Here is a 72,089-nt window from a genome sequence, read left to right as displayed (position 1 = left end):
TGACAAGATGTCAATACAGCCTCCCCCCACCATGCCTTGGATAAACCCGATGTATCTAACATGGCGTTAACCAAATCAGTTAGAGTACGGTTTTTCCGTTCGGCAACCCCGTTTGACTGGGGTGAGTAGGGAGGCGTCCTCTCATGAATAATACCATGTTCCGCACAGAATAAGTCAAACTCATTAGAAAAGTACTCTCCACCACGATCAGACCGGACTCATTTTATTTTCTTCTCAAGTTGGTTCTCAACTTCAGCCTTGTAGACTTTAAAGTAGTGTAGAGCCTCATCCTTAGTATTTAACAAATACACATAGCAGAATCTAGTGGAATCATCAATCAGAGTCATGAAGTATTTCTTTCCACCTTTAGTCAACACACCATTCATCTCACAGAGATCTGAATGTATGAGCTCTAAAGGTGACAGGTGTCTCTCCTTCGCAAGCTTGTGAGGCTTACGAGGTTGCTTAGCTTGCACACACGCATGGCACTTAGAGCCTTTGGCTAAAGTGAAACTCGGGATTAAGTCCATCTTAGCTAGCCGCGTCATACAACCGAAATTTATGTGACAAAGACGTGAATGCCAAATCTCAGATTCATTCACATTAGAATGAATTTGGTTCACGACTTTATTACAGAAATCCTCCAGGGAAAGGCGGAACAAACCACCACAATCATATCCTTTTCCAACAAATAGTCCATACCGAGATACGACTACTTTGTTAGACTCAAATACTAACTTAAACCCTTCTTTACATAAAAGGGAGCCACTAACGAGATTCTTCCTTATGGCAGGGACATGCTGCACGTTCTTCAGTTGCGCGATCTTTTCCGAAGTAAACTTCAGATCTACTATGCCAACACCATGAATAGAAGCATGCGAGCCATTCCCCATCAGGACGGAACAATCTCGTATGACCTGGTAGGAAGAAAACAAAGACACATCAGCACACACATGAATATTGGCCCCAGTGTCAATCCACCAATCGATGGACTGACAAACTAAAAGTATGGTAAACATATTACCATACCCAGATGCCGCATCATTGTTGTTCAGAGTGACATTCATAGACTTAGAGTCATGTGCTGGCTTCTTGTACTTGTTTGGGCACTTGTTTGCCAATGTTCATCTGAACCACAAGTAAAGTAGCCATCTCTCTTTTTGTCTTTCTTCTTACCCTTCTTCTTAAAGGTAGTATTCTGCTGGACAGAGTTCTTTCCCTTGAACTTGTGGAAGTTCTTCTGCACCACATTGGCGCTAGAAGAACCCTATGCCCCTTTCACGTGTGAGTCCTTTGCTCTCGAGTTCTGCTCAACACTGAGATGACCAATGACATTCTCAACAGAGAATTCACGTCTCAAGTGCTTGAGAGAAGTAGCAAAGTTCCTCCAACTAGGAGGGAGTTTTGCAATAATGCAACCCGCGACAAACTTGTTCGGTAACTCACACTTCAGGAGCTCCAGCTCCTTAGCAATGCACTGCATCTCATGAGCCTGGTCCAATACAGAACAGTTATCAACCATCCTGTAATCATGGAACTGCTCCATGGCATACAGCTCACTGCCAGCATCAGTTGCGCCGAATTTGACTTCGAGCGCATCCCACAAGTTTTTGGCAACGCCCATATGAATATAGGCGTCAACCAACTTGTCTCCAATCACACTCAGAACTGCTCCCAGAAAGATTGTGGTTGCCTCCCTAAACGCCTTCTCCTGTTCAGGAGCAATCGTTTCTGTGAGGGACACACCACCAACCCAGAACACGTTCATCGCTGTGAGCCACAAGGTGGTCCTAGTCTGCCAACGCTTAAAATGCGTCCCGGTAAACTTTTCCGGTTTCAGAGTAGCAGCAAAGCCTTGAATCGAAAAGTGCCTAAAATAAGATTTTTGGATTGTTGGAAATATTAGCACTTTTCCGATTAGACTTATCCACGAGTAAACAGTAAGCGTGGCATAAAAGGTATGCATCTCATAGCGATACCTAAACATACTAGCACGTACAGAACATAGAATCGAACCTTCTATGAGCAGCACATATACGGCTAGCATAAGTAGTTGTAAACGAGGGATGAACAGATCATACCCTCCGGTTGGCCAGGCCAACGCGGCGGCGGCGGCAGCAGTCTCGGCGTTGTCCGTGGCCTTCTTCTTCACGGTGGCGTCGTCGGCCATGGTGTCGAAGCAGAGGAAGTAGGAGGCGAACGGAGTTGGGGACGGATCGGGAGCAGTCGCGTCGAGACGCTCCCCAAAAACCTTATTGTCGTTCTCCCGGGCAGGATCTCAAACGACAGGGTTCCGGAGGCACCTGTTCTCCCGACCAGCCGTGCACGCGGTCGTCGGGATGGGATCGCCGGAGGCAGCACAGAGTGAGGAACAGTAGATGACGGCTAGGTCACACGAGAGGGAGTGAGTGAACGAACTAGGTTACTTCACTGGCCAGAGCCTTCTTATATAGTCCGTAAGGAAGAAAGTTGTGGGCCTTGGCGAGGCCCACGACCGAGTCGGCCCACTCCCGGCAAGGGAGTCGTTGTTCCCGGCAACGCAAGTCAGCCCACGGTCCAACGTCTTGGACAGTGGCCCACATGTTAGCGACTTGTTAATTAATCCCTGATTAATTAATTCATTCTTGAGCGGCAAATATAAGCTTCGGCTCGTTCCCACGGCGGGCGACGGAGGAGGAGGAGCGCGCGTGTACCACTCCTCTTCCCAAGCTCCCAATGACAAGTGGTAGAGCAGCTCTTATAAAGGGGTCTCAACTCTCCTCAACTAGTAAGGTGGGACTAAACTTACCACCACCTGCCATCTCATACATGGGCCTCAAGATTAACCAGGGATTAGTGTCTTATATGGGCCTAAGCCCATCCATAATCCAACAGGAAGTAGTACCTATTTTTTTCAGTGGGAAGCAACGAATCCCTGAATCATAGCGTGCACAGGTTGGGCCGTATTAACGGGCCAGGCACCAGTGCTTACAAAGGCATACGTATTTTTTTGTGGGGGGCTTACAAAGACATTCGACTCTTGGGCTGACAGACACGCTAGGCATCAGGCCATGTACATGGCCCCGATGAGTTGCTAAAAAAAACCTAGCCCTGATGTTTGTTAAATGGAAGAAACATTTTGTCACCCTTCAAAAAAAAAGGAAGAAAAATTTTGTCTTTTCTTTCTTCTGTTTTTCTTCCATTTAATATTGTTCATTTTTTCACTTTTCAGATATTTTTTATTACAGTATTGTTTTTGCAGGGAAGATACTTATTTTATTTTATTTCATGACTGTTTTTAACAAATTTACATTACTCATATGTGGTTGTGTGCATTGCTCAATGCAAATACCGGTGGTTATCTACCTCTTTGAAAAAAAAATCATGTCAAAGCCAATCACCTCAAACGAGCAATCCAATATGGCACCAGCCGGGCTCAGGTGCGGTTAACGGTCGCCCAAACTCTTACCCATCTTAATATTTTTCACCCAAACCCGTCCCTGTGCCCGTGGCTTTATATCGCAAAAGACGGTGAAATTGGAATTTATCTGAGTTTCTTTCTTTAGGTGGTACTGTGAAATGTTTTGGTCAGTTCATACTAAGTTAGTGTTGTGCTGAAACTCTCGATATCGGTGGGAACTCTCGCGAACGCGTCGCCCCCCCCCCCCCCCCCCCCCCCCCCCCCCCCCCCCCCCCCCCCCCCCCCCCCTCCCCCCCTCCCCCCCCGCGGGCGACCGGCCGCGCACCAGGCCTCCTTCCTCCTCCCTTCCCGCCACCGTCGCCGGCGCTCGCGGCCGGCTTGGCCCGGGGCTGCTGGTGGCAGCGGCCTCCTGGCCCTTCCCCTCCCGGTCGCTCTCCGGCGCGGGCGGAGCTGCTCCGGGGGGTGCGTTTAGGCGGCGGCGGTCTGGCGTGGCGGCAGGGTTCCGTGGCGCATGCAGGCGAGCAGCTGGGCGGCGGGGCGGCGCGGCGGGGGGATCTGGCATCGCCCGCTCGGCCCAGATCTAGGCCTTTCGGGCCCTATCTAGGCCTGGGCGGGCCGGCGGCGGGGATGGTCTCCGGCGTGGCTTCTGGGAGGCGGAGGAGATGCGACGAGCGGCTGGGTGCCGGCGACGACGACGCCGGCCTGCTGCATCGCGACGGCGGGGCTTAACGGGCCCGCTTCGGGCCTGGCTGGGCCAGGGGTGGCCCGGCATGCCCCTCTGCCGCGTCCGGACGGCTACCGCGACGGTGCCGGAGGCACGGGCCTCCCGCACGACGGCGGTGGAGGTGGTTCCCTCCCGCTCGACGTCGGTGTTGCTGCTCCCGTCGTGGTGAGCTTCTCTCCGGTCCTCTTGGCCTCGTGGTGGTGCTCGTAGTGAGGCGACGTGGGTGGCGGCGGTACTGCGTTGGCGCATGGTGGTGGGCGTCGGTTTGGCAGGTCGGTTCCGTCCGGTTGGGAGGTTGGGGTTGGAATGCGGGAGAAATCCCTGCCGGCTTCGGCCCCGACGCGGTGACACCTGCGGGTGCCACCATTCCTCCCTGGAGGGTGTGGTGGTATCCACCCCCCACCTCCCTCCGCGTGCCCGGGGAAACCTGAGGACTCGTCCAGGCAGCAGCGTCGTCGGCGTCGCATCCCTTTTTGGAGGTGCTGCTTGGTACGCGGCGGATCGGAGCCTTGGTCTGTGGTGTTTTGTGTCCGGTGGGCGCCGCGGTGGCGGGTCATCCGCGCTTTGCCAAGCTGCCGTGGTTGGCATTTGTTTTTTTTTCTTTTTCTTGGTGTGTTGTGCTGCTCGTCACAGCGTCATCTGTACTCGATGTTGATTGCTTTGGAATACAAAGCGGGGGAAACCTTTTTCAGTAAACTCTCGATATCCTAATTTGTTTCCCGTGCAAGAAAAACTTGCTTGGGCTTGTGAGCGCTGGGAGCCTTACTGAACATGCAACTTTTGGCATGTTCTGGTTTCAAAATGTAAAGAAGCAAGGGAGTTTCACCATCCCAAGGACCATGTCAATACTTATATGATTGTGTACAACCATTTCGACATCGATGATTGATGTTGATATACCGCTAACAAGTAGCAGTCGTGGCAAGAGGCAACGCTCCAAGGCATGCATGTGACCATTTTCGTAATCATAAGAGATGGTAATGGAAACCTTGTGGAGGTAGAATGTAAATATTGTCACATGGTCATTCTGTGTAAGACTGCAAATGGGCAGGAATTTTGAGCAGGCATATCAAGAGTGCTGGTTGCAGGGTAAGTCACCAACCACAAGACCATTCCTCGAGGCACTATTGCAATTCATGCATTTTTTCATCTTTGCACTGGTGCACTTTTGTGGCTGTAATTTTATTAAATGTGAAGTGGGATTGCTGCAATTGATAACCAAATGTCGACATAGTCCCCATTTTGTACTTGTCTATGACTCGACAGATCATCGCTCAGCGCATCTGGCACAGGCTTGGACTTACACCCTCTGAGAGCATCGCTGATCTTTGGGGCTGTCGTTTGCTACCACAGGTCGACATGATCATATGGCACTCCATCCTCCTCATTGTTCTCTGGAAAATATGGGACTCCAGGAACGCTATGGCCTTCAGGCAACAAAATCATCATAGCATTTTCACCCTCAAGCGAATCATTGATGACCTCATGCTCTGGACGCACAGGATCAAGAAAACAGAGCAGAAACAGGCCGCCTCCTCATGGCGCTCCTATCTCCTATCACGACTACACGTGCTTATGTAATTCACCTTGTAATCGAACATTTGTTGGGTTACAATCATGAGAAATATATTCAGGTGGGGAACTCCCCCCCCCCCCCCCCCCCCCCCCCCCCCCCCCCCCCCCCCCCCCCCCCCCCCGTGATTTTTCAAAAAAAAATAGCATCTCTTTTTTGGTCAAATTGTCCTCCTTTTACAACCAACCTACACGCTTTCGTGTATGCTTGTAATAAAGATGTTGGTAATGAATTGCTTCCTTAGATACCCAGTTCTGAAATGTTGTACTAAAAATGTATATTTTATTCATCGCAAAAAATAAATCACATATTATATTGATTAGCACCAAACAATTATAAAACGGAGTGATAACCATTATAATATGATTATGAATATTGTAGGACATCTATAGTTGATTTGCACGGAAGCTGCAATAAATGTTGCTATGACTTTTGCCTTTGGTGCTGAGAGCTTCGTCGTGGACTTAGTCCTGGCATTGTTGTTGCAAGTAGCATCGTCCTTGCGCAACCTGGGATATAAGGACAGAAGATTTGCAACAGAGAAGTTGTCGTGGCAACATTTCAAGTCAAAAAAGTCTTCCGACATCATTGCATCTTGATAGGGCGTTCATAACATGTTTGCTCCCGTTACAACGCACGGGAAAAATATCTGGTGCTCCCGTGCGAGCTTGGCCGTTGGATCTCAGATCCAAGAGCTCTCGTGAAATGATGAACATTTTTGCAAAAAAAGCCCTCGTAGAATCTGAAAAATGTGTGCAAGTACAGTAGCTACACAGGTCCTCGTATGCCGTCGGATCTGAGATCCGAGGGCCCAGAAGTCCGTATCATGGGAGCACCTATGCTCTCGTATCACACGATACTCTCCCGCAATGCACGGGCATGTTTTCTAGTTATATCTCATGATTAAATATTGCCGTCAAGTATAATGTCATGATTATACCACGTGATTAAAATTCTAGATTTACGTATAATTGCATCAATCACTAATATTAGTGTCAAAATCGAGGGGCGCAGCAATGCGTGCCTTTGACAATCTAGTACGTACAAGTTTCCCACCAGCTAGGGAAAAAGATGTTACAACTAGCAAGCAGAAAGAGAACTACACTGGATCAAATAAAACAAAATAATACTCCAAACATTAATTCACACATTAGAAACAACCAAAGATGGCTAGCACACATCGGCGGGCGGCAGGTCGGCGACTCGAGCGGTGGCATGCTTGTTGCGGAAGGGCCCGTCCTCCTGTAGAAGCAGGCAGATGAAGCCAAGGCCGATGGGTAGAAAAGGCGCTCCCAGGATCCCAAAGAAGATCTTGTCGAACCTGGTGGCGCCGGCAAACACGTGTGTGTAGGAGATCACAGCAGAGAAGGCGAAGATGCCGAGGGAGTAGACCGCGATATAGACGAAGATCCAGCCCACGCACCGGTCAGCCGCCTCCTCTTCCTCCGCCGTCATCACACGGTAATTGCCTCTCGACGATGTCATCTATTCCTACTTTGTAGGATTGATCAAACGGGGCCTCCTGTGGTCGTAAATAAAGAAGCTTCGTGCCGCCAGGTGATTAAATCGAGCTGCGTACGGGAGACGAAGCCCTAGCGGCAGCCGGACGGAGGACGTAATACGTACAGTAATACGTATTCTGTTTTCTGGGGGACAGGCGGGGGCGTATTAACGGGCCAGGCACCAGTACTTACAAGGATTTTGACTCTTGGGCTAAAGACGCCAGGTACCAGGCCATACGTACCTGGGCCAAAAATGTTTGTTAACAATATCATCATTTTATAGCAAATGATTCGGGATTCTCAAAAAAAAAAGCAAATGATTCGGATTCTCAAAAAAAAGCAAATGATTCCTAAATCCCTAAAAAAACAAATGATTCTAAAAAATCAAACAATTAATATTATCGAGCAAATCTTATAGGTGCCCACTATAAGCTTATTCCAAATGTTTTTTCTGCTTTCCTAGATAAATATGCACTTGGTAAAACTTGGTTTGCGTTTTGTGCGATGCTAAAATAATACTCCCCTTGCCTGGAGGCCCGACACGTGGAATTTCTCACGAGGGGGTGTGTGATTCAGACTATGTGTTAGATCTTGTGTTTTGCTAGGGTGTAGGCAGCATGTAGCTTTCCCCCTGGTCTGCGATCCTGATGGGGTGTGGAGATGCCCAGTATTGCATCATCAAGGGAGCACGTCGTTTGATCTATCAATGGTTGTGTGTTGGCAGTGTATATGTAGTAGTTGATGGTAGTTTGTAAGACATTGTGATTTCTATTAATGGAAATCGGAGAGAGAGCTCTCTTTTTCAACAACAAAAGTATTCCAAATCGTCATGTAATGCATGGTAGCTAACAAACTTTTTTTTGGACATCAGTATAGACACAAGCGCTCATATACACGCGCATACACTCATCCCCTATGAACGCACACACGCACAGCCTACCCCTGTGAGCACCTCCGAAAGACTGAGCCGGCATATCATCTTGAATTTTACGAAGTCACCGTGGGCACCTCGTCGTCGACGGGAACGTCTCCTCCGACTGAATGTGCATCGCCGGAAATCCTGAAATAAATTCAGGAATAAATGCGAGCACCAAGATTTGAACCCTGGTGGGCTGGGATACCACAGTCCCTCTAACCATCCAACCATAGATTGGTTTGCGGTAGCTAACAAACTTGCACTAAACTCATGCAGTTGGGTCGACCCACTGCGGGGTGAAGCGCATTTTTTTCTTATTTTCCTTTATTTATTTTATTTTTTTCTTCCATTTAATATTGTTTCAATTTTTCATTTTTCAGATATTTATTTTATTTAATTTTGTACTGTTTTTAACATATTTACTTTAGTTTTGTATATCTAACTAAAAAGTGAAAGTAAAATATATTTAAAAAGTGCTCATATTTTGATAAAAAAATGTTCATTAAATTTTAAAAAGTATCCATGTATTTTTAAAACGGCATGTACCCGATGAAAACCAGCTTCTTTGAAATCGGAAATCTTTGCTTCTGAGATGTTGGATCGAGAATGGACGCATACTAGTAGCGGATGGGATGGCATAGGAGATAACTTTAACCAACTCCTATTTCTTTAGAATTCTTACAATTCTATATATATGTGGTTGTTTGCATCGCTCAATGCAGAGACCGGGGTTATCCTCTTCTTCGAAAAAAAAACATGTCAAAGTCTATCACCTCAAATGATCACCGGGAGTTCCTTTCTCTCCGAAGATCACCGGGAGGGTGATCCTTCTCAGAGAATTGTGGTTCTCCTTGTCTGTGGGAGAAGCCCGTAAAACAACTCCGTCGAGGTGGATCCTTCATAGTATTTGCATTTGCTCCAAAGTCTGCATTAGGATTAAACTAAAGAGCTCCCTCTGTCTACCAAAACTCGATGTACCATGTCCTTTGATATCATGGGTGCCACTACTAGTGGATATTGTCCTAGATGAGGAGGGTTCTCCGGGTAGCCCGTCCCATGGAATTGGATGGTCATCCTGCCGGAGTAGGGTCTCGGGCATGGTGAGCCTAGTACCACTGCGACCATATTCCTAGCAACCATTTTTTCTTCCCTCCTGAAATTGTAGGATTGAGCCTCCCCAAAAGGTGGTTTGCACCGGATGGAGCTACACAAGCCAGACTCTTTTCTTAGCATTAGAGGTAGACCCGCGTCCTTGTGGATGTTCTTGCATGCCGAGAATTTTGTCATATAGGTTTTGAGCTGCGACGCCTGCTTCTCAGGGGCCTCGTCAATCTCATCTGAGGAAAGGGTATTGGAGATTTCCTCACCAGGTAAACCCCCGAGATTTTTGGTCGATATTCATGGCTAGTCATCGTGTCTTTGAACGATGGAGGGGTGCCCAGCTCTTCCAAGTGGCATTGGCCGAAGCGCATAACGGCCATCCCTCAATAGAATAGAAGCTTTGTAGAAGAGCAGTGTCCAGAGGAGCTGTGCGACCATCTCCAATTGTCAGCTTGATCCAGGAGAGTTGTACTGGGCAAACTAACTCTCACGGGTTGAGCAACTGGATGAACATATTTACAGTGACAGAGGTTTGAAGCCCTTTAACCAGCGACCATTGCAAGGATTCCAGCATCGCGTAAGCAACAAGTGATAGCAATTGAGATTTAGCCAAATCGTTTTCTAACATAAAAAACAAAGATAGCAACTGCAGGCAATGCAAGGATACCACCGGTAACTGCGAATCTTGAAAACAGCATACCGAGCAAAGAAGAGCAGTCACCTACTGTATTATTACTGATGGCTAGCTCACACAAATCAATTCGTGCACTAGAAACAACCAACCAAAGACGGCTAGCACACATCGGCGAGCGGCAGGTCGGCGACTCGGGCGGTGGCACGCTTGTTGCGGAAGGGGAAGTCCCCCCGTAGAAGCAGGCAGATGATGCCGACGGCGACGGACAGGGAAACCGCTCCCATGGCCCCAAAGAAGATCTTGTCAAACTTCTTGGCGCGGGGAAACACGTGCGTGTAGGAGATCATGGCGGTGATGGCGAAGAGGCCAAGGTGGAGCACCGCCACATAGAGGAAGATCCAGCGCGCGCACACGACGTCCGCCTCCTCTTCCTCCGCCGTCTTCACGCCGTAATTGCTTCTTGACGACGATGCCATCTTGGATCGAACGGTACCTCTCTTGTGGCCGTGGAATAATATAGTCTTCGTGCCAGGTGATTGAATCGGACTTGGAGAGCTGCATACACACATACATACAGTCAGCTGCAGCGTACAGGACGTACGTAGTACGTGATGATACGTTTACTGCCTGATTGTTGGCTGTGATTGGCTCTTGCGATTTTCATATTTGTATCCGAGGAAGCAACGGATCACCGAATCGTAGCGCCCACGGACGGGACCGTATGTAACTATGTATGAATCAGGCTGTACGTGGATGTGGGCCCACATAAAAGCCCACAAAAATCGTGTTCATGCCTTGGTGGACACCCACCGGATTAGCTCAAACTTACCGTTCCCTCAAAACAAAAGCTAGAATCTTGTTCTCTTTCAGTAGTAGCTAGCATAGTTCCTAAACAATCTTGTTTATATCGAATCTGACTCACTGGTAAGAACTGAACTACAGTACGTTTTTATGTAATGTAAAATAATAAGGTAACAAGTTGAGTGACCATCTTTTTTCTGATGTGTTGCTCAGTGAATGATAGTTATATCTGATAAATATATCTGTGCAGCTTGTGCTTTGGTAGGGAGCAATTGAATATAGTTTGCAATTTTGATGATTGGTGGCGGTTCAGATGATGGGTGTGTGCTGCATTCTCCATATCATAGTGATTGCTACTGTCCCCAGTTGCTGACCTGCATCTTAATTTGTTGCTTTTAGCTCATGTCAGGGCTCGATGATTTAATTTATCAAATAAATGAATTCTATACTATGGTGACTGCAGATACTGTTTTTATGTGCCTTCTTCATGTTGGGGCATTCTAAAAGTGCCATGCTTCTTCTTGTAGTTCATTCATAGATCTGTGCATCAATGGTGCCACTAACCTGAAGATTGCAGCTCACAATGGCGACAATGGACTGTTGATTCCTTCACCTCTATATGGAAATGTGATCATTCGTAAATATGAAAGAAATAGGAGTCCAGCAGGGACAGTACTCCGGGTGTATATGAAATTTTTTTTGTACTTCATGTCATTGCGAAGGAATTATTTTTAGATGGGGCAACCTTAGATTGATTTTTTAAGTTAGTCGTGATATCCTCAATAAGAACTATGATACAGAAACAGTATTTTGTAATGAGCAATGAATGGTCCTCGGCCAGAAGCAATACGTTATAATGTACAGTGAGCAGTCAACAAACTGTGGCCAACAGCAGTTTAGTGGGTATCCACATATCCCAGTTAACAATATGCGGGCTTTGGCATGTATCCCACTTAACATATGTGGCAGTTGTGGGGCGGACACGGGCATCCTGCTTAGCGTCCCACTTACAGCCTGAAACTGTACGAATGTTAGACCAAAATTTGTGTGGCTCACCTTATCCAGTACGGCATCATCCCCACTTGGCATGTACATGGCACTAGCAGTAAACAAAATTGTAGTTAGGAGCTGACAAAGTGACAATAGTTAACAGCGAACAAACAGGTCTGCATAATAGCTGATTCTTGCCTCAGATATTCAACTAGCAACTATACATTTCCAGACATACGTCGCAGACATTGTGATCCTGTGCACTGGGAGATTCAGCGGCGTCCCCAACATTCGCACATTCCCGCCGAACAAAGGGCTGGAGAACTTTTGACGGCAGGGCGATTCACTCCATAGACTACTCCGACATGGGCGCTGCAAAGTCCACCGAGCTTATCAAGGGCGAGCTCGTTACTGTTGTCAGTTACCAGAAGTCCGCTATTGACATTGCTGCAGAGTGCGCAAACACAAATGGTGAGATCTCTAGCTTTCCTGCAACTCTCCACTGCAGAGTGATCAAAAGAAAGAAGAGTTCAGAGAAAATGTCCTAATTTAATTGTTCACTGTTGTTGCAATCAGGAGCCAAGTATCCATGCACAATAATTTGTCGGACGAAGAGATGGATAATACCTGACTGCTACGCCTGGGGCATTCCCATTGTGTTCTTCTACCTCAACCGCTTCTCGGAGCTCCTAGTACACAAGCCAGGAGAGGGGCTCATTCTTGCTACCTTCTTATCACCTTGGTAATGGCCACCAGCCAGAGTTTCTACTTATACCACACCACTCTTTTAAGTAACTACAGATCATCTATTTGTGCTCATGCATGTATTTAACATGAATATATACAATGATCAGAGATGGTTCCTTTCGAAGTTTGTTGAGAGCTACTACAGATGGGTGGTGCCTATGGATAGGCACGGCATGGTGCCAGACCACAGTTTCTTCCAGGTCATCAGCTCATGCTTGGTTGCCATATTGCCAGACAAATTCTGACATGGTTGATCAAGGAAGCATTGTTCTCAAGAAAGCAAAGAGCTTCAGGTTCTGTAAACAAGGTGTGATTGTCGAAGGAGAATCCACGCCGATATATAAAGAGCGATGTGGTCATATTCGTCACCGGATACAAGGGAGACCAAAAGCTCAAGGGGATGTTCACATCATACATGTTCAGAGACATTGTGACTGGCCCGCCATCCAGTAGTATTCCTCTCTACAGGTTTAATCTGTCTTTCTCTTAAACATGTTTGTTTGGCCGTCTGTACATATACAGAAGCTCACAGTGAATTTTGTGAACTGGGCAGGCAATGCGTGCATCCTAGGATCCCGCAATTGGCGATCATCGGCTCCTCTGAGAGCATAGCAACATGCACTCCAAATGGTTGGCACATTTCCTTGATGGAGCATTTCAGTTGCCTAGCATAAAGTCTATGGAGCTGGATATAATGGAATGGGATGAATACATGAAGAGGTACTCTCGTGAATACTTCCGTCGATCTTGCGTTGGAGCTCTCCACATCTGGTACAATGACCAGTTGTGCCAGGACATGGGGTGTGAACCCAGGAGGAAGAAAGGGTTCTTTGCAGATTGGCTGATGCCATATCTTCCATCAGATTACAAGGATATCGATCTGAAGAAGTGATATCAACCTGAAGAAGTGACATGCTGTCACGACATCGCTGTCCTTAAATGAAACAGAAATATATCATTCTAGAGATGCTATGATCACTATTCTACAAACTGAATGTTGTAGAATAAGCTCTCCAGTTGACTACATTTGTTGCCCTGTTCCTGAATATAGGTGCAGAAAGTCAGCAGTGAACTTGAACTACTACCGCCCTTCGAGGAACCATTCTCCCTATCAGTTTCAGGAACATGACAATATGATTTGTGTTAATTTTCTCATGAGCAATGAGCATATCAACCAGACTTGTCAATTAATTTCCAAGACTATTCAAAATAAAAACTATAAGAACATGTGTCCCCAGTATGAACCCAGATCTTTAGCTATTCTAACTGCGACCAAAAAATTGTCCCTTTGGGCCAACGGGTGACCACCAGTCCACCACCACCTCATATGATAATCATCTATAGAAAATAGTATTGGATCCAAAACAAAATTGCTACCCTGCAAAACAACAAATATTAGCGGTCCAGCTAGATGATGCCCATTTCTAAAATAGATGGAACCCACTTGTCATAGGAGTGTTATCAAAATGCCTTGTTTTGCAATGGATACATACTGAACCATTTCAAGTGGACAACAAAAGTAATTTTGGCAACTAATAGCTTCTTTACTCAATATATTTTTGCAAAGGATACATATTTGAAAGTAATTTTGTTATATTGCAGCATGCCATTGCGTCCAAATATTAGCTGCTCGTACTTATGCCTGTAAGTGACTTGCTTTAGGTTCACAGGCACAATCCTGATGCCACCTATTTGGTAGGCTGTAAGGTATGCATCATCACCTCAACGTGCAACACGGTATAGTTTTCCAAAGCTAACTCTGCATGGCACGTTGGTGTCGATTTAAATTTGAAAGAGACCTATAGCTTAGCAAGCATTTTACAACTCATCCCAGTGGGCCACTGAAGACAAGAATAATAATTGACAGAAAACAAAACAGGACATGTGGTCAGATGGTGACAGGAATAAACCAAGAAAACAACAAAAGATACCCGGAAGAAAGAAAGGGTTCTTTGCATTGGCTGATGCCATATCTTCCATCAGATTACAAGTATATTGATCTGAAGAAGTGGCCTCGGCAAAAAGGCGATGCGGGTGTTGTAATCTCGACACAGAAGGTTGTGTAATATCAGAAATTTAATCAGTTCATGACATCTGAGATCTGTCACGCCGATTGTTGCTCTTGAATAAAAGAGGAAAATACCATTCAAGAAATGTACAACTTCCAAAAATAATAAGCTCTTCAACTGAAACAAGATCTGGTGCTCTGTTCCTAAATATAAGTGCTACAAGATAGCTGTGAACTCATACTTGTTACCGTCCTCTGAGGACTCCTTCCAACGGGTAAACCGTTGTCAGCACCAGTTTCAGAAGATGACAATATGCTTCATGTTAATTTCCTCACGAACTCCCCATATGCTTCAAAATAATAATTGAGCGGACTTATCAACTGATTCCCAACAGGCCAACACTAAACAGAATCAACAATTGGGAAACAACAACGGTTTGCACTATGAACCTAGATCTCTAAGAACTCTACTATGACATATAAATTGTCTCTTTCAAGGGATTCCATCGAATACCACCGGATATGATAATCATATATAAAAAATGGGTCCAAATGATTACTAAGAATATTAGCTGTCCAGCTAGATGATAATCGCCTCTGAAACCAAACCCACCTGCCATGGAAGTGTCATCAAAATCACAAACAATACGTATTGAACCATCAAAAATGGGCAGCTAGAAGCTGTGTTGGCAGTTTTATGTGGCAGCATGCCACTGAGTCAATAAATCAGGTGCTCATATGGCTGTAACCTGTAAGTGACTCTCTTCAGGCTTACTGGAGCAATCCTGATGCCATCTGACTATAAGGTATGCAATATCATCTGAACGTGCAACATGAAGTTGTTTTCCAAAGTTAACTCTACATGCCAGTTGATGTCGATTTAAATTTGAAAGGGGTCTATAAATTAGCAAACATCTAAAAAACTCATACATCAGCTACTTGCACACGTATCCCATACTCCCAGCATGTCGCTGAAGACAAAAAGATAACTGAAGAAAATAAAACAGGACATGTGGTCAGAGGGTGACAGGAATAAACCAAGAAGACAACGAAAGATACCAAGCAAGTGGTGGTTCGTTCGGCCTCATCCAGCCACCCAAAAGATCCTGAGATTTTAAAAAGATCTAACCCATCCAGAGAATCAAACCCAAGATTTATATAATAGACACCCTTTCCTCTCCATCCTCAACTCCTTCCTAGCCAGAACTCTGAAGAAAAGCAGTAAAAATGGACAGGAAGAGGGTGGGCATTGTTGGTGCTGGTGTGAGCGGCCTAGCAGCCTGCAAGCACGCGCTAGACAAGGGGTTAAGCCCGGTGGTATTCGAGGCCGATGACACCATTGGTGGAGTATGGGCGCATACCTTGGAGTCGACGAGGCTTCAGGCGCCTACGACTTCGTTCCGTTTCTCAGACCTGGCATGGCCTGCAAGCGTGACAGCGACGTACCCAGGCCACCAGGAAGTCATGGAGTACATCAGGTCGTACGTGTGCGAGTTTGACCTCCTCAAGTGTATCAAGTTCAGTAGTCAGGTGTTGGGAGTTGAATACCTTGGTGCAACTGAGGAAGAGATCATGGAGTGGGAGCATTGGTCTGGCAATGGGACGGCATTCGGAGCTGGCAAGGATGGAAGGTGGAGCATCACAGTGAAGGACCTGAAAATTGGTCATGTTGAGGTACGTGCAATCCCTTGGGACCCTCATTATACCTGTCTTGCTCTGCCTCTGAGTTCAGATATCTACATGCTTGCTAATGCGCACATAGAGCTCAGGTTGCAGGTTGCGTCTAAATGGGGTATTCTGATTCTATTTTGATTTCAATATGATGTATAGAAATGTAGAATTGCAGTAGATAGCTAGGCAGTTGGCACAGATAAGTCCTATGCATCGACTTCATGTAAGTGCATAATAAGAGAGAAGAATCACACAACCAAACGAGAAATACTCTCTTTAGAGCTTGTTCATTCATAAAATCATAAATACATCACCTGACCAGAAAAATCTCAAATAAGATAAATCTGCTTGAATAATGTAATGCATTTTTACCTTATATACACGGAATCACTCTGTAGGCTATAGCACAACTATGTATAAGCAATCTCCTGTCACAGGTTTTTCAAGTGGATTTTCTCATACTGTGCATCGGAAGGCATAGTGGGACCCCAAATATCCCGGAATTTCCAGCTAATAAAGGGCCCGAGTTGTTCAAGGGGAAAATATTGCACTCTATAGACTACTCTTACATGGATAATGTGGCTGAATTTGTTAAGGGGAAGAGTGTGACAATAATTGGGTCCGGAAAATCAGCATTTGACATCGCTGCGGAGGTTGCTAAGGTGAATGGTGAGTCCCAAGAGAACTAAGACCTCACTAACTAGCAATAGTTGTTCAAAGGAATATATGCCTGACACAATTATTCCAATGCAGGTGCTGATCAGCCATGCACCATGATATATAGAACGAGGCACTGGCTGGTTGATAAATCCAGCATATGGGGAATTAACCTTAGTTACTTCTATCTTAACCGCATCTCGCAAGTACTTGTTCATAAACCTGGTGAAGGATTTCTGCACTATTTATTGGCTAGTGCACTCTCTCCCTTGGTAAATAACTACTTCCAACTTAAATAGAGTTTTGAAAGTAGTCAATGGTCAATTTATTTCATATAAGCAATTCGTGCATAGAAAGCTCATGAATCCACAAAACTCCTGTTATTTCAGAGATGGGCAATTACAAAAGTAATTGAAACCTACTTCAAGCAAAGGATTCCTCTAGAAAAGCATGGGATGGTACCTGACTACAGCTACTCCTTCGCCATGTCTTCTTGCTTGATTGCATTACTCCCAGAAGGGTTTTATGACAGGGTTGATGAGGGCAGCATTATTCTTAAGAAATCCAAGAAGTTCAGCTTCTGCAGTAATGGGATTATCATGGACGATGGAAATGAATGCATAAACAGTGATATTGTAATTCTAGCAACAGGATTCAGAGGAGACCAGAAGCTTAGGGACATCTTCACAGCAAACTGGTGTAGAAATATAGTGGTTGGATCATCAGATACATCAGTTCCTTTATATAGGTACAGGTTGGACAACTTTTTTTTGGTTGGCATATTTGGAGGACAATATATACTGTGCTACAGAATACATTTTTTTCCCCTTCGGAACTGCACCACTACTTAACAAAAATAAGGGAAAGTGAACTAATAGTGCAGTGAGGACATAAGAAATCGCACAGAGAGTTCCCTAAATGGAGCCTACACTAGTGGAAATTATTCAATACAAGAACATATACATTCTGCAGTACTGCAATATCTTAGCAAACTAATACTCCCTCCATCCCAAAATAAGTGTCTTTGATTTAGGATAGAGGGAGTATATAACAACAGCATGCACTCACTTTAGAAGCTGTTAAGTACTTCTCTATCAATTATATAACACCATTATCAGCATAGTAGGCACCATATGTTTTCGTTTGAAAAGAATGATAATCTTGATAAAATCAAAATATTAATGTAGGTCGAAGTAAATTTAAAATGTTTACTTATGTTGAGTATAGTGACCTCATTTATTAAAATGTTTGAAATTAACAGAGAATGCATCCATCCTCGGATTCCTCAGTTGGCAATAGTCGGATACTCCGAGAGCCTTACAAACATATATGCCTCGGAGAGGATGGCCAATTGGGTAATCCATTTCCTAGCTGGCGGCTTCCAGTTGCCAAGCGTAAGATGCATGGAAGAGAATGTAACAGAGTGGGCAAAGTACAAGGATCTTTACAATGGAAAGTATTTCCGCAGATCTTGCATAAGCACCGTGAATATTTGGTTTAATGATCTGTTGTGCCAAGACATCGGATGCAACCCTAGAAGGAAGAAAGGATTCCTGGCTGAATGGTTCCAGCCATATGGACCTGCTGATTATGCAGGTATTTGCTGAAGACAATAGCACCTTTCTCACTAGTGTATTCAATAGGAAAAGAAGATGAGACAAGAGTGCTACCTTCAGGGTTCTGTAGATGATTTTAGGAAGTGTTTGTCTTGAAATTTCAGTGTTACCATAACTACAGAAAATTACTTCTACAATTTTCTGGATGCATTATTGCTCTTAAAATAGTTCGTTTGTTTTGGATTTTGAATCCTTTGGACTTTTGTGAAGTGTAATTTTGTTCCTATTATTGTATAATATATACTCACTAGTAGAGTTTTTTTTCATACTGTTCCCATAAAAAAACTAATAAACCCGTGCAAAAAGCAAAGTATGAAAAGTCCGAGACACCGAAACAGAGTCCGAAGCAAGGGCATTGCTTGGCTGGCTGGCACCGACAAACTTCAAGAAGAACACACAAATAGGTAAAGATATTACTGTTGACCATGCTATAACAAATGTAACAGAAGATGTTCTAAAGCTACAAGAACAAATACACATGTCTTGGAAACAAAGTTCATGCGAAATTGGCTTGAAACGTGCAGATATTACTTTCTACCGATGTAGAGTAGCCTCAAGATAATTAGTGAAATTTACTACCTTTAGTACATTGTGTGCGTCGTAGTCAGGTTTAGCATCGGTAAGCATCGGTAACTTGTAATCAGCGCTCTGAATCAAGTAAGTCCATACAATAAACTGAATGGACTAGCATGACTTAAGTCTTGCATTGATTGGTTCAAAACTACAAACAGCACAAGATCATGTTATAGTTCTCATCCAGAAAGATAAAACATAGTGAAGTCCGAAGCAACCATGATTGTTTTGCATTTGAAAGTGTTCACGAATTATATTTGAAAAACGTAAGTGAATAAGTTGCAGCACCTGGTCACTTGGGGCAGAAACTGCCAATGCATCCGGAAGTGATAATGCAACCACCAGCAATACTTGCAGGCTGATTTCATGAACAGCCATAGCCAGTGACCTAGTGTGTCGTTCCATGCGACCATTTCAACCGCAAGGGTCATTGTTATCACATGACTATTGACTGAATGTCATAGAATGAGATCCTCAGTTGAAACTACATTTGCTGCCATGTTCCTGAATATAGGTGAAGCAAGTCAGCATTGAAGTTGAACTACTACCATTCTTCCAGAAATCTTTTCAATCGGTAAACCATTCTCCTGCATCAGTTTCAGGAAGATGACAATATGCTTTATGTTTAATTTCCTCATGAAAAATGAACGCATCTACTAGACACAGCGTCAAATTAAAAACTGAAGGGACTTGTCAATTGATTTCCAACACTATTCAGAATTAACGACTGAAAAACAATAAGTGTGCGCACTATGAACCCAGAAACCCAGAACTTCAGCTACTCTACTTGTGACATATAGATTGTCTCTTTCAAGGGATTCCCTCCTCCAACCAAGTGTAACCACCACCACCGAATATAATGATCTTTTTTGTCAGGAATATAATAATCGTCTATAAAAAAATGGCAATGGGTCCAAATGACTACCCAAGAAATATTAGCTGCCCAGCAAGATGATGCTCACCTCTGAAACCAAACCCACATGTCACAGAAGTGTTGTCAAATTCACAAACAGTGCATATTGAACCGTCGCAGCTGGGCAACTAAAAGGTTCCACTCTGGGTGTGCAGTTTTTTTGTGACTCATACTTACAGCTGTAAGTAACTTCCTTTAGGTTTATTACTGAGGTCATCCTGATGCCACCTGACCATAAGGTATGCAGCATCACCTCAACGTGCAATACGAGATAGTTTGTCGATATAAATTAGCAATCATTTTAAAACTCACCCATCAGCTAGCCATCTGTACACGTATAGCTGAAAACAAAAAAATAGCTGACAGAAGATAAAATAGCACATGGGGACAGAGGATGACAGAAATAGACGAAGAAAACAATGGAAGATATCAGGCAAGTAGTGGTTCAGCAGTTCGGCCTCATTCAGCACCCCTGGTTTACATAATAGACACCCTCTCACCTTCATCCTCAGGTTCTCCTTCCTTCCAAGAACTCTGAATAAGAGCAGCATAAATGGACAGGAAGAGGGTGGGCGTTGTTGGTGCTGGTGTGAGCGGCCTAGCAGCCTGCAAGCACGCACTGGACAAGGGGTTCAGCCCGGTGGTATTCGAGGCTGATGACACCATCGGTGGAGTGTGGGCGCATACCTTGCAGTCAACAAGGCTTCAAGCGCCGACGACATCGTTCCGGTTCTCGGACTTGGCGTGGCCAGCCAGCGTGACGGCGACGTACCCAGGCCACGGTGAAGTCATGGAATACCTCAGGTTGTACGCATGCGAGTTTGACCTCCTCAAGTGTATCAAGTTCAGTAGCCAGGTGCTTGGAGTTGAATACTTTGGTGCAACCGAGGAAGAGATTATGGAGTGGAAGCATTGGTCTGGTGACGACGGGAAGGCGTTCAGAGCTGGGAAAGATGGAGGGTGGAGCCTTAAAGTGAAGGACCTGAAAATTGGTACCGTTGAGGTATTTGCAATCCCTTGGGATATCTGTCTTGGTTCAAGATTCGAAATATACATGTTTGTACATGCACAAACATAGAGCCCAGGTGCAGGTTGCATCTAATGGGGTATTGTGATTCAATTTTGTTTTCACTATGGTGTGCACTGGTAGTAAATAACTATTTGGTATAGATGAGTCCAATGCATTGACTTCACACATGTGCATAGTAACTGCTAAGAAAGGACAATCACAGAACCATATGACAATTAAAATGTTTTTTGTCGAATGGTACAGATATTTTTCATTCATCAGACATAAAGGAACATCATCCTGAGCTAGAAAACTTTGAACTAAGACAGTCTGCTTGAACAATGTAATGCAGGAATCACTCTGTAGGCCCAGGTAATATCATTGAGGGTCATAGAACTTGCGCCGATGTTCAGTTTGGTGCTAAAACTTTAAAAATACGAATTTGTGATCACATAACTTGTCTCGGCGTGCAAATACGGTACCTCCTCTCGTATATCGCAGTATGGGCTTGCCACGTGGCGCACTAGCCCGATGAAGGTCCACATGTCAATGGTTGAGAGTGTGCAACACGTTGGGTGACCATAGCATGCCAGTTTTTTATGCAGAAAACACCCTCACAATTTATTTAATTTTGCAAAAGCCATCACATATAATGAGAAAATGCTGGCGCAGATGGGTTGGAACTGGACGACCTGTTAGTAAAATTGTCCTACGTACGTCCATCGCACTAGTGCGGATTGACGATGAACATGTAAAACTAAACTGCTTTAGTTAGAAAATAAAAGCCCCAGCGCATAGTGAGTGACAAATTGATTCAACCTGCCGTCAGTGCTATCAAGTTTGTCTCGATCAATAAGATAAATTGACCCACTGGGTGTTCTTAGGCAACTCCATCGCACAACCCCAAATGAACGTTCGTTTTATCCGGATTTCGTCTGAAATGACAATGGGTGGTTGCGTCCGGCTTTTGTTGGAGGCGCCCAACACGGCCGACCATCCCCAAAACGTTCGTCTGCACTTTGATTGCGCGCCCATGCCTGCGCCTATCCCGCTCGCGCTCTAGCCGCGCCGCATCAATGCTCACCGGGGTGCAGCAGCAGTAGCCGAGCTTGCCCGCGCACCCGCGCCTGCCAGCCCGCCCACTCGCTCGTGCTGCGCTCGCCGGCACAGAGGCCGCAACTGCGTCTCCCCGCGCGCTCGACATTCACCGCGCTCGCGAGCTCTGGCCGGGATCCACCTCGTAGTTCTCGTCCTCGTCTTCGCTCTGCTCGGAGTCGAACCCGCCACCACGCCCCCGTGTTCCTCCGCGCGCCCCCGTCAGTCGTGGCCTCGCCAGTAGCTATTAGTCCCCATAAAGAGAAACGCTGAGTTTTATATATTGCCCACGACAACTACTCGTATCCGGGTTCTTTTTCTCTCTGACATTCTTTTTGTTAAACCAAATATATTTATATGTTAGTTCATTTTGAAATTTCGGGCTAAAAATGGAATTGGCAAGATATTTTGGAACCCAGATTTTCCGGCGCCTTCCGGAAAAAAAGGAATAAAAAAGAAAAACTCGCTCATGAAAAAGTTTTCTATGTTATGGGTTAAACATTATACATTTTGATGTGGTTTTCAATTTAATTTTTTATGAAAAAGGCCGAGATTGTCCTGTATCCGGCTTTTGACCGAACCCTGGAAAAAAGGTATCTAAAAAAAACAATTGTGTCTTTTTTGTGTGGGGAAAAGAAACTGTGTCTACTAATGTAAAAACAAGTGCACCTCTTTATAGGCACGACTATGTAGGTACTGCAGTGGTTTGCTAGCGTGATTTCAAATGCCCGCATGCACTTTTTATTCTCATTTTTCAAGTGGGACCCACCATGTTATTGAGGGGCTTCTGCTTATTTAAATACAGACCAAGGGGTGTTTCTGCGAAAAAGATACGCGTCAAGCTGTTCCAGTCACTATCTCGCAAAAAAAAGCCGTTCCCGTCACTGACAGGTGGGCCATAGCCACATTGGCGTGCCACATAAGCACGAATATGTCTGAATACGAGTGATGTGACCGTATTTGCACGAGAACGCAAGTTGGATGACTCCAAATCCGTATTTTTAAAGTTTTAGCACTAAACTGAACATCGAGCGCAAGTTTTATGACTCCCGGTGATATTACCTCTATATATAAGTAACATCATGTTGCAGGTTTTTCAAGTGGATTTTCTCATACTGTGCATCGGAAGGCATAGTGGAACCCCAAATATCCCAGAATTTCCAGTGAATAAAGGGCCTGAGTTCTTCAAGGGCAAAATATTGCACTCTATGGACTACTCTTACATGGATAATGCGGCTGAATTTGTTAAAGGGAAGAGTGTGACAATAATTGGGTCCGGAAAATCAGCATTTGACATTGCTGCAGAGGTTGCCAAAGTCAATGGTGAGTCCAAGAGAACTAAGACCGCACTAACTAGCAATAATTGTTCAAAGAAATATGTGTCTGACACTTCTGCCCCAATGCAGGTGCAGCTCAGCCGTGCACCATGATATATAGAACAAAACACTGGCGGGTTGATAAATTTAGTATGTGGGGAGTTAACCTTAATTACTTCTATCTTAACCGCATCTCGCAACTATTCGTTCATAAACCCGGTGAAGGATTCCTGCACTATATGTTGGCTAGTGCACTCTCTCCCTTGGTAAACAGTTATTTTCTACTTGACTAGAGTTTTGAAAGCAATCAACAGTCAATTTATTTTCATATGAAGAACTTGTGCATAGAAAGCTCATGAACCCACAATACTCCTGTTGTTTTCAGAGATGGGCAATTACAAAAGTAATTGAAACCTACCTCAAGCAAAGGATTCCTTTACAAAAACATGGGATGGTACCTGACTACAGCTTCTCCTTTGCTATGTCTTCTTGCTTGATTGCAATGCTGCCAAAAGGGTTTTATGACAGGGTTGATGATGGCAGCATTATTCTAAAGAAATCAAAGAGGTTCAGCTTCTGCAGTGATGGGATCAACCTGGAGGATGGAAATGAAAGCATAAAGAGTGATATTATAATTCTAGCAACAGGATTCAGAGGAGACCAGAAGCTTAGGGACATCTTCACAGCAAACTGGTGCAGAAATATAGTGGCAGGATCATCAGATACATCGGTTCCACTATACAGGTATAGGTTGGGCAATTTTTTGGGGTTGGCATGTTTGGGGACAATAAACAGTATGGTAGGGAGAACACCTTTTTTCCTAAAGAACTGCATTGCGCTAAACAATTGTAACACGAAAAGATAAGGGAAAACGTAAGCTGATAATGAGGTTAGGAAGTAAGACATCGCATTGCGAGTTCCCAAAATGGAGTCTACATGCAAAGCGAAAATCATTCAGTACAAAATTACATACATTATGCACTATTGCAAGATCTTAGCATATATATCAAAGCATGTGCCCACTTTTCAAGTTGTTATCTGCTTTTCTATCTCTTGCTTTTGCTCAATAAAAATAGCAAGCTTAATAAAATCAAACTATTAATTTAGGTGGAAGTAACATTTGCATGTTTACTTTGTCTGTTATGTATACTAATCTCATTTATTAAATGGATTGAATTAATTAACAGAGAATGCATCCATCCTCGAATCCCTCAGTTGGCAATAGTCGGATATTCTGAGAGCCTTACCGACATATATGTCTCAGAGAGGGTGGCTAATTGGGTAATCCATTTCCTGGCTGGTGGCTTCCAAATGCCAAGCGTAAGACGCATGGAAGAGAGTGTAGCAGAGTGGACAAAGTACAAGAATCTTTACAATGGAAAGTATTTTCGACGATCTTGCATAAGCACAGTGAATATTTGGTTTAATGATTTGTTGTGCCAAGACATCGGATGCAACCCTAGAAGAAAGGAAGGATTCCTTGCGGAATGGTTCCAGCCATATGGACCTGCTGATTATGCAGGCCTTTTCTGAAGAAAATAGCATATCTGTCACTAGTGTACTCACAGCAAAAGAATAAGAGACGAGAGCTGCTGCCTTAAGGGTTCTATAATTATTTCAGCAAGTCTTTGTTTTAGCAAGTTTGTTGTTAGCTTTACTACAGGAAATAACTCTACAGTTTTCTGCAGTACATTTTAATTAGAGCATCTCCTAAGAAGCTTTACGCTTCACCTTTTTCAAGAAAACGCAAGGACCTTTGCGATTCGTTCCATTATGAGCCAAAGATTACACTGTTTACTTTGTTAAGAAATACTCCCTCGAACTAAAACCACGACACTTATTTTGGAACTTAGGGAGTAACAGTTTTCAACCACAAGTGGAGTAACTGCTTAGTTTATCACACAGAACAAGAAATTGGGGGGCAGAAGGAAGAACACACAAATGTAGACTAGGAGCACCAAGAGATTTTCAAGGTAAACAACTGAGATTTACTCCACTGAACAAATGTACACAAATGTAGACTAGGAGCTACCCAATCGGTTTTCAGCGAACAAGCAGTAGCCAGTTCCTCGTACACCCTAACATGAAGCACAGACCAGAGCAAACAGCAGCAAGAGACTGCCTGCCTGCCGAACCATGAATCCTAGCTACTAATCTGATCTGTCGGTGGGGGCGCGCTGAGGCCTGGCATTTGGCCAGCCACTGTTTATTGCCATTCAAAAAGTAGGATCAGGTAAGTCAAAATCTAATTTCAGCCAAATGAATCAACTGTGACCCATGAGCCATCACGATTCAAATGATCAGGGTCAGCTACTCTGGCCGCAGGAGTCCTAACTGCAAGGGAAGAGCAGTATCTGATTCACTTGGAACTCGATTCAATTGGAAGAGCACATTCTAATGCGGTTAAGCCACGGAAGCAGTAGGTCATGAGTAATTTCAGTCAGAACAAATACAACAGTCAGCAAAGCAGATCGATACCATACCGTGAGATCGCAGGAGCAGGAAAGCAGGTTGGAAGCAGAGGTGCGATTCCGACTCCAGGGCCGCCCACCAGTCAAGTTTCGTACAGGGACAAAGCCAACAAACAGATTTGGGGGTAGAATGGGGAATCAGGTAACGCAATCGACCGATTTTATCATGAATCAACAGACCCAGACTGCTCCAATTTCAATTCCATTCGATCCTACAGAAGATAGCGAACAACAGCGAGATGCTGCGATTACAGCAACGACCACGAACCCTAGGCACTCTAATCTGGTGGTGGTGGCGGCCTAGCCCCCGAAACCGTAGAGGGTGCGTCCCTGGCGCTTGAGGGCGTAGACGACGTCCATGGCGGTGACGGTCTTGCGGCGGGCGTGCTCGGTGTAGGTGACGGCGTCGCGGATGACGTTCTCGAGGAAGATCTTGAGCACGCCGCGGGTCTCCTCGTAGATGAGCCCCGAGATGCGCTTCACGCCGCCCCGACGCGCCAGCCTCCGGATCGCCGGCTTGGTGATGCCCTGGATGTTGTCGCGGAGGACCTTCCGGTGGCGCTTGGCGCCGCCCTTGCCGAGCCCCTTGCCTCCCTTGCCGCGCCCCGACATCTTCTCGCTTCTCTCTCTTCTTCTCCTGGGTGAGGTTGACCTGTCTTTCTTTGTGAGGTAGGTGGTGGCTGCGGTGGCTGATGGTTGTGGCGTGTGGACTTGGTGCGATTTATAGCCGCGCGGTTTGGGGGCAGGGAGCGGCCGCGATCCGCGTGATGCGGGGTGCGAGCCGTCGGATGGGGGATCGATGGAGGGGAGCGGGGGAGGAGGGGCGCCGCGGATCGGTGACGTGGCGGGAGGTTGTGTTTCTTTTCTGAGGAGGAGGCGGGATGCGGGAATGCGAGGATGGGGCGTGCGCCTCGGCAGGTTTCTGGCAGGTGGGACATCACAGTTTTTGGATGGGTTTTTTTTTTTTGCGCGGGGCGCGTCGCTCGCTGCCGCGAAATTTCGGACGGATTTCTGGTTCGAAGGCGTAAACTCAGGCTCTTGCTAGGACAATTTGGAAAGCGTATTTCTATGTTTTCCGCTAGCGATTGATATATGGGTGTCTCTTTCGTGCATTGTATACAGTCATCTTCGACGCTATCCCTAAAAAGGACAACAATAACAGGAATCGATCATTCAACGCTAGTCATAAAGGTCCGGCCGCAACACAAACACATTCGGATGAAGTTTTTGCAAACACGGCGAAATTCATTTGAATACAAACATAATTAACATAAAACAAGCAATAACGCCTATTCAACTAAAACCTAAAAAAATACAAAAGTAGCGCCATCTCGTTTCCGAAAACCAAAAAGCTATCATTCTCGGACAGTATTTTAGATAACTCTATAATCACATTCAAATACATTGATTACATCTAGTCTTTGAAAGGTAACTCACATACATCTTACCCTTAGAGCATCTTTAACAGATACCGCAAATTGAGTCATCCATTAAATAACCGTCGGTTTGTGGGATCTATCATGTATCCTCGGCCCGAGCAGATCCGCAAATCGGGTTGTCTGTGCATTTTTTTTTGTGGCATCCCGCATCCGCGAGCCCATTTCCTCCATGTGTGCGGTAATCCACTCGATTTTGCAGGCTCCCCTTTCCATTGGTGTGAACCATTTCGGTCCGCTTCTGTTTCCTGCTTCCATTCTCCGTCGCCGCTGCCGCAAATCCCCGCCCCGTGCCGCATCCACTTCACCAACTTTCGGCCCGGGTGACCATTTGCACCCGTGGCTCGCCGCCGCCACCGGCGCCATGAATTCGCACGGGAGCTCGGCGCGCGGGCTTGTTCCTTGCGGATCTGATTGGGTCCAACAACTCTGAGCGGCGCGCGGGGGGGAAAGAGGGCGGCGCGGCGCTGCTTCGGCCGGGGGGAGAAAGGGGCAAGGCGGTGTCGAGCGGCGGGAAGAAGAAAGAGGCGGCTCTGCGTCGGCTGGCGAGAGAAGAAAGGGCAGCGCGACGCAACTTTTCTTTGCGCGAGGTATGTTCGGGTGAAACTCATGCCGACTTGTGCTCAATTTTGGCCCAAATTGGTTTTGGGTGAAACTCATTCCAGCATGTGTGCATATTGTAGATGGAATGGAGTTCGTCCTCGTCTAATGATTCGGACATAGAAGATTTTATCCTCGACGAGGATGATGAAAACCTAGTGTTGTTGCATCTCAACGACGAATTTGAGGCGGGGCCAAGGAAAAAGCGGCGCGGATCGACAGTCGGTCGGCTATGCATTCCCCTCAACCGGGCTCTCGGCTACAAATGCTCATTAAGGACTACTTCGCTGAGGTACCGACATATCCGGCTCACCTTGTAGGCGATATCGAATGCGTAGGTCACTTTTTGTCCGCATCGTCGAGGCTTGCGAGAAAAATTGCCGTTTCTTCACATGGTGTAGAAAAGCCACATGTTTGATTGGTTTTAGTGCATATCAAAAAAATCGGCTACGATGAGAATGATTGCATATGGCGTTCCGACCGACTATGCGGATGAATATCTTCACACTGGCGAAGATACCACCACCAAAAGTGTCGGTGTCTTTGCGAAGACAATAATTCGGGTTTTTGATCTGGAGTATCTTCGTGCTCCAAACAAAGATGACGTAAAGAAACTCATGGAAATGAACGAAGCAAAGGGGTGCCTTGACATGCTAGGTAGTATTGATTGCATGCGTTGGAGGTGGAAGAACTGCCCGGTGGCTTGAGCAGGGCAATACACCGGACACAAACGCAAACCTACCATCGTGCTTGAAGCCGTGGCCTCACATGATCTATGGATTTGGCATTGCTTCTTTGGTTTGTCGGGGTCTCTCAATGATATCAACGTTTTGCAACGATCTCATTTGTTTGCTCAGCTAGCTAGTGGCAAAGCTCCGGCTTGCAACTATACCATCAATGGCCATGACTATACCATGGGGTACTATCTTGCCGACGGAATTTATACATCATAGTGAACAGTTGTGAAGACCATTGTGAAGGAAATATGCCCTAGAGGCAATAATCAAGTTGTTATTTATATTTCCTTATATCATGATAAATGCTTATTATTCTTATTATTCATGCTAGAATTGTATTAACCGGAAACTTAGTACATGTGTGAATACATAGACAAACAGAGTGTCCCTAGTATGCATCTACTAGACTAGCTCGTTAATCAAAGATGGTTAAGTTTCCTAACCATAGACATGTGTTGTCATTTGATGAACGGGATCACATCATTAGAGAATGGTGTGATGGACAAGACCCATCCGTTAGCTTAGCACTATGATCGTTTAGTTTATTGCTATTTCTTTCTTCATGACTTATGCATGTTCCTATGACTATGAGATTATGCAACTCCCAAATACCGGAGGAACACCTTGTGTGCTATCAAACATCACAACGTAACTGGGTGATTATAAAGATGCATAAAGATGATGTATAGGTGTCTCCGATGGTGTTTGTTGAGTTGGCATAGATCGAGATTAGGATTTGTCACTCCGTGTTTCAGAGAGGTATCTCTGGGCCCTCTCGGTAATGCTCATCATTATAAGCCTTGCAAGCAAAGTGACTAATGAGTTAGTTGCGGGATGATACATTACAGAACGAGTGAAGAGACTTGCCGGTAACGATATTGAACTAGGTATGATGATACCGATGATCGAATCTCGGGCAAGTAACATACCGATGACAAAGGGAACAACGTATGTTGTTGTGCGGTTTGACCGATAAAGATCTTCGTAGAATATGTAGGAACCAATATGAGCATCCAGGTTCCGCTATTGGTTATTAACCGGAGAAGTGTCTCGGTCATGTCTGCATAGTTCTCGAACCCGTAGGGTCCGCACGCTTAACGTTTGATGATGACTGTATTATGAGTTTATGTGTTTTGAAGTACCGAATGTTGTTCGGAGTCCCGGCGTGATCATGGACATGATGAGGAGTCTCGAAATGGTCGAGACATAAAGATTGATATATTGGACCATGTTGTTCAGACACCAGAAGTGTTCCGAAGAGTTTCGGATAAAACCGGAGTGCCGGAGGGTTACTGGAACCCGCCCCCCCGGGGGGGAGTTAATGGGCCATCATGGGCCTTAGAGGAGAGTGGGACGGCCAGGAGGAGGTGCCCCCCCCAGTCTGAATTGGATGAGGGGTGGGGGTGGCGCCCCCCTCCTTCCTTCCCTTCCCTTCCTCTTTCCTTCCCCTCCTAGTTGGACTAGGAAAGGGGGGAACCTACTCATGGTAGGAGTAGGATTCCCACCCCCCTCGGGGCGTGCCCCTTGAGGCCGGCCGCCCCCCCCCCTCCCCTCCTTTATATACGGGGAGGGGCACCCCATAGACACGCAAGTTGATTTCTTAGCCGTGTGTGGTGCCCCCTCCATAGATTTCCACCTCGGTCATATTGTCGTAGTGCTTAGGCGAAGCCCTGCGTCGGTAACTTCGTCATCACCGTCACCACGCCGTCATGCTGATGAAACTCTCCCTCGGCCTCAGCTGGATCTAGAGTTAGAGGGACGTCACCGAGCTGAACGTGTGCAGATCGTGGAGGTGCCGTGTGTTCGGTACTTGATCGGTTAGATCGCGAAGACGTTCGACTACATCAACCGCGTTACTAAATGCTTCCACTTTCGGTCTACGAGGGTACGTAGACATACTCTTCCCTCTCGTTGATATGCATCTCCTAGATAGATCTTGCGTGATCGTAGGAATTTTTTTGAAATACTGCGTTCCCCAACAGTGGCATCCAAGCCAGGTCTATGCGTAGATGTTATATGCACGAGTAGAACACAAAGAGTTGTGGGCGATAATAGTCATACTGCTCACCAGCATGTCATACTTTGATTCGGCGGTATTGTTGGATGAAGCGGCCTAGACTGACATTACATGGCCGCGTTCATGAGACTGGTTCTACCGACGTGCTTCGCACACAGGTGGCTAGTGGGTGTCTGTTTCTCCAACTTTAGTTGAATCGAGTGTGACTACGCCCGATCCTTGTTGAAGGTTAAAACAGCACACTTGACGAAAAATCGTTGTGATTTTGATGCGTAGGTAAGAACGGTTCTTGCTAAGCCCGTAGCACCCACGTAAAACTTGCAACAACAAAGTAGAGGACGTCTAACTTGTTTTTGCAGGGCATGTTGTGATGTGATATGGTCAAGACGTGATTATATAAATTGTTGTATGAGATGATAATGTTTTGTAACACAGTTATTGACAACTGGCAGGAGCCATATGGTTGTCGCTTTATTGTCTGAAATGCAATCGCCATGTAATTGCTTTACTTTATCACTAAGCGGTAGCGATAGTCGTAGAAGCAATAGTTGGCGAGACGACAACGATGCTATGATGGAGATCAAGGTGTCAAGCCGGCGACGATGGTGATCATGACGGTGCTTTGGAGATGGAGATCAAAGGCACAAGATGATGTGAAGGAAATATGCCCTAGAGGAAATAATAAAGTCATTATTTATTTCCTCATATCATGATAAATGTTTATTATTCATGCTAGAATTGTATTAACCGGAAACATGATACATGTGTGAATACATAGACAAACAGATTGTCACTAGTATGCCTCTACTTGACTAGCTCGTTGATCAAAGATGGTTATGTTTCCTAACCATAGACATGAGTTGTCATTTGATAAACGGGATCACATCATTAGGAGAATGATGTGATTGACTTGACCCATTTCGTCAGCTTAGCACTTGATCATTTTAGTTTACTTCTATTGCTTTCTTCATGACTTATACATGTTCCTATGACTATGAGATTATGTAACCCCCGATTACCGGAGGAACACTTTGTGTGCTACCAAACGTCACAACATAACTGGGTGATTATAAAGGTGCTCCACAAGTGTCTCCGATGGTACTTATTGAGTTGACATAGATCAAGATTTGGATTTGTCACTCCGATTGTCGGAGAGGTATCTCTGGGCCCACTCGATAATGAACATCACTATAAGCCTTGTAAGCATTGTAACTAATGAGTTAGTTGCGGTATGATGCATTACAGAACGAGTAAAGAGACTTGCCGGTAACGAGATTGAACTAGGTATTGAGATACCGACGATCGAATCTCGGGCAAGTAACATACCGATGACAAAGGGAACAACGTATGCTGTTATGCGGTTTGACCGAAGATCTTCATAGAATATGTGGGAGCCAATATGAACATCCAGGTTCCGCTATTGGTTATTCACCGAAAACGTGTCACGGTCATGTCTACATAGTCCTCGAACCCGTAGGGTCCGCACGCTTAAAGTTCGGTGACGATCGATATTATGAGTTTTTGTGTTTTGATGTACCGAAGGTAGTTCGGAGTCCCGGATATGATCACGGACATGACAAGGAGTCTCGAAATGGTCGAGAAGTAAAGATCGATATATTGGACGACTATATTCGGACACCGGAAGTGTTCCGGGTGATTTCGGAGAAAACCAGAGTGCTGGAGGGTTACCGGACCCCCCGGGAGAAATAATGGGCCTTATGGGCCTTAGTGGAGAGAGAGAGGGCTGGCCTAGGGCAGGCCGCGCGCCCCTCCCCCTCTGGTCCGAATTGGACTAGGAGAGGGGGGCGGCGCCCCCCTTTCCTTCTCCCCCTCCCCTTCCTTTCCCCCTCCTAGTAGGAGTAGGACGTCCTACTCCTACTAGGAGGAGGACTCCTCCTCCTGACGCGCCATAGAGGGCCGGCCGGCCTCCCCCCTTGCTCCTTTATATACGGGGGCAGGGGGGACCTCTAGACACACAAGTTGATCATTGATCCATTAGCCGTGTGCGGTGCCCCCTCCACCATAATCCACCTCGATCATATCGTAGCGGTGCTTAGGCAAAGCCCTGCGCCGGTAGCAACATCACCATCGCCAACACGCCGTCATGCTGATGGAACTCTCCCGTGAAGCTCTGCTGGATCGAAGTTCGTGGGACGTCATCGAGCTGAACGTGTGCTGAACTCGGAGGTGCCATGCGTTCGGTACTTGGATCAGTCGTATCGTGAAGACGTTCGACTACATCAACCGCGTTCTCATAATGATTCCGCTTACGGTCTACGAGTGTACGTGGACAATACTCTTCCCAATTGTTTCTATACATCACCATGATCTTGCGTGTGCGTAGGAATTTTTTTGAAATTACTACGTTCCCCAACAGTGGCATCCGAGCCAGGTTTATGCGTAGATGTTATATGCACGAGTAGAACAGAAGTGAGTTGTGGGCGATACAAGTCATACTGCTTACCAGCATGTCATACTTTGGTTCGGCGGTATTGTTGGATGAAGCGGCCCGGACCGATATTATGCGTACGCTTACGCGAGACTGGTTCTACCGACGTGCTTTGCACACAGGTGGCTGGCGGGTGTTAGTTTCTCCAACTTTAGTTGAACCGAGTGTGGCTATGCCCGGTCCTTGAGAAGGTTAAAACAACGCTAACTTGACAAACTATCGTTGTGGTTTTGATGCGTAGGTAAGAACGGTTCTTGCTCAGCCCACAGCAGCCACGTAAAACTTGCAACAGCAAAGTAGAGGACGTCTAACTTGTTTTTGCATGGCATGTTGCGATGTGATATGGTCAAGACATGATGCTATATTTTGTTGTATGAGATGATCATGTTTTGTAACCGAGTTATCGGCAACTGGCATGAGCCATATGGTTGTCGCTTTATTGTATGCAATGCAATCGCCTTGTAATTGCTTTACTTTATCACTAAGTGGTAGCGATAGTCATAGAAGCAATAGTTGGCGAGACGATAACGATGCTATGATGGAGATCAAGGTGTCGCACCGGTGACAATGGTGATCATGATGGTGCTTCGGAGATGGAGATCACAAGCACAAGATGATGATGGCCATATCATATCACTTATATTGATTGCATGTGATGTTTATCTTTTATGCATCTTATTTTGCTTAGATCGACGGTAGCATTATAAGATGATCTCTCACTAAATTTCAAGGTACAAGTGTTCTCCCTGAGTATGCACCGTTGCGAAAGTTTGTCGTGCCGAGACACCACGTGATGATCGGGTGTGATAAGCTCTAAGTTCACATACAACGGGTGCAAGCCAGTTTTGCACATGCAGAATACTCGGGTTAAACTTGACAAGCCTAGCATATCTAGATATGGTCTCGGAACACTGGAGACCGAAAGGTCGAGCATGAATCATATAGAATATATGATCAACATATTGATGTTCACCATTGAAAACTAATCCATCTCACGTGATGATCAGACATGGTTTAGTTGATATGGATCACGTGATCACTTAGATGATTAGAGGAATGTCTATCTAAGTGGGAGTTCTTTAATAATTTGATTAACTGAACCTTAATTTATCATGAACTTAGTACCTTATAGTATTTTGCATGTCTATGTTGTTGTAGATAGATGGCCCGTGTTGTTGTTCCGTTGAATTTTAATGCGTTCCTTGAGAAAGCAAAGTTGAAAGATGATGGTAGCAATTACACAGACTGGGTCCGTAACTTGAGGATTATCCTTATTGCTGCACATAAGAATTACGTCCTGGAAGCACCGCTAAGTGACAAACCTGCTGCAGGAGCAACACCAGATGTTATGAACGTCTGACAGATCAAAGCTGATGACTACTTGATAGTTCAATGTGCCATGCTTTACGGCTTAGAGCCGGGACTTCAACGATGTTTTGAACGTCATGGAGCATATGAGATGTTCCAGGAGTTGAAGTTAATATTTCAAGCAAATGCCCGGATTGAGAGTTATGAAGTCTCCAATAAGTTCTACAGCTGCAAGATGGAGGAGAATAGTTCTGTCAGTGAACATATAATCAGAATGTCTGGGTACCATAACTACTTGACTCAACTGGGAGTTAATCTTCCTATTGATAGTGTCATTGACAAAGTTCTTCAATCACTGCCACCAAGCTACAAGAGCTTCGTGATGAACTATAACATGCAAGGGATGAATAAAACAATTCCCGAGCTCTTCGCAATGCTAAAGGCTGCGGAGGTAGAAATCAAGAAGGAGCATCAAGTGTTGATGGTTAACAAGACCACCAGTTTCAAGAAAAAGGGTAAAGGGAAGAAGAAAGGGAACTTCAAGAAGAACGGCAAACAAGTTGTTGCTCAAGAGAAGAAACCCAAGTCTGGACCTAAGCCTGAGATTGAGTGCTTCTACTGCAAACAGACTGGTCACTGGAAGCGGAACTGCCCCAAGTATTTGGCGGATAAGAAGGATGGCAAGGTGAACAAAGGTATATGTGATATACATGTTATTGATGTGTACCTTACTAATTCTCGCAGTAGTGCCTAGGTATTTGATACTGGTTCTGTTGCTAATATTTGCAACTCGAAACAGGGACTACGAATTAAGCGAAGATTGGCAAAGGATGAGGTGACGATGCGCGTGGGAAATGGTTCCAAAGTCGATGTGATCGTAGTCGGCACGCTACCTCTACATCTACCTTCAGGATTAGTATTAGACTTGAATAATTGTTATTTGGTGCCAGCGTTAAGCATGAACATTATATCTGGATCTTTTTTGATGCGAGACGGTTATTCATTTAAATCAGAGAAGAATGATTGTTCTATTTATATGAGTAATATCTTTTATGTCATGCACCCTTAAAGAGTGGTCTATTATTTTTGAATCATGATAGTGGAGATACACATATTCATAGTATTGAAGCTAAAAGATGGAGAGTTGATATGATAGTGCAACTTATTTGTGGCACTGCCGTTTAGGTCATATTGGTATAAAGCGCATGAAGAAACTCCATCCTGATGGACTTTTGGAATCACTTGATTATGAATCACTTGGTACTTGCAAACCGTGCCTCATGGGCAAGATGACTAAAACGTCGTTCTCCGAAACTATGGAGCGAGCAACAGATTTGTTGGAAATCATACATACTGATGTATGTGGCCCGATGAATATTGAGTCTCGCGGCGGGTATCATTATTTTCTCACCTTCACAGATGATTTGAGCAAATATGGGTATATCTACTTGATGAAACATAAGTCTGAAACATTTGAAAAGTTCAAAGAATTTCAGAGTGAAGTGGAAAATCATCGTAACAAGAAAATAAAGTTTCTACGATCTGATCATGGAGGAGAATATTTTAGTTACGAGTTTGGTCTTCATTTGAAACAATGCGGAATAGTTTCGCAACTCACGCCACCCGGAACACCACAACGTAATGGTGTGTCCGAACGTCGTAATCGTAATTTACTAGATATGGTGCGATCTATGATGTCTCTTACTGATTTACCGCTATCGTTTTGGGGTTATGCTTTAGAGACGGTTGCATTCACGTTAAATAGGGCACCATCTAAATCCATTGAGACGACTCCTTATGAACTGTGGTTTGGCAAGAAACCAAAGTTGTCATTTCTTAAAGTTTGGGGTTGCGATGCTTATGTGAAAAAGCTTTAACCTGATAAGCTCAAACCCAAATCAGAGGAATGTGTCTTCATAGGATACCCAAAAGAGACAGTTGGGTACACCTCCTATCACAGATCCGAAGGCAATACTTTTGTTGCTAAGAATGGATCCTTTCTAGAGAAGGAGTTTCTCTCGAAAGAAGTGAGTGGGAGGAAAGTAGAACTTGATGAGGTAACTGTACCTGTTCCCTTATTGGAAAGTAGTTCATCATAGGAACCGGTTTCTGAGACACCTACACCAATTAGTGAGGAAGCTAATGATGATGATCATGAAACTGTAGATCAAGTTACTACCGAACCTCGTAGGTCAACCAGAGTAAGATCCGCACCAGAGTGATACGGTAATCCTGTTCTGGAAGTCATGTTACTAGACCATGACGAACCTACGAACTATAAGGAAGCGATGATGAGCCCAGATTCCGCAAAATGGCTTGAGGCCATGAAATCTGAGATGGGATCCATGTATGAGAACAAAGTGTGGACTTTGGTTGACTTGCCCAATGATCGGCAAGCCATCAAGAATAAATGTATCTTCAAGAAGAAGACAGACGCTGATGGTAATGTTACTATCTACAAAGCTCGACTTGTTGCGAAAGGTTTTCGACAAGTTCAAGGAGTTGGCTACGATGAGACCTTCTCACCCGTAGCGATGCTTAAGTCCGTCCGAATCATGTTAGCTATTGCCGCATTTTATGATTATGAAATTTGGCAAATGGATGTAAAGACTGATTCCTGAATGGATTTCTGGAAGAAGAGTTGGATATGATGCAACCTGAAGGTTTTATCAACCCAAAGGGTGCTAACAAAGTGTGCAAGCTCCAACGATCCATTTATGGACTGGTGCAAGCCTCTCGGAGTTGGAATAAACATTTTGATAGTGTGATCAAAGCATATGATTTTGTACAGACTTTTGGAGAAGCCTGTATTTACAAGAAAGTGAGTGGGAGCTCTGTAGCATTTCTAATATTATATGTGGATGACATATTGTTAATTGGAAATGATACAGAATTTCTGGATAGCATAAAAGGATACTTGAATAAGAGTTTTTCAATGAAAGACCTCGGTGAAGCTGCTTACATATTGGGCATCAAGATCTATAGAGATAGATCAAGACGCTTAATTGGACTTTCACAAAGCACATACATTGACAAAGTTTTGAAGAAGTTCAAAATGGATCAGGCAAAGAAAGGATACTTTCATGTGTTACAAGGTGTGAAGTTGAGTAAGACACAATGCCCGACCACTGCAGAAGATAGAGAGAAAATGAAAGATGTTCCCTATGCTTCAGCCATAGGCTCTATCATGTATGCAATGCTGTGTACCAGACCTGATGTGTGCCTTGCTATTAGTTTAGCAGGGAGGTACCAAAGTAATCTAGGAGTGGATCACTGGACAGCGGTCAAGAACATCCTAAAACACCTGAAAGGGACTAAGGATATGTTTCTCGTTTATGGAGGTGACAAACAACTCATCGCAAATGGTTACGTTGATGCAAGCTTTGACACTGATCCGGACGATTCTAAATCATAAACCGGATACGTGTTTATATTGAACGGTGGAGCTGTCAGTTGGAGCAGTTCTAAACAAAGCGTCATGGAGGGATCTACGTGTGAAGCGGAGTACATTGCTGCTTCGGAAGCAGCAAATGAAGGAGTCTGGATGAAGGAGTTCATATCCGATCTAGGTGTCATACCTAGTGCATCGGGTCCAATGGAAATCTTTTGTGACAATACTAGTGCAATTGCCTTGGAAAAGGAATCCAAATTTCACAAGAGAACCAAGCACATCAAGAGACGCTTCAATTCCATCTGCGATCAAGTCCAGGTGGGAGACATAGAGATTTGCAAGATACATACTATGGCACCCCGGCTCAGAGCGACCGGTTTACCCTGCATTGCCAGCCCAGAGACCGTGTCTTCTGGCAACACACAACATATTGGTACAGAAAACAACCGCTTTATTGATGACAGCGGAACAGAGTTCATATTACAACAGCGGGCGAGGCCAAGCGGCACACTCGGTGCGACTGAACAATATGTACATTAGTTAGTGAACATAAAGGGGGCCTCGATCCGAACAACTACGTGGCAGCGGAATAACGTCGTAGCGGAAGCTCCATATCACAAGGACACCGATGTGGACACGATCTAGACTCGAACAACGCTCCTTTCCAACGAGACTTTCCTGAAATCTGGCATGACACGCCAGGTCAGTACATTGAATGTACTTGCAAGCTCACAACAAGCATAATCATAATGACAAACAATATCATGATATTTAACCAATTAAAATGCAACACTATATGTCAACATGCTGTGATCATGCTTGAACGTCCCTTGGGACAACTTACCAACCGTGATCATCCTCAGATCACAAACACACCACCAAGGTGGTAAAACACACCACCAACGTGGTCTTTAACAACATGACTCGTGATCCTTACGGCGATCACGACCACGACCAATATCTGGTCCCAAATTCCTCGATGGCCTTTCTACCATCCACGACAATGCAAAGTTTTACAGCTTAGTGTGCAATTTTTATTATTCGTTGACTCATGGTGGGACCTACTATGAGGTGTCCGTAACCATGGACGCGGCTATCGATAGATTATACACTCTACAGAGGTAGCACATTGTACCCACACCACGGAACACATGGCCTCGCACTCCCATTCGGGTGGACCAACGGCATTCCAACGAAACCGCTCCATTGCCACAGCACTCTCCCGGCCACTCCGACCCAAATCCCCAATGGGCTGGTCCTGGGTGGCCCCTTGTCTACCAAAGACACCCTGACCACCGTCGTGGTCAAACTCCCACTCGGGGACTCGGTACCATAATCTCATCAACGAGCACAAAAGATTATGTCTGCTTGTCGGGCCAGGGCAAACATGACATAACCTTCCCTAGATGGAGGCACCGACCAGAGGCCGTGTCAATGGACCGAATCAAGGCCCCCCATAAAGGCAAATGTGGTTGCACTGGAAAGAACTCGATTCAGCGGCACCATGACCCAGTCAATGGTGTATTCAAGTTGAGTTATTTTCAGTTTCAACTTTAAACTAACAATGACCGGTGTCATAGCATGCCATGAAATGCAAAACAACACATGCATCATAAAAAAATGACCGATGTCATCTTTACACCAAGCATAACCGTCAACAACTCACGTTACTCTAATTGCTCAAAATGACTCACAACTGAACCAAAATATTTTGCAACAAGTTTCATTAATTTCTTACGCAAGAAAACAACTCCGATAACTTTTTCATATGCATAACAAAAAAATTACTGTCAACAATTCTTACTTTCTTTATTAAGTTCAAACTTTCTGTAAAACAAGTAATATGATCTAACATAATATTTAACAGAATATCTTCTAACAAATTTTTATCAATTTCAGGAAGGCAACAATATAGCTAAAATAACTACCATGCATAACAAAATTATTTCTAACATCACCTCAAATAAATCTTAACTTGCTTTATCCACTAAACTAGTTTCAACTATTCTGTAAATCAGGCATAACAACTATCCAACATTTAACAGAATGCAAATCACTCAATAATCATTTAAATGCATGGATTAATCATTTCATTCAAATGAGAAAATCACAAATATTGAAATGGCATCATAAAAATGTTGATGTGGCTTGCCTTAGTGCAGATGAGGTTCACAAGCCTCCTGATGATCCTCAAGACAAGCCTCACCTTCTGAAAATAATTTTAAACACAAAAAGAAAATATCAAGAACACTTCTGAAATTCACCAGAAATTCTAAACAGCTCAGAAAAATCTCATCTTTGGTGAGCTGTTAGATTTTCTTTCAAAGAACATAATGCAAAAAGAATCAATTCATTTGGACTTATGGTTAAAAAGTTATAACAGTTTGAAGTGTTCTGTAAATTCAAATGAATTTGAATAAAAGAAAAAGACTGGGGGGTGACATCGAAGGCGTAAAGCCCAGGGGCACCACCACTCGTACCGCTTCACGCGCGTACTGAGTGGCTGACTAGCGGGCCCCACTAGTCAGGTGGGGGAAGAGGGAGAGAGAAACAGAGGTGCCCGCAGCTTCACCAGAGCTCTCGCCGGCTACGAGGGCTCTTTGGCCAAAACGAGAGGGAGGGATGGCAAGAGGAGGTCGAGGCGCACCTGCCCGTGCCCGTAGCGTGGCAAGGGGTGGTCGGACAACGTCAGAATCTTGCTCACGAGCGGAGGCAGAACAAGGGGGTCGCCGGAGTTGAAGAAGACGGCGAGCAGGGGCCACTCCAGAGGCTCCAATTGGGCGAGACGGCCTCACCGGGGAGAGGCGGAGGCCCTGGAGGGGTCGCCCAGGCCTGGGAGGGGCTGGAGCTGCCGTGGCGACCAGAGGGGATCGCCGACGAGCTCGAGCTCAGGGACGGCGGCCCGAGGCCTGCCCGGCCGAGCTACGGCTTCCTACTCGACCGTGGAGTGTGTGTGAGTGATGGAGGATGCTCGGGAGGTTGGGGAGGGGCTCTATATATAGGCGAGCGGCGAGGGTGCTTCGGGCTCCGCCGGTGGACACCTGTCCACGGCGCCCGGTGACGAGCGGCGTCAGTGAGAGGGGGAGAAGGCGACGGAGGTCACGCGGCCACTGTGGGCGAGCGGAGACGAGCACAAGATCAAGGGGGTGACGACGAGCACATTGCGCTCCGCACTGTTGGGCTGGCTGGACCTTGCCCATGCTTGCTGCGGCGAGCTCCGGCATTGGCGAGTGCCAGGGCGGAGTTAAGGGTGTCGAGACGATGATGGTGGCGAGCTTTGGCAAGGTTTTCCAGGCAGGGGAAGCGAGCACGCGCGAACAGAGCGCTCGACGGCTCCCAGAGCGCGTCGACACGCATGCCTGGCATCATGGGCACACGTGGTCACCGCGCGAACTCTCTCCTCAGGCCAGCCTTCGTCCAAAAATCATGTCTGGCATGTTGTTCGCAGTGGTTTTGAAGTTTACCACGGTTTGGTTTGGATCCAGGTGCAGTAGAGAAAATTTTACAAGTCAGGTAAGTTTCTGGACAGTAACTTTGTGATGTTACTGTGGTCAACTGACTAGGAGTTTGAAGCTGTGCTTTGGAGGCTAGCTTAGAGTTACTAAGGTAAATAAGCACAAGAAAGATCAGGTCAAATGGAGCAAGTAAAATGGTAGTTGCTGTAGAAACCACCATTTCTGTCCAGAACTGAAAAGATTTTCTATAGAAAAAATATTCCAAAAAGTGATGAAATATTTTTGCTCAGGGAGGTGCCCTAGGGTCCCTAGAATATTTGTGAATTTTCTTAGAATTTTCCGAGCCATAAAAATTAGGGTTGCTTTGGAGCAAACAGATTTGGCTTAGGGTTTTAGAGAGAAAATGAATATTTTTCATTTAAAATATTCCAAAGATTATTTTGTGGTGGATCAGAAGTGAAATTATGGTTTGGGAGAGAAATAAACACTTGGGTGAGGGCCAAGGATGCCCAAGTGTTTAAGTCCAAATGAAAAGATTCAAAAACTCCATGTTTCAAAAAAAAATTCAATTGAAAACTCAAACAAATAAGAGAGGGCAAAAACCAGGCTGTCACAAACCTCCCCCACTTAGAATGAATCTCATCCTCGAGATTCGGTTGCTTGGAAAACCACTCTGGATACTGACTCTTAAGGAAATCTTCCTGCTCCCAAGTTGCTTCCGACTCTGTGTGATGCTCCCACTGAACTTTAAAAAAAATTCTGACTTTGCTGCGAGTGACCCTTTCCAATTGATCCAAAATTTTGAACGGTCTTTCTTCATAAGTTAAATCCTTTGCCAATTCTATCTCAGTCATTGCAGTCTTTTTCTCAGGTGGGGATATGCATCGTCTCAATTGCGAGACATGGAATACATTGTGTATATTTGACAACTCCGGGGGTAGTTCCAGTTGGTATGCAACCGTACCCACTCGAGACATGGGAATGGACCAATGAATCTGGGTGCCAGCTTTCCATGAGTCTGAAATCACTTAACTCCTCTCATAGGAGTGACTCTGAGGTACACGTTTTCTCCGGGTTCAAAACTGACCTGCCGATGCTTTGCATCATAATAACTCTTCTGATGGGATTTGGCCAATTGCAGTCGGTCTCTGATTTCCCTGACTTGTCTCTCAGCTTCCATCATGAGATCGGTTCCGAAGATACGGCTATCTCCAGCATGAGACCAATTTAGAGGAGTGCGACACTTACGACCGTATAGGGCTTCATATGGCGACATCTTTAGACTGGTCAGAAAACTATTGTTATACGAGAACTCGGCGTATGGCAAGCAATCTTCCCATTTAGCTCCGTTGGCTAGCACACATGCTCGCAACATATCTTCGAGTATTTGATTTACTCGCTCTGTCTGACCATCCGTCTGAGGGTGATAAGCAGTACTATATTTCAGTGCTGTCCCCAAGGCTTGATGGAGACGGGACCAGAAAGCGGAGGTAAACAAAGAACCTCGGTCGGAAGTGATAATCCGGGGTACTCCATGCAGACTGACGATTCTGGATACATACAGTTGTGTAAGTTCATCTGCTCTGCATCTGATGCTGATTGGGATGAAGTGAGCAACCTTGGTGAGGGTGTCCACTATAACCCAGATTGCTTCTTTGCCTCGCTGAGTCCTAGGCAATCTGGTGATGAAATCCATGCAAACATCATCCCATTTCCATTGTGAAACTGGCAGTGGTTGGAGAAGTCCGGCTGGCTTCTGATGATCTGCTTTCACCTTGTTGCATATGTCGCAACAGGCTACAAAATAGGCAATGTCTTTCTTCATCCCATCTCACCAGAATATTTGCTTAAGGTCTTCATACATTTTCGTACCTCCCGGATGAATGGAATACGAGGATTCGTGTGCTTCTGACAAGATTTTCTGCTTCAAGTCCGATTGATTTGGTACACAAATTCGTCCACGGAATCGGAGGGTACCGAAGTTGTCCTTGAAGAAATCTGGGAGCTGCCTTGCATGTTTTTGTAGCTCGGCGTCATCTGGCTGGGCCTTGCGGATTTTAGTCTCAAGTGTGGGGGTAACTTCCAAAATATCAGTGAGGCCAACATCCACGATGACCAAGTTGAGCAGAGAGATCTCCTCCTGAAGTTCGGTAGGCAATGATTTTAACATGACATTTAAGCTGACGGGCTTTCGACTGAGCGCATTGGCAACGACGTTGGCCTTGCCTGGATGGTAATTTATTCCAAGGTCATAATCCTTGATCAACTCTAACCATCTTCGTTGACGGAGATTTAAATCTGGCCGAGTGAAGATGTACTTGAGGCTTTTGTGGTTGGTAAAAATTTGGCACCTTTTTCCAATGAGATAGTGTCTCCAAATTTTTAATGCATGAACCACGACGGCCAATTCCAAATCATGAGTAGGATAATTTCCCTCATGTGGTCGTAGTTGTCGTGATGCATAGGCTACTACCTTGCCGTCTTGCATCAGCACGCAACCAATACCTTGTCTGGAGGCATCGCAGTACACATCAAAGCTGCGATAAATGTCTGGAAGAGTCAATACCGGTGTGGTTGTTAGACGTGTCTTTAGCTCATTAAAACTCTTCTCACAGTCCTTGGTCCACATAAACTTTGTATCCTTTTTGAGCAGTTCCGTCATAGGTTTAGCAATTTTTGAAAACCCTTCAATGAAACGACGATAGTATCTAGCTAATCCGAGGAAACTCCGGATCTATGTTACAGTCGTGGGCGGTACCCAATCGAGCACATCTTTTACTTTGCTCAGGTCCACGGCTATACCTTCGGCGGATAGTACATGTCCGAGAAGCCCAACTTGCTTGAGCCAAAATTCGCACTTACTAAACTTGGCGTATAACTGATGGTTGCGGAGTCGTTGTAGCACTGCTCGGAGGTGATCCTTATGCTCTTCTTCACTCTTGGAGTAAATGAGGATGTCGTCGATAAAGACTACCACGAATTTGTCGAGGAAGTCCATGAACACTTTGTTCATCATGTGCATGAAGAAGGCAGGGGCATTGGTGAGACCAAAGGACATCACAATATATTCGTAAAGACCGTATCGTGTAGTGAATGCGGTCTTAGGAATATCTTCCTTTTTAATCTTGAGCTGATGATATCCAGTCCGTAAATCGATTTTTGAGAATACTTTAGCTCCACTGAGCTGATCAAACAGATCATCAATCCTTGGCAGTGGGTATTTATTTTTGATGGTGACCTCATTCAGCTGGCGATAATCTATGCACATACGGAGACTGCCATCCTTTTTGCCCACAAAAATTGCAGGTGACCCCCACGGTGAAGAGCTGGGACGAATATAACCCTTCTGGAGTAATTCGTCAAGCTATTTCTTTAGTTCCACTAATTCTGATGAGGGCATCCGGTAATATTTCTTGTACAGTGGTGCAGTTCCGGGCACAAGATCTATGGCAAACTCCAGTTCTCGATCTGGTGGCATGCCTGGTAGTTCTTCTGGAAACACATCAGGGTACTCACTGACCACAGGAATAAATTCCAATTCAGTCATAGCGGTGCAAACTAGTTCTGGCTTGGGGACATGCTTGCGAGCATAGAATTTGGTGAGCTGCCCATTCAGACTGGTCAAATTGACTTCTCGGGTTGCGTAGTTTATACAAACTTGATATTTAGTCAGCCAATTCATACCCAATATAATATCCAACTGTTCAGACTCAATGATTATCAGGGATGTCGGAAAGTGGACCCCGTTGATATTGATCTCCAGATCACGGCAGACTAGATTGCTCTTGATTATAGATCCCGGGGTTTGTACCAGCATATTTTTGCCCAAAATTGTGCAAGGGAAATTGTTTTGGGCGGCAAAACTCCGAGAAATAAAAGAATGGGAAGCCCCAGAGTCAAATAAAATTACTGCAGGTATGTCATTAACAGAAAACATACCAATGACAACTTCTGGCTTCTCTTGGGCTTCATTGGCGGAGATATGATTCACGTGCCCAGCGAAGTTTTGCTGGGTTGGCCCTGACTCCATAAAGTTGACTTGTGGCCTGCTCAGATCATTCACCTTGTGGTTCTTGGGGCATTGTTTGGCATAATGTCCGGGCTGCCCGCAAATGAAACAAGAATTATTGCGCTGGCACTCCTCATGTGTTGGACTGGTTACAACATTCTTGACTTGAGTGGTGGTCTTGTTAACATTTTGCTACCAATTTGGCATGTATTCCACCTGAGTCTGCTGCCAGGTACGAGCCTTTTGCACAGGTTGTCCGTCCTTCTTTGGCTCAAACTTGCGCTTGTTATCGTTGTTAGCAGGCCTATTATCTGATATAAGCTTGTGCTCCCGTTCAACAATGAACGCCTTATCTACCAGAGTTTGGAAATCGGTGAAATCAAACATGCTGAGAGCACACGGGAGCTGCGGAGTTAGACCTCCAAGAAATCCGTCAATCTTCCTGTCTTCAGTGGCCACGTCATACAGGGAGTAACGGGCCAAATGATTGAATTTTTGCAGATACTCAGCCACAGATTGATTTCCTTGGACGAGCACGAGAAATCCACGCTGCTTGGCCTTCATAACTCCAGTAGGGATGTGATACTTGCGGAACTTATCCTTGAATTTTTCCCAGGTGACTTCCTCATCAATCGGCCACATGGCTTTTGTATTTTCCCACCATATGGCAGCTGCGCCTTCAAGGTAATGGGTTGCAAATGGGACTTTATCATTTCCTTCAGTACGGGCGATCTCAAGCTTTTTCTCCATGGTGCGCAACCAATTGTCCGCATCCAATGGGTCAACAACCTGACTGAAACTGGGTGGATTGGTCCTCTAAAAATCTGACAGTTTTGAGTGATGACCATTGTGATTTCCATTCTGTCCAACCATAGCTTGCACACTTCTCAATATTTCAATTAGATCATTGTTCCTTTTCTCTTCAAACATACGCAAAACTTGCTCGGTGGAGGGAGGATCAGGCGGTGGAGGTGGTGGCTGAACGTACGGTTCGGGAGAATATCCTGCCTGTCGTGCGGAACGACGAACAGGAGTTCCCTCACGAACGTTGCTACTGCTGCCTCCCCGCGTCATCCTATTGAGTATTCTTCCCAAGGCAACGCAATCGAGATGAGAGACATCTAAGAATAAAATTTGGGAAAAGCCAGCAACAAATCTCGAAAAAGACAAAAGAGCAAAGAAAATACGTCGATTAAAGTCCCAACATAATTATACATAGACTCATACATGAAAATTAAACGACCTGACTGGTTCCACTACTCTTATACATGAAGCATCATGACTCGTACAACTACATTCGTACACCATCTAGATGACTGCGAATACTCAAAGACACTACTGCTCTGCTGGTGCTGCGGTGTCCTCCCCTGAAGCGGTCTCAGATCCCGAACTGACGTGGTTAACGGAAACCTCCGGGTCAAAGGTAACGCGACGCTGCTGCCTCAAGGGCTCTCCCTCAGGGGCAGGGGTAGGATGAAGCATCGGGGCTGCAGGAGTAGCAAGAAGTGAGGCCCACTCGACAGGAGCACTAAGAGGGTTCACGGCCGAGACGCCTGTGCTACTCGGGGGAGTAACCGGCGAAATAGGGGAGCTAGAGCTAACTGGGACATAAGAGGTAAATCCCAGTGAGGACGGGGTAGTGGTGGATCTAGTAGTGATCAAGGTAGCGGCTAAAGCAGAACGAGCACGAGTCAGCTCTCGAGCCAGCTCGTGGATCATCAGATAACTAGCAGTGATATAGCGAGCAAGATGGCTAGCAACACTATCAGACTCCGGGTCAACGAGAGGAAAACGGACACGACCGTTGTCGTGCAGAGATGGGTAATAATAGAAACCTGGGTGGTGATGCATTTGAACCTCGGTATAACGAAGCTTGACAAGGACCTCAAATGCGGCAAACTGGACAGCCTGAGAAGCAGTGGAGGCGTAACCGCTCCGAGAAGTGCGGGTGTAAGAGCCGGAATCGGAGCTGGTGCGCAGAGTAACCACTGCGTGATACTCATACACTGAGTGAGGGAGTCCTGGATTAGGGGGTATCCGGACAGCCGGATTATATCCTTTGGCCGGACTATTGGACTATGAAGATACAAGATTGAAGACTTCGTCCCGTGTCCGGATGGGACTCTCCTTGGCGTGGAAGGCAAGCTTGGCACTACGGATATGTAGATCTCCTTCCTTGTAACCGACTCTGTGTAACCCTAGCCCCCTCCGGTGCCTATATAAACCGGAGGGTTTTAGTCCGTAGGACAACATACAATCATACCATAGGCTAGCTTCTAGGGTTTAGCCTCTCTGATCTCGTGGTAGATCAACTCTTGTACTACTCATATTATCAAGAATAATCAAGCAGGACATAGGGTTTTACCTCCATCAAGAGGGCCCGAACCTGGGTAAAACATCGTGTCCCCTGCCTCCTGTTACCATCCGCCTTAGACGCACAGTTCGGGACCCCCTACCCGAGATCCGCCGATTTTGACACTGACATTGGTGCTTTCATTGAGAGTTCCGCTGTGTCATCATCATTAGGCTTGATGGCTCCCTCGATCATCGACAGCGATGCAGTCCAGGGTGAGACTTTTCTCCCCAGACAGATCTTTGTATTCGGCGGCTCCGCACTGCGGGCCAACTCGCTTGGCCATCTGGAGCAGATCGAGAGCTACGTTATCAAGTCAGATTTGGAAACTTGAACTACACAGCCAACATCCACGGAGACTTGATCTTCAACGGATTCGAGCCCTGCCGAGTGCGCCGCACGGTCATGATGAGCATGATTTAGCTCTACCATCGGACAGTGTTCGGGAGATCGCACCGGCGACCGTCCCGACCCACAATTCGGAGCCAATCGCACCATCCAGGGACGGGTGGATAGACCCCGCCACGGAGGCTGCATTTTCATCGGCGATCAAGCCGAGTATCGACCTTACCCTTCACGAGAGCCGTGACGCCAAACTGCCGGATTCTTCCCCGGCCACGGACTCCGAACCGCCTGCGCCCGTGCCTATCGAATCCGACTGGGCGCCGATCATGGAGTTCACCTCCGCGGATATCTTTCAACACTCGCCCTTCAGCGACATACTGAACTCATTAAGGTCTCTCTCCCTATCAGGAGAGTCGTGGCCGAACTATGTTTAGCAGGATTGGGATGCGGATGACGAAGAAATTCGCCGCCCACCCACCACCCACTTAGTAGCCACTGTCGACGATTTGACCGACATGCTCGACTTTGACTCCGAATACATCGACGGTATGGACGACGATGCAGGAGACGAACAGGAACCACTGCCCACAGGGCACTGGATGCCCACTTCATCATATGACGTATACATGGTGGACACACCCAAAGAAAACGACGACGAGGAACGGAAGGACACAGCAAAGGGTTGTTCCCTTGAGAAGCAGTCAAAGTGGCAGCGTAAGCGCCGCTCCAAATCCCGCCTCGACAGAAACATCGATCATATAGACCCAGTGATAGAGCAGGGTGAACCATCGTCCGACCACGGCAACACGGAGAATCAAACCGAACAACCCGACTCCGTCGAAGATAACAGTTTGGACAACATCACACCGGACAGCCACCCAGAGCAACAGAATACCCATCAAAGGCTTGTTGCCACTGCGAGGAGTCTGAAAAAGCAGAAGCAAAGGCTCAGGGCTGCACAAGACACACTCAGAATCAGATGGAGTGAAGTACTCAACACTGCAGCGAAGTACGGTGGTAATCGCCACACCAAGAGCTACTCGAAGCGAAAGTTGCTACCTGAATTCGATCAGGAGGCCTTAGATCCCCCGCAATCAAAAAACAAAACGGCCATCCGGTCGGATAGACGACCTCGTGGCCAACATAGAGAGGCAAACGACGCCGCACATAAGCCAGTACGCCATCCACGTGAGGGCTCGCATCAAAAGGACGGAGCAACCAGATCCATCTACGGGCCACGCAAGCGCGCTCCAGCATGCAATGCAACACAACAAACATCCCAACACCACGGTACACCCAAATACAGGGGTGCCGCACACCCCCTATGTTTCACCGATGAGGTGCTGGACCATGAATTTCCAGAGGGATTCAAACCCGTAAACATAGAGGCGTACGACGGAACGACAAACCCTGGGGTCTGGATTGAGGACTACATCCTCCATATCCATATGGCTCGAGGAGACGATCTCCACGCCATCAAGTACTTACCCCTCAAGCTCAAAGGGCCAGCTCGGCATTGGCTTAAAAGCCTCCCCGAAAACTCCATTAGAAGCTGGGAAGAGCTCGAAGACGCTTTTCGGGCAAATTTTCAAGGCACCTATGTCCGACCACCGGATGCAGACGATTTGAGTCATATAACTCAATAGCCCGGAGAGTCATCCCGAAAGCTTTGGAACAGGTTTCTCACTAAAAAGAACCAAATAGTCGACTGCCCGGACGCCGAAGCCTTAGCAGCTTTTAAGCACAGTGTTCAAGACGAATGGCTTGCCAGACACCTCGGCCAAGAAAAGCCGAGAACAATGGCAGCATTAACAAGCCTCATGACCCGCTTTTGCGCAGGCGAGGACAGCTGGTTAGCCCGATGTAGCACCAGCGACCCAAGTACATCTGAAGTCAGGGACGGAAACGGGAAGCCACGACGCAGCAAAAACAAGTGCCGGAATAAAGAAGACAGCCCGAAGAGCACGGTGGTAAACGCCGGATTCAGAAGCTCTCGGCCAGGTCAGCAAAAGTTGCCCTCCAAAGGCAACAGAGACGAACTATCCAGCCTAAACAAGATTCTGGACAAAATATGTCAGATCCACAACACCCCCGATAAACCTGCAAATCATACCCATAGAGAATGTTGGGTCTTCAAGCAGCCCGGCAAGCTCAACGCTGAACACAAGGGGCAGGATACACCAAGCAAAGACGAAGATGAGCCTCATAAGCAAAGCACTGGGGAACAGAAGAAATTCCCACCAGAAGTCAAAACAGTCAACGTTTTACACGTGATAAAGGGGAGAAACAAAGCGTCACTCCTGAAGACACATGCCCCAGGGCCTATCACCGCGGAGTTCTGCCACTGGTCATCCCAACCGATCACCTTTGACCATCGAGATTACTCGGCAAGTATCCGGCATGCAGGATGGGCTGCCTTGGTGTTAGATCCGATAATTGATGGATACCACTTCACACGAGTCCTGATGGACGGCGGCAGTAGTTTAAACCTGATATATCAGGACGCAGTCCGCAAAATGATGATAGACCCAGCAAAAATTAGCCATAGCAATACTACCTTTAAAGGAGTAACGCCAGGCCCAGAAGCCCATTGCACGGGCTCCCTGCTACTAGAGGTTATATTCGGCTTTCCCGATAACTTCCGCAGCAAAAAGTTAACCTTCCACATCGCTCCGTTCCAAAGTGGCTATCAAGCACTACTCGGATGCGAAGCTTTCGCTCACTTTAACGCAATACCTCATTACGCTTCTCTCATGCTTAAGATGCCCGGTCCACGCGGCATCATTACAGTAAATGGAAATATTGAGCGCTCCTTGCGCGCGGAAGACCGTGCGGCTACCTTGGCAGCCGCACACTAAACGGCCTCACCAACTAAAGCATGTGACAGGTTGTTAAGACCACGGACGCGGTTGGACGAGTCCGGCGCAGCTATATGTAATCGATACAGGTTTGATGGCTATACCCCTATTACAATACAAGGGGCTCAATGCGCGCAAATAAGTGGCAATTAGGCTCAACTCTACTCATCTTGAACTGTACATGGTTTATTTAGTATAACCTACCTTTTTGCACGACAACTTTTCAACTAAGTCCCTCTCTTTTACAGATGACCATCGTGCTACACCCGTCCAGGATACGGCACAACGGAGACACAGGCGCAGACGTGCAGCAGGGACCCGTTCCAAGGATTCTTTTTAGATTAAGACCCTGCGTAAACCTTTTTTACTGTCTCTTGTTGATACACATCCCCCGAATTCTCAGTACAATTGAGAAGGATGCTGACGTATTGGCATGTGGCCACGTCAGAATATTGCACGTACCTGGACACCAGGAGCTTATTACAAAGGGCACTGCTTAAGCTCGGTTTACATCATAAAGACCGAATACCTTAGGGAGTGTTCGGCGTCGCGAGTTTGGCCTTATATGCATCAGCTCCGAATCATGTCTTTGGTCAAATGTTGGGTTTGCCCGGCTCATGTGTTTTGCTGCCTTATGTTCCGCTCTATCGGCTAAGGTGGCACCAGGAGAACTACTGCGATTGTGCCCTGGTTCATCCGGACGAGCACCTCAGTAGAGAAAGCCGAAAACTGACTATCATGATATAGCGTGAGACTGGTCAACCACTCGATGACCTAGCGGAATCTTCGGGATTCCTCCGCCTTAACGAAGGGCCGTTTCTCGGCCAGGCATGTACGCACCCCGAATTCGGATGAGTGCGGAGCCACCAGGGGCTATATAGTAGCCCCACTGTCAAACTCCTCTGGCTAAGTGAAAGTGTTAAAGCATTATAGTCCGATTGCCTAGTTCGCTGCGCTATCACCTCCTTAATGGACCAAGACGTTGGATCAAGTGTGAACATGCGTCTTCTGCGAACACCCCCGCATTATATGCGTGGGGGCTGAAGCCGACGACTGCCATCTTTCAGGTGATATACATATATACATAAACGGCCGCACAGGAGGCATCATAGTACTTTCGGGCAAAAGTATAAATACAGCCATGATAAACTCAATAAAACATTGTTTTTACAATGGGAATACATGTCACTCAAACATAATATTCTTCGAGCACTGAGCCTCTATCGAACGAGCGCCTTCAAGAACTTCTTCAAAGTAGTGCTCGGCAGCCACTCGGCCTATGGCCGAACCCTGTGCCACAATAGTGGTGGCATCCATCTCCGCCCAGTATGTTTTGACACGGGCAAGGGCCATCCGCGAGCCTTCTATGCACGCCGACCTCTTTACAGCATCGATGTGTGGCACAACACCAAGGAATTGTTGCACTAAGCTAAAGTAGCTATTCGGCCTTGGCCCTCTCGGCCACAGATGATCCACAACGGACCTCATGGAAAGTTCGGATAATCTATGGAGCTCGGCCCACTCGGCCATTTTCTCATTCAACAACAGCGGACGGGCTGGAGCATGAAACTGTGACCAAAACAGTTTTTCCACTTTGTGATCTTTCCGATCCTTGAAGTACCCGGCCGCATCAGCAGCACTTGCAGCCAAATCCACGTAGGCGTCCGCAGAACTCCATAGCCGGTCCAGAGGTGCATACTTCGGATCCCCGAACTTAGTCCACAACAAGAAGGGCTTCCCGGATACAATATCCGCAGCTTGATGCAGCTCCTCCTTCGTCGCTCTAATTTGGGAGCGGGCTTCCTTGGCAGCCACCCGGGCCTTTTCCAGGTCCGTCGCCTTACGCCTGGTATTCTTCTTCAAGAAGCTGGTAACGGTCAGCAGCATCTTTTAACTCTACAGCCATCTTGGCTATTTTTTTCCTTGCTCTTGCAATGCGCGGCCTGTTTGGCCCTTAACTCTCCGGCTGCCTTTAAAGCGGTCGCATTGCTACTCGTGGCTTGCTCCTTGGCTCGGGCAAGCTCCGCTCGAAGGGTCTCCACAATGGCAGATCCATCTGCAGTCACAACATATTAAAGATACTGACATCATGCTGCTCTTATTACGTGACAATCACCAAAAAAATCACCTACCCTGTGCCTCGTCAAGACGCTTGTTGACAAGCACGATGTCGGCATCTGCCGCATCTAGCTGCCGCTTTAGTGCGGCAAACCCATCAGTCCGGCTAGCCACCGGAGCTTCAACCACCTGCGCATACAGGCGGTCTGGTTATTACCTGGGACTATGATCCTCTGTTTGCCGCCGTTTTCGACGACAACCAGAGTCTCAGGGGCTACCATCTACACGGGGCACATCTAAAAATGTGCGGTACTGTCAAAAATGTACATCATTTCACGTACCTCAAAACCCGTTAGTAGACTCATAAAGGCTTCATGCAACCCGCTTTCGGCAGACGAAATCCTTTCAATCACCGTACCCATCAACGTACGGTGCTCTTCTGAGATAGCCGCTTGCTCTAGCAGATCCCTCAGTACGTCCAACCGCACACCAGACGGTGTCGGACTCTTTTGATTGCTCTCTTAAAGAGCCGGATACTGAGGACTTTGGGTGGCCATAGGATTACCTTCTGGCCTTGACGGATCAGGAGAAACCCTCCACAAAGACACCTCGGGGTCGCCCGCCTCGTGAGGCGGTGTGGCAGGGGGAGGCATTTCGCTCTCCATCATCTCTGGAAGAAGATCCCCTGAAGACGAGCTCTGCTGAGAAGGGCTAAGATTCAAACTGCAAGATAAATGCTTCGGTTATTTTCCTCAGAAGTAAAGCGAGATATTTTCATTTTAAGTACCCTTTTACTTACAGCTCGGTGGAGGGCTGATCCCCTTGAGGGCATAGTGCGGCCAGGGTAGCCCCCGAGGCAGGACCCTCCGGCGAAGATTTCTTCCCCCGTTTGGAGACCATTGTCTCCGGGTCCTCGGAGGCGGTCCTCTTCCTTCCCTGGGAAGAGGAAGTCTCAGTCCCTCCTCCCCGGCTAACCTCCTTCGCGGAGGCGTTAACCTCCTTGTTCCACCCTTTATCTTCTCCCAAGGGTGCTTGATAAGGCACGATCTCCAGCATCATGGTTACACGGGATTTGGTGAGGTCTCAGGGAGGGGGGGCGGACACCTGATCAACTTTGCCTTCGCTATCCAATCCTGGACCAACAGCGGTTTTTCTTTTTTAGGGCAACGTTGCTATAAATAAAACTGAAAGTGTGTTCGGATGCGGGGCTACTTACTTGGGTATCCGAGCGATTGCAGCTCAGACCTGCATCCTCAGTGATGTCCGGACACATTATTTGTGGTCCGAAGAACAATTTGTACATCTCTTCGTGCGTCATGCTGAGGAAATGTTGGATAGCTCGCGGTCCTTCCGGGTTGAATTCCCACATGCGAAGGGGCCGGCGTTTGCAAGGCTGGACTTGACAGACTAGCATAACTTGCACTACCATAACCAGACTGATATCTCTCTTGAGGAGATCTTGGATACGGCTTTGCAGTATTGGCACATCCTTGGCTGGACCCCAGCTCAGCCCCCTGCTGATCCATGACATCAGTTATGGTGGGGGGCCTGAGCGGAAGGCGGGGGCAGCTACCCACTTGGCACTTCGGGGAGCTGTGATGTAGAACCACTCTCGCTGCCACAATCCGGACACCTCTGGGAAGTAACCCTCAGGCCATGGAGCGTCAGCAATTTTGCTTATTGAAGCGCCTCCGCACGCTGCGTGCTGCCCCTCGATCATCTTCGGCTTCACATCGAAGGTCTTGAGCCACATGCCGAAGTGAGGGGTAATGCGGAGGAAGGCCTCACATACGACAATAAATGTCGAGATGTGAAGAAGGGAATCCGGGGCCAGATCGTGAAAATCTAGCCCGTAATAGAACATAAGACCCCTAACAAAGGGATCCAGAGCGAGGCCTAGTCCTCGGAGGAAGTGGGAGACAAACACGACGCTCTCGTTGGGTTCGGGAGTAGGGACGACCTACCCTCGGGCAGGCAGCCGATGCGAAATTTCAGCGGTCAGATATCTGGCCTCTCTCAACTTCTTGATGTCCTCCTCTGTGACGGAGGAAGGCATCCACCGACCTTGAAGGTTGGATCCGGACATAGTTGAAGGTCTGAAGTGCCTAAACCTGAGCTTCAGGTGTTGGAACTCGATGCGAGAGGCGGATTCGATTAAGATCGAGAGGAAAAGGCCTTGTCCCCTTTATAAAGAGGGTGAATATCAAGCGTCCTCCTCGTGGCCATTTGGGACTTGCCTAAGTTTTAGGAGTCCTACTAATAGGCGCGGCTGGGTTACCCACATCCGTATTAATGGGGATCCCGTAATAAGGGGACACGATCTCTGCTTGGACAAGACATGCCAAGGAAACCGCCTCGCGGAACACGCTGAGATAGGTTATGAAAAACGATTCGAATAAAGACCCGACTGTGGTGTGATGTCACACTACGGGGTACGTCAGCAGACTAGATTTGTGTAAATATTATTCCCTCCACGGTGGTATGTGGAACTTATTTTGCAGAGCCGAACACGATCCTCATGTTCAAGATCTTCTATGAAGTATTCGAAGGAGGAACCCGCCTTGCAATGCCGAAGACAATCTATGTGTCAGACTCATCGTCATTGAAGCCTGGTTCAGGGGCTACTGAGGGAGTCCTGGATTAGGGGGTATCCGGACAGCCGGATTATATCCTTTGGCCGGACTGTTGGACTATGAAGATACAAGATTGAAGAGTTCGTCCCGTGTCCGGATGGGACTCTCCTTGGCGTGGAAGGCAAGCTTGGCACTACGTATATGTAGATCTCCTTCCTTGTAATCGACTCTGTGTAACCCTAGCCCCCTCCGGTGCCTATATAAACCGGAGGGTTTTAGTCTATAGGACAACATACAATCATACCATAGGCTAGCTTCTAGGGTTTAGCCTCTCTGATCTCGTGGTAGATCAACTCTTGTACTACTGATATTATCAAGAATAATCAAGCAGGACATAGGGTTTTACCTCCATCAAGAGGGCCCGAACCTGGGTAAAACATCGTGTCCCCTGCCTCCTATTACCATCCGCCTTAGACGCACAGTTCAGGACCCCCTACCCGAGATCCGCCGGTTTTGACACCGACACTGAGTCTGCTAGACGCTCCCGGTACACACGGTAGACGGGTTCGTCTCCATGAGGGTACATCCGACGCCACACATTGCGGAGAAGGTGCGGTGACGTGTACGGCATCAGCTGCAACTGGCACGGATACGGCACCAGAGCCATCTACACTCACAACCATTAGCAGGTTAGCATAACAATAATAATCAAATGACTAGAATGCAACGACCAGTTAAGACTGCTACCGACACTCAAATTTACTCGCGCCTAGCGTCCAGTTAACACATCGTAGTCTAACGTGGCCTACAGTCAGCGCGGCTCTGATACCAATCGTTGTGGCACCCCGGCTCAGAGTGACCGGTTTACCTTGCATTGCCAGCCCAGAGACCGTGTCTTCTGGCAACACACAACATATTGGTACAGAAAACAACCGCTTTATTGATGATAGCGGAACAGAGTTCATATTACAAGAGCGGTCAAGGCCAAGCGGCACACTCGGTGCGGCTAAACAATATGTACATTATTTAGTGAACATAAAGGGGGCCTCGATCCGAACAACTATGTGGCAGCGGAATAACGTCGTAGCGGAAGCTCCATATCACAAGGACACCGATGTGGACACGATCTAGACTCGAACAACGCTCCTTTCCAACGAGACTTTCCTGAAATCTGGCATGACACGCCAGGTCAGTACATTGAATGTACTTGCAAGCTCACAACAAGCATAATCATAATGACAAACAATATCATGATATTTAACCAATTAAAATGCAACACTATATGTCAACATGCTGTGATCATGCTTGAACGTCCCTTGGGACAACTTACCAACCATGATCATCCTCAGATCACAAACACACCACCAACGTGGTCTTTAACAACATGACTCGTGATCCTTACGGCGATCACAACCACGACCAATATATGGTCCCAAATTCCTCGATGGCCTTTCTACCATCCACGACAATGCAAAGTTTTACAGCTTAGTGTGCAATTTTTATTATTCGTTGACTCATGGTGGGACCTACTACGAGGTGTCCGTAACCGTGGACGCGGCTATCGATAGATTATACACTCTACAGAGGTAGCACACTGTACCCACACCACGGAACCCATGGCCTCGCACTCCCATTTGGGTGGACCAACGACATTCCGACGAAACCCCTCCATTGCCACAACACTCTCCCGGCCACTCCGACCCAAATCCCCAACGGGCTGGTCTTGAGTGGCACCGTGTCTACCAAAGACACCCCGACCACCGTCGTGGTCAAACTCCCACTCGGGGACACTCCCACTCGGGGACTCGGTACCATAATCTCATCAACAAGCACACAAGATTATGTCTGCTTGCCGGGCCAGGGCAAACATGACATAACCTTCCCTAGATGGAGGCACCGACCAGAGGCCGTGTCAATGGACCGAATCAAGGCCCCCCATAAAGGCAAATGTGGTTGCACTGGAAAGAACTCGATTCAGTGGCACCATGACCCAGTCAACGGTGTATTCAAGTTGAGTTATTTTCAGTTTCAACTTTAAACTAACAATGACCGGTGTCATAGCATGCCATGAAATGCAAAACAACACATGCATCATAAAAAATGACCGATGTCATCTTTACACCAAGCATAACCGTCAACAACTCACATTACTCTACTTGCTCAAAATGACTCACAACTGAACCAAAATATTTTGCAACAAGTTTCATTAATTTCTTACGCAAGAAAACAACTCCGATAACTTTTTCATATGCATAACAAAATATTTTACTATCAACAATTCTTACTTTCTTTATTAAGTTCAAACTTTCTGTAAAACAAGTAATATGATCTAACAGAATATTTAACAGAATATCTTCTAACAAATTTTTATCAATTTCAGGAAGGCAACAATATAGCTAAAATAACTACCATGCATAACAAAATTATTTCTAACATCACCTCAAATAAATCTTAACTTGCTTTATCCACTAAACTAGTTTCAACTATTCTGTAAATCAGGCATAACAACTATCCAACATTTAACATAATGCAAATCACTCAATAATCATTTAAATGCATGGATTAATCATTTCATTCAAGTGAGAAAATCACAAATATTGAAATGGCATCATAAAAATGTTGTTGTGGCTTGCCTTAGTGCAGATGAGGTTCACAAGCCTCCTGGTGATCCTCAAGACAAGCCTCACCTTCTGAAACTAATTTTAAACACAAAAAGAAAATATCAAGAACACTTCTGAAATTCACCAGAAATTCTAAACAGCTCAGAAAAATCTCATGTTTGGTGAGCTGTTAGATTTTCTTTCAAAGAACATAATGCAAAAAGAATCAATTCATTTGGACTTATGTCTAAAAAGTTATAACGGTTTGAAGTGTTCTATAAATTCAAATGAATTTGAATAAAAGAAAAAGACTGGGGGGGGGGGGTGTGACGTCGAAGGCGTAAAGCCCAGGGGCGCCACCACTTGTACCGCTTCACGCGCGTACTAGTCAGGTGGGGGAAGAGGGAGAGAGAAATAGAGATGCCCGCGGCTTCGCCGGAGCTCTCGCCGGCGACGAGGGCTCTTTGGCCAAAATGAGAGGGAGGGGTGGCAAGAGGAGGTCGAGGCGCACCTGCCCGTACCCGTAGCATGGCCAGGGGTGGTCGGACGGCATCAGAATCTTTCTCGCGAGCGGAGGCAGAACGAGGGGGTCGCCGGAGTTGAATAAGACGGCGAGCAGGGGCCACTCCAGAGGCTCCAAGCGGGCGGGACGGCCTCACCGGGGAGAGGCGGAGGCCCTGGAGGGGTCGCCCAGGCCTGGGAGGGGCTGGAGCTGCCGTGGCGACCAGAGGGGATCGCCGACGAGCTCGAGCTCAGGGACGGCGGCCCGAGGCCTGCCCGGCCGAGCTACGGCTTCCTACTCGACCGTGGAGTGTGTGTGAGTGATGGAGGATGCTCGGGAGGTTGGGGAGGGGCTCTATATATAGGCGAGCGGCGAGGGTGCTTCGGGCTCCGCCGGTGGACACCTGTCCACGGCGCCCGGTGACGAGCGGCGTCAGTGAGAGGGGGAGAAGGCGACGAAGGTCACGCGGCCACGGTGGGCGAGCGGAGACGAGCACGTGATCAAGGGGGTGACGATGAGCACAGTGCGCTCCGCACTGTTGGGTTGGCCGGACCTTGCCCGTGCTTGCTGCGGCGAGCTCCGGCGTCAGCGAGTGCCAGGGCAGAGTTAAGGGTGTCGAGATGATGATGGTGGCGAGCTTTGGCAAGGTTTGGCACACGGGGGAAGCGAGCACGCGCGAACAGAGCGCTCGATGGCTCCCAGAGCGCGTCGACACGCATGCCTGGCATCGTGGACACGCGTGGTCACCGCGCGAACTCTCTCCTCAGGCCAGCCTTCGTCCAAAAATCATGTCTGGCATGTTGTTCACGGTGGTTTTGAAGTTTACCACGGTTTGGTTTGGATCCAGGTGCAGTAGAGAAAAATTTACAAGTTTGGTAAGTTTCTGGACAGTAACTTTGTGATGTTACTGTGGTCAACTGGCTGGGAGTTTGAAGCTGTGCTTTGGAGGCTAGCTTAGAGTTACTAAGGTAAATAAGCACAAGAAAGATCAGGTCAAATGGAGCAAGTAAAATGGTAGTTGCTGTAGAAACCACCATTTCTGTCCAGAACAAAAAAGATTTTTTGTAGCAAAAATATTCCAAAAAGTGATGAAATATTTTTTCTTAGGGAGGTTCCCTAGGGTCCCTAGAATATTTCTGAATTTTCTTAGAATTTTTTGATCCATAAAAATTAGGGTTGCTTTGGAGCAAATAGATTTGGCTTAGGATTTTAGAGAGAAAATGAATATTTTTCATTTAAGAAAAATATTCCAAAGATTATTTTGTGGTGGATCAGAAGTGAAAGGATGGTTTGGGAGTGAAATAAACACTTGGGTGAAGGCCAAGGATGCCCAAGTGTTTAGGTCCAAATGAAAAGATTCAAAAACTCCATGTTTCAAAAAAAGATTCAATCGAAAACTCAAACAAATAAGAGAGGGCAAAAACCAGGCTGTCACACATACGGATCTGAATGTTGTAGACCCGTAGATTAAGCCTCTCTCCATGGGTGTCAGAATCATTACTACGTAATCTAGATTATTGACTCTAGTGCAAGTGGGAGACTGAAGGAAATATGCCCTAGAGGCAATAATAAAGTTATTATATATTTCCTCATATCATGATAAATGTTTATTATTCATGCTAGAATTGTATTAACCGGAAACATGATACATGTGTGAATACATAGCCAAACAGATTGTCACTAGTATGCCTCTACTTGACTAGCTCGTTGATCAAAGATGGCTATGTTTCCTAACCATAGACATGAGTTGTCATTTGATAAATGAGATCACATCATTAGGAGAATGATGTGATTGACTTGACCCATTTCGTCAGCTTAGCACTTGATCATTTTAGTTTACTGCTATTGCTTTCTTCATGACTTATACATGTTCCTATGACTATGAGATTATGTAACTCCCGATTACCGGAGGAACACTTTGTGTGCTACCAAACGTCACAACGTAACTGGGTGATTATAAAGGTGCTCTACAGGTGTCTCCGATGGTACTTGTTGAGTTGACATAGATCAAGATTAGGATTTGTCACTCCGATTGTCGGAGAGGTATCTCTGGGCCCACTCGGTAATGCACATCACTATAAGCCTTGCAAGCATTGTAACTAATGAGTTAGTTGCGGTATGATGCATTACAGAACGAGTAAAGCGACTTGCCGGTAACGAGATTGAACTAGGTATTGAGATACCGATGATCGAATCTCGGGCAAGTAACATACCGATGACAAAGGGAACAACGTACGCTGTTATGCAGTTTGACCGATAAAGATCTTCGTAGAATATGTGGGAGCCAATATGAATATCCAGGTTCCGCTATTGGTTATTGACCGGAGACGTGTTTCGGTCATGTCTACATAGTTCTCGAACCCGTAGGGTCCGCAAGCTTAAAGTTCGTTGATGATCGGTATTATGAGTTTTTGTGTTTTGATGTACCGAAGGTTGTTTGGAGTCCCCGATATGATCACGGACATGACGAGGAGTCTCGAAATGGTCGAGACATAAAGATTGATATATTGGACGACTATATTCGGACACCGGAAGTGTTCCGGGTGATTTCGGAGAAAACCGGAGTGCCGGAGGGTTACCGGAACCCCCCGGGAGAAATAATGGACCTTATGGGCCTTAGTGGAGAGATAGAGGGCTGGCCTAGGGCAGGCCGCGTGCCCCTCCCCCTCTGGTCCGAATTGGACTAGGAGGGGGGGGGCACCCCCCTTTCCTTCTCCCTGTCCCCCTTCCTTTCCCCCTCCTAGTAGGAGTAGGAAAGAGGGGAGTCCTACTCCTACTAGGAGGAGGACTCCTCCTCCTGGCGCGCCATAGAGGGTCGGCCGGCCTCCCCCTTGCTCCTTTATATACAGGGGCAGGGGGCACCTCTAGACACACAAGTTGATCATTGATCCCCTAGCCATGTGCGGTGCCCCCTCCACCATAATCCACCTCGATCATATCGTAGTGGTGCTTAGGCAAAGCCCTGCGTCGGTAGCAACATCATCACCGTCAACACGCCGTTGTGCTAACGGAACTCTCCCATGACGCTCTGCTAGATCGGAGTTCGTGGGACGTCATCGAGCTGAACGTGTGCTGAACTCAGAGGTGTCGTGTGTTCGGTACTTAGATCGGTCGTATCGTGAAGACGTTCGACTACATCAACCGCATTCTCATAATGCTTCCGCTTACGGTCTACGAGGGTATGTGGACGATACTCTTCCCAATCATTGCTATACATCACCCTGATCTTGCATGTGCGTAGGATTTTTTTTGAAATTACTACGTTCCCCAACATGATGATGGCCATATCATATCACTTATATTTATTGCATGTGATGTTTATCCTTTATGCATCTTATTTTGCTTAGTACGGCGGTAGCATTATAAGATGATCTCTCACTAAATTTCAAGGTATAAAGTGTTCTCCCTGAGTATGCACCGTTTCTACAGTTCATCGTGCCGAGACACCACGTGATGATCGGGTGTGATAAGCTCTACGTTCATATACAACGGGTGCAAGCCAGTTTTGCACAAGGAGAATACCCGGGTTAAACTTGACGAGCGTAGCATATGAAGATATGGCCTCGAAACACTGAGACCGAAAGGTCGAGCGTGAATCATATAGTAGATATGATCAACATATATAGTGATGTTCACCATTGAAAACTACTCCATCTCACGTGATGATCGGACATGGTTTAGTTGATATGGATCACGTGATCACTTGGATGACTAGAGGAGTTCTTAAGTAATATGATTAATTGAACTTTAATTTGTCATGAACTTAGTACCTGATAGTACTTTGCATGTCTATGTTGTTGTAGATAAATGGCCCGTGCTACCGTTCCTTTGAATTTTAATGCGTTCCTAGAGAAAGCTAAGTTGAAAGATGATGGTAGCAATTACACGGACTGAGTCCGTAACTTGAGGATTATCCTCATTGCTACATAGAAGAATTACATCCTGGAAGCACCGCTAGGTGCTAGGCCTACTTTAGATGCTGCTGGTGATGTTAAAAACGTCTAGCAGAGTAAAGCTGATGACTACTCGATAGTTCAGTGTGCCATGCTTTACGGCTTAGAACCGAGACTCCAACAACGTTTTGAATGTCATGGAGCATATGAGATGTTCCAGGAGTTGAAGTTAATATTTCAAGCAAATGCCAGGATTGAGAGATATGAAGTCTCCAATAAGTTCTATAGCTGCAAGATGGAGGAGAATAGTTCTGCCAATGAACATATACTCAGAATGTCTGGGTACCACAACCACTTGACTCAACTGGGAGTTAATCTTCCTGATGATAGTGTCATTGACAGAGTTCTTCAATCACTGCCACCAAGCTACAAAAGCTTCATGATGAACTATAATATGCAAGGGATGGATAAGACAATTCCTGAGCTCTTCGCAACGCTAAAGGCTGCGAAGGTATAAATCAAGAAGGAGCATCAAGTGTTGATGGTCAACAAGACCACTAGTTTCAAGAAAAAGGGCAAAGGTAAGAAGGGGAACTTCAAGAAGAACGACAAGTTAGTTGCTGCTCAAGTGAAGAAGCCCAAGTCTGGACCTAAGCCCAAGACTGAGTGCTTCTACTGCAAAGGTACTGGTCACTGGAAGCGGAATTGCCCCAAGTATTCGGCGGATAAGAAGGATGGCAAAGTGAAAGGTATATTTGATATACATGTTATTGATGTGTACCTTACAAATGCTCGAAGTAGCGCCTGGGTATTTGATACTGGTTCTGTTTCTAATATTTGCAACTCGAAACAGGGGCTACGGATTAAGCGAAGATTGGCTAAGGACGAGGTGACGATGCACGTGGGAAATGGTTCCAAAGTCGTTGTGATCGCGGTCGGCGCGCTACCTCTACATCTACCTTCGGGATTAGTTTTAGACCTGAATAATTGTCATTTGGTGCTAGCGTTGAGCATGCACGTTATATCTGGATCTTGTTTGATGCAAGACAGTTATTCATTTAAATTAGAGAATAATGGTTGTTCTATTTATATGAGTAATATATTTAATGGTCATGCACCCTTGATGAGTGGTCTATTTTTATTGAATCTCGATAGTAGTGATACACATATTCATAATATTGAATCCAAAAGATATAAGTTTAATAATGATAGTGCAACTTATTTGTGGCACTGTTGTTTAGGTCATATTGGTGTAAAGCGCATGATGAAACTCCATGCTAATGGGCTTTTGGAATCACTTGATTATGAATCACTTGATGCTTGCGAACCATGCCTCATGGGCAAGATGACTAAAACTCCGTTCTCTGGAACAATGGAGCAAGCAACAGACTTGTTTAAAGAATTTCAGAGTGAAGTGCAAAATCATCATAACAAGAAAATAAAGTTTCTACGATCTGATCGCGGAGGAGAATATTTGAGTTATGAGTTTGGTCTTCATTTGAAACAATGTGGAATAGTTTCGCAACTCACGCCACCTGGAACACCACAGCGTAATGGTGTGTCCGAACGTCATAACCGCACTTTATTAGATATGGTGCGATCTATGATGTCTCTTACTAATTTACCACTATCGTTTTGGGGTTATTCTTTAGAGACTGCTGCATTCACACTAATTTACCACTATCGTTTTGGGGTTATTCTTTAGAGATGGCTGCATTCACATTAAATAGGGCACCATTGAAATCCGTTGAGATGCCACCATATGAACTGTGGTTTGGCAAGAAACCCAAGTTGTCATTTCTTAAAGTTTGGGGCTGCGATGCTTATGTGAAAAAGCTTCAACCTGATAAGCTCGAATCCAAATCGGAGAAATGTGTCTTCATAGGATACCCAAAGGAGACTGTTGGGTACACCTTCTATCACAGATCCGAAGGCAAGATATTTGTTGCTAAGAATGTATCATTTCTAGAGAAGGAGTTTCTCTCGAAAGAAGTGAGTGGGAGGAAAGTAGAACTTGATGAGGTAACTGTACCTTCTCCCTTATTGGAAAGTAGTTCACCACAGAAATCAGTTCCAGTGATTCCTACACCAATTAGTGAGGAAGCTAATGATGATGATCGTGAAACTTCTGATCAAGTTACTACCGAACCTCGTAGGTCAACCAGAGTAAGATCCGCACCGAAGTGTTATGGTAATCCTGTTCTGGAGGTCATGTTACTTGACCATGACGAACCTACGAACTATGAGGAAGCGATGATGAGCCCAGATTCTGCAAAATGGCTTGAGGCCATGAAATCTGAGATGAGATCCATGTATGAGAACAAAGTGTGGACTTTGGTTGATTTGCCCGATGATCGGCAAGCTGAGGGAGTCCTGGATTAGGGGGTCTTCGGACAGCCGGATTATATCCTTTGGCAGGACTGTTGGACTATGAAGATACAAGATTGAAGACATCGTCTCGTTGTCTGGATGGGACTCTACTTGGCGTGGAAGGCAAGCTAGGCAATACGGATATGTATATCTCCTCCCTTGTAACTGACCTGGTGTAACCCTAGCCCCCTCCGGTGTCTATATAAACCGGAGGGTTTTAGTCCGTAGGACAACAGACAATCATGCCATAGGCTAGCTTCTAGGGTTTAGCCTCTCTGATCTCGTGGTAGATCTACTCTTGTTATACTCATATCATCAAGAACAATCAAGCAGGACGTAGGGTTTTACCTCTATCAAGAGGGCCCGAACCTGGGTAAAACATCATGTCCCCTGCTTCCTGTTACCATCCGCCTTAGACGCACAGTTCGGGACCCCCTACCCGAGATCCGCCGGTTTTGACACCGACATTGGTGCTTTCATCGAGAGTTCCATTGTGTCGTCACCATAAGGCTTGATGGCTCCTTCGATCATCGCTAGCGATGCGGTCCAGGGTGAGGCTTTCCTCCCCGGACAGATCTTCATATTCGGCGACTTTGCACTGCGGGCCAATTTGCTTGGCCATCTGGAGCAGATTGAGAGCTACGTCCCTGGCCATCAGGTCAGATTTGGAAACTTGAAATACACGGCCGACATCCGCGGAGACTTGATCTTCGACCGACTCGAGCCCATGTCGGATGCGCCATACAGTCTTGACGAGCAAGACGTAACTCTGCCGTCAGACAGTATTCGGGAGATCGCATCCGCAGCTACTCCGTCCATCAATCCGGAGCAGGTCGCGCCATCCGAGAGCGGAGGGATGGACCCCGCCATGGAGACCGCACTCTTAGTGGCGATAGAGCCGGATACTGACTTTACCCCTTACGAGAGCCGTGTCGTCTAACCACTGGATTCATCCACGGCCACGGACTCCGAGCCGCTCATATCCGTGCCCGTCGAGTCCGACTGGGCACCGATCATGGAGTTCACCTCCGCGGACATCTTTCAGCACTCACCCTTCGGGGATGTGCTAAATTCATTAAGGTCTCTCTCCGTGTCAGGAGAACCTTGGCCGAACTATGTCTGGCTAGAATGGGATGCGGGCGACGAGGAAATTCGCTGCCCACCCACCACCCACTTAGTAGCCACTGTCGATGACTTAACCGACATGCTCGACTTCGACTCCGAAGACATCGACGGTATGGACGACGATGCAGGAGATGAATCGGAACCACCGCCCACATGGCGCTGGACTGCTACTTCATCACATGATGTATACATGGTGGACACCCCCAAAGAAGCCAATGGCAATGAGAAGACGGAGGATGACCCCTCCAAGAAGCAACCCAAGCGCCGACGTCAGTGGCGCCGCCCTAAGCCCCACCATAGCAAGAACATCGGTAATAATAGTCCACGCGACTCTGGAAGAGACGACAACTGCACCACCCCGGTGGCAGAAAACGATCAAGATGCAAACTACAAACATAGTGCGGATCCGACATCCGAACACGATGATGCCAAAGATAAGCCTCATCAATCCCCGTCTAGGGAAGAAAGCAGTCCGGACGAAGATGCACCCATCATCCCAGAAACACACTTGGAGCAAGAGAACCTCCGCAGAAGGCTTACTGCCACAGCGAGAAGCCTGAAGAAACAGAAGCAAAGGCTCAAGGTCGCACAAGATACGCTCAACAGCAAGTGGAACAAAGTAACAAAGTATGATAGAAGTTACCAGCCAAAAAGCTACCGAAAGTGCAAGCTATTACCGGAATTCGACGATGAGGCCTTAGAGCCCATACAGCCGAAAAGTGATACGGCCAACCGACCGGATCCACCACCCTGTGAACGCGATAGAGCGGCTAACAAAGTCACGCATAAGTCAACACACGATCTACGTGAGAACTTGCGTCAAAAATCCGGTGCGACCAGATCGATCTAGGGATCTAGGAAGCGCGCTACGGTACACAATCAACATCGAATACTACAATCGTTCGAACACCATGGCGCATCCCAATACAGGTGTGCCGCACACGGCACACCCCTTATGTTTCACTGATGAGGTGCTGGATCATGAATTCCCAGAGGGATTCAAACCGGTGAACATAGAGGCGTACGATGGAACCACAGACCCTAGAGTCTGGATAGAGGACTTCATCCTCCACATCCATATGGCTCGTGGAGACGATCTCCATGCCATTAAATACTTGCCCCTCAAGCTCAAAGGGCCAGCTAGGCACTGGCTGAAAAGCCTTCCCAAAAACTCAATTGGAAGTTGGGAGGAGCTCAAGGACACTTTCCGGGCCAATTTTCAAGGGACTTATGTCCGACCTCCAGATGCAGATGATTTAAGTCACATAATCCAACAGTCCTCCTGAAAGCTTTGGAACAGGTTCCTCACCAAGAAGAACCAAATAGTCGACTGTCCGGGCGCCGAAGCCTTAGCAGCTTTCAAACACAGCGTCCGTGACGAATGGCTTGCCAGACAACTCGGTCAAGAAAAACCGAGAACGATGGCAGCCCTAACAAGCCTCATGACCCGCTTTTGTGCGGGCGAGGACAGCTGGTTGGCCCGTAGCAGTGATGACCCACAAGTATAGGGGATCTATCGTAGTCCTTTCGATAAGTAAGAGTGTCGAACCCAACGAGGAGCAGAAGGAAATGATAAGCGGTTTTCAGCAAGGTATTCTCTACAAGTACTGAAATAAGTGGTAACCGATAGTTTTGTGATTAAGGATAATTGTAACGAGCAACAAGTAACAAAAGTAAATAAAGTGCAGCAAGGTGGCCCAATCCTTTTGTAGCAAAGGACAAGCCGGAACAAACTCTTATAATAGGAAAAGCGCTCCCGAGGACACATGGGAATATCGTCAAGCTAGTTTTCATCACGTTCATATGATTCGCGTTTGATACTTTGATAATTTGATATGTGGGTGGACCGGTGCTTGGGTGCTGTTCTTACTTGAACAAGCATCCCACTTATGATTAACCTCTATTGCAAGCATCCGCAACTACAACAAAAGTATTAAGGTAAACCTAACCATAGCATGAAACATGTGGATCCAAATCAGCCCCTTACGAAGCAACGCATAAACTAGGGTTTAAGCTTCTGTCACTCTAGCAACCCATCATCTACTTATTACTTCCCAATGCCTTCCTCTAGGCCCAAATAATGGTGAAGTGTTATGTAGTCGACGTTCACATAACACCACTAGAGGCTAGACAACATACATCTTATCAAAATATCAAACGAATACCAAATTCACATGACTACTCAATAGCAAGACTTCTCCCTTGTCCTCAGGAAGAACGTAATTACTCACAAAGCATATTCATGTTCATAATCAGAGGGGTAATAATATGCATATAGGATCTGAACATATGATCTTCCACCAAATAAACCAACTAGCATCAACTACAAGGAGTAATCAACACTACTAGCACCAATCCCGGACTTTGAGACAAGAATTGGATACAAGAGATGAACTAGGGTTTGGAGATGAGATGGTGCTGGTGAAGATGTTGATGGAGATTGCCCTCTCCCGATGAGAGGAGCGTTGGTGATGACGATGGTGATGATTTCCCTCCCGGAGGGAAGTATCCCCGGCAGAACAGCTCTGCCGGAGCTCTAGATTGGATCCGCCAAGGTTCCGCCTCGTGGCGGCGGAGTCTCGTCCGAAAAGTTCCTCTTATTTTTTTCTCATCGAAAGACTTCATATAGGAGAAGATGGGCGTCGGAGAGCCACCAGGGGGCCCACGAGGTAGGGGGCGCGCCCTAGGGGGGGGGCGCCCCCCACCCTCGTGAGCAGGGTGTGGGCCCCCTGGCCTTCATCTTTGGTGAGGATTTTTCTTTATTTATTTTAAGACGTTCCGTGGAGTTTCAGGACTTTTGGAGTTGCGCAGAATAGGTCTCTAATATTTGCTCCTTTTCCAGCCCAGAATTCCAGCTGCCGGCATTCTCCCTCCTTATGTAAACCTTGTAAAATAAGAGAGAATAGCCATAAGTATTGTGACATAAAGTGAAATAACAGTCCATAATGCGATAAATATCGATATAAAAGCATGATGCAAAATGGACGTATCAACTCCCCCAAGCTTAGACCTCGCTTGTCCTCAAGCGAAAAGCCGATAACAATAAATATGTCCTCATGTTTAGAGGTAGAGGCGTCGATAAAAATAAAATACGGACATGAAGGCATCATGATTATTCTCATAACAACAACATATATAGATTTTGTCATATGATTACTTATGTTCAAGTGATGATCTATTCACAATGCAAAAGTATAAATCATAAACCTTATTGGGCTCCGACAAACTATAATCTCAGTCATTGAAGCAATTGCAATTTATCATAACATCGGAAAGAGTCTATGTCAGAGCTAAAAAGCAAGTCCACATACTCAACTATCATTTAGTCCTCCATAATTGCTAACACTCACGCGATACTTGTGGTTACGGAGTTTTAATCGACACAGAGAAAGATAGGGGCTTATAGTTTTGCCCCACAACCTTTTACCTCAAGGGTAATGTCAACAATAATGGTTCATGCTCCCCTACATCCAATTATATATATATATATATATATATATATATATATATCATGTTCTTTCCAACATGCTGAGCTTGCCAAAGTATAAAATGAAAAAGAAAAGGTGAAGATCACCATGACTCTTGCATAAGGTAGAAGATAATAATAAAGTATAGGCCCTTCGCAGAGGGAAGCAGAGGTTGCCATGCGCTTTTATGGTTGGATATATAAAATCTCAATGCGAAAGAACGTCACTTTATATTGCCCCTTGTGATATGAACCTTTATTATGCAGTCCGTCGCTTTTATTACTTCCACATCACAAGATCGTATAAAGCTTATTTCTCCCACACCAATCAATCATACATATTTAGAGCAATTTTTATTGCTTTGCACTGATGACAACTTACTTGAAGGATCTTACTCAATCCATAGGTAGATATGGTGGACTCTCATGGCAAAACTGGTTTAGGGATTTTGGAAGCACAAGTAGTATTTCTACTTAGTGCTGAGAATTTGGCTAGCATGAGGGGGAAAGGCAAGCTCAACAAGTTAGAGGATCCATGACAACATACTTTATCTCAGATATAATAAATACATAACTCATTACGTTGTCTTCCTTGTCCAACATCAACTCTTTAGCATGTCATATTTTAATGAGTGCTCCCAATCATAAAACATGTTAATGATAATATATCTATATGTGAAAACCTCTCTTTCCTTATTACTTCCTATTAATTGCAACAATGACCAAAGCTATGTCTGCCAACTCCCAACAACTTTTAATCATCATACTCTTTCTATGTGAAGTCATTACTCTCAATAAGATCAATATGAACTCTTTGTTTCTTTTTATTCTTTTTCTCTTTTCTTTTATTCACCCAAGATCATGGCGAAATAATCAAGCCCTTGACTCAACACTAATCTTTATTATATATAGCTCACTAACTCGATTACATAGAGAGATCATAAAGCAAAACTCAAAACTAGATCATGCCATAAACTTTATTCTACTAGATCAAGATACTACTAATAGGATCGAACTAAAAGAAACGGTAAAGATAGGAGTTGTGATTGTGATACGATACCGGGGTACCTCCCCCAAGCTTGGCAGTTGCCAAGGGGAGTGCCCATACCCATGTGATTATATCTCTTTTGTCGGTGAAGAAGGTGGTGGTGATGTTGGCTTAGTTGATGGCTTAGGCTTCTCCATTAATTTGTGCTTGAGGACGGCATTTTGATCCTTCAGATCATCAATCTCCCACTCCAGGGTTAATATCTTTTTGCATAGTTCCTACTTATTTTCCTGCAAGAGACGAAAAGGGATAAACTCGAATTTGGGTTTCTTTACCCTATCAGGGAGACTTGACTTTTTGAACTCCACGTGCATGTCCCCAAGTTGAGGTAATGGTGCTTCATCTTCATCTGAGCTCGTCTCCTCCTTCCCCGTGGGTTCATAGTACTCTTCTTCCTCCGTGGTCCATCCATCGTGTTCCACATCTCCATAGACCTTTAGATTTGCTAAGTAATCATCCACGTAGCTTTCTCCTTCCGAATCCTGGGAAGACATGTTGATTTAATCTACAATGGGATAGCTCGAAACGAAAACAGAGGATATTTGCGTGATACGGGATTCAAAACCTTTGGGAGAATATATAATGAATTTTTACCGACCAAAATACGTAACTTGCAAGAAAACGGAGTCCGGAAGGCACACGAGGTGCTCACGAGGTAGGGGGGCGCGCCCAGGGGGGTAGGGCGCACCCACCACCCTCATGGGGCCCTCGTGTCCTTCCCGGACTGCTACTTATTTTTCTATTTTTCTAAATTTTCAAAAAAGGAGAAATATTGCCTTAAAAATTGTTTTGGAGTCGGTTTACTTACCGTACCACATACCTATTCCTTTTCGGAGTCTGAAACGTTCCGGAAAGTGTCCCTTATGTATTCCTCCGGGGTTACGGTTTCAATAATATTGGTTTCAACATTTATGGAATTACCTGAGATATAATGTTTAATTCTTTGACCGTTTACCACCTTCGGATTTGTGCCCTCGAAGTTGTTGATTTTTATGGCACCAGAACGATAGACCTCTTCGATAACATAGGGGCCTTCCCATTTAGAGAGAAGCTTGCCTGCAAAAAATCTTAAACGAGAGTTATATAGCAATACATAATCACCTACATTAAACTCACACTTTTGTATCCTTTTGTCATGCCATCTTTTAACTTTTTCTTTAAACAACTTGGAATTTTCATAAGCTTGGGTTCTCCATTCATCAAGTGAGCTAATATCAAATAACCTCTTCTCACCGGCAAGTTTAAAATCATAGTTGAGCTCTTTAATAGCCCAATATGCCTTATGTTCTAGTTCGAGAGGTAAGTGACATGCTTTTCCATAAACCATTTTATACGGAGACATACCCATAGGATTTTTATATGCAGTTCTATAAGCCCATAATGCATCATCAAGTTTCTTGGACCAATTGTTTCTAGACCTATTAACAGTCTTTTGCAAAATTAATTTGAGCTCTCTATTGCTCAACTCTACTTGACCACTAGACTGAGGGTGATAAGGAGATGCAATTCTATGATTAACATCATATTTAGCAAGCATTTTACGGAAGGCACCATGAATAAAGTGTGAACCACCATCAGTCATTAAATATCTAGGGACTCCCTCGGGAAAATAACTTTCTTAAGCATTTTAATAGAAGTGTTATGATCAGCACTACTAGTTGGAATGGCTTCTACCCACTTAGTAAGATAATCAACATCAACTAGAATATGTGTGTATCCATTAGAGGCAGGAAAAGGTCCCATATAATCAAAGCCCCAAACATCAAACGGTTCAATAAC

At 45.9% G+C, this 72,089-nt stretch overlaps 3 protein-coding genes and 1 pseudogene across 3 annotated transcripts; 3 read left to right on the top strand and 1 right to left on the bottom strand.

Annotated features, from left to right (window-relative positions):
• Nucleotides 1-12,006: 12,006 nt before the first annotated feature.
• On the top strand, nucleotides 12,007-13,280 carry LOC125507281 (annotated as a pseudogene).
• Nucleotides 13,281-15,565: 2,285 nt separating this feature from the next.
• LOC125510334 (probable flavin-containing monooxygenase 1) lies at nucleotides 15,566-18,606 on the top strand. The gene is made up of 5 exons (XM_048675489.1): nucleotides 15,566-16,070; nucleotides 16,505-16,736; nucleotides 16,821-16,996; nucleotides 17,114-17,472; nucleotides 17,986-18,606. Exons 1-5 carry the CDS (start codon nucleotides 15,624-15,626, stop codon nucleotides 18,329-18,331), a joined length of 1,560 nt encoding a protein of 519 aa, XP_048531446.1. The 5' UTR covers nucleotides 15,566-15,623; the 3' UTR covers nucleotides 18,332-18,606.
• Nucleotides 18,607-20,217: 1,611 nt separating this feature from the next.
• LOC125510333 (probable flavin-containing monooxygenase 1) lies at nucleotides 20,218-24,974 on the top strand. Its single transcript, XM_048675488.1, has 5 exons — nucleotides 20,218-20,829; nucleotides 23,022-23,253; nucleotides 23,337-23,512; nucleotides 23,632-23,990; nucleotides 24,434-24,974. The coding sequence occupies exons 1-5, from the start codon at nucleotides 20,380-20,382 to the stop codon at nucleotides 24,777-24,779; spliced, it is 1,563 nt and encodes a 520-aa protein (XP_048531445.1). The 5' UTR covers nucleotides 20,218-20,379; the 3' UTR covers nucleotides 24,780-24,974.
• An 886-nt stretch (nucleotides 24,975-25,860) lies between these two features.
• LOC125510335 (histone H4) lies at nucleotides 25,861-26,421 on the bottom strand. Its single transcript, XM_048675490.1, has one exon. The coding sequence runs from the start codon at nucleotides 26,327-26,329 to the stop codon at nucleotides 26,018-26,020; it is 312 nt and encodes a 103-aa protein (XP_048531447.1). The 5' UTR covers nucleotides 26,330-26,421; the 3' UTR covers nucleotides 25,861-26,017.
• Nucleotides 26,422-72,089: the final 45,668 nt, after the last annotated feature.

Source organism: Triticum urartu, chromosome 5, assembly GCF_003073215.2.
Source record: "Triticum urartu cultivar G1812 chromosome 5, Tu2.1, whole genome shotgun sequence".
NCBI classification, from domain to species: Eukaryota; Viridiplantae; Streptophyta; class Magnoliopsida; order Poales; family Poaceae; genus Triticum; species Triticum urartu.
This window is presented reverse-complemented; position numbering and strand designations above follow the sequence as displayed.

Coding starts and splice junctions, on each gene's coding strand:
- LOC125510334 (XM_048675489.1), top strand. CDS start 15,624: ATGGACAGGAAGAGGGTGGGCATTGTTGGTGCTGGTGTGAGCGGCCTA. Junction 16,737..16,820: donor GGAGGTTGCTAAGGTGAATG/GTGAGTCCCAAG, acceptor ATTCCAATGCAG/GTGCTGATCAGCCATGCACC. Junction 16,997..17,113: donor CTAGTGCACTCTCTCCCTTG/GTAAATAACTAC, acceptor CTGTTATTTCAG/AGATGGGCAATTACAAAAGT.
- LOC125510333 (XM_048675488.1), top strand. CDS start 20,380: ATGGACAGGAAGAGGGTGGGCGTTGTTGGTGCTGGTGTGAGCGGCCTA. Junction 20,830..23,021: donor TGAAAATTGGTACCGTTGAG/GTATTTGCAATC, acceptor ATCATGTTGCAG/GTTTTTCAAGTGGATTTTCT. Junction 23,991..24,433: donor ACATCGGTTCCACTATACAG/GTATAGGTTGGG, acceptor ATTAATTAACAG/AGAATGCATCCATCCTCGAA.
- LOC125510335 (XM_048675490.1), bottom strand. CDS start 26,329: ATGTCGGGGCGCGGCAAGGGAGGCAAGGGGCTCGGCAAGGGCGGCGCC.